Source organism: Humulus lupulus, chromosome 1, assembly GCF_963169125.1.
Source record: "Humulus lupulus chromosome 1, drHumLupu1.1, whole genome shotgun sequence".
In the NCBI taxonomy this organism is placed as follows: domain Eukaryota; kingdom Viridiplantae; phylum Streptophyta; class Magnoliopsida; order Rosales; family Cannabaceae; genus Humulus; species Humulus lupulus.
In genome coordinates, this window is record NC_084793.1 from 251,723,749 (window position 1) to 251,795,837 (window position 72,089).

At 40.1% G+C, this 72,089-nt stretch overlaps 2 protein-coding genes and 2 non-coding genes across 10 annotated transcripts; 2 read left to right on the top strand and 2 right to left on the bottom strand.

Moving 5' to 3' along the window:
* Window positions 1–758: 758 nt before the first annotated feature.
* Window positions 759–865, bottom strand: LOC133813104 (small nucleolar RNA R71). The gene has a single exon (XR_009884148.1). It is a non-coding gene; the product is annotated as a small nucleolar RNA R71 (small nucleolar RNA).
* Window positions 866–23,433: 22,568 nt separating this feature from the next.
* LOC133805510 (protein SENSITIVE TO PROTON RHIZOTOXICITY 1-like) lies at window positions 23,434–39,960 on the top strand. Of its 7 annotated transcripts, none has more exons than XR_009878984.1 (3): window positions 23,435–24,753; window positions 25,511–25,591; window positions 25,671–25,955. XR_009878984.1 is itself a non-coding variant. In XM_062243705.1 (2 exons), exon 1 carries the CDS (start codon window positions 23,687–23,689, stop codon window positions 24,743–24,745), a length of 1,059 nt encoding a protein of 352 aa, XP_062099689.1. In that variant the 5' UTR covers window positions 23,434–23,686; the 3' UTR covers window positions 24,746–24,753; window positions 25,671–25,955. The 7 variants fall into 7 exon arrangements, 5 of the variants coding, with proteins under 5 accessions (XP_062099689.1, XP_062099696.1, XP_062099691.1 ...); XR_009878983.1 differs by having other exon boundaries at window positions 25,519–25,591; XM_062243705.1 differs by lacking the exon at window positions 25,511–25,591 and having other exon boundaries at window positions 23,434–24,753.
* Window positions 39,961–59,041: 19,081 nt separating this feature from the next.
* On the bottom strand, window positions 59,042–59,148 carry LOC133813157 (small nucleolar RNA R71). The gene has a single exon (XR_009884196.1). It is a non-coding gene; the product is annotated as a small nucleolar RNA R71 (small nucleolar RNA).
* Window positions 59,149–67,536: 8,388 nt separating this feature from the next.
* Window positions 67,537–68,550, top strand: LOC133832343 (uncharacterized). Its single transcript, XM_062262703.1, has one exon. The coding sequence runs from the start codon at window positions 67,537–67,539 to the stop codon at window positions 68,548–68,550; it is 1,014 nt and encodes a 337-aa protein (XP_062118687.1).
* Window positions 68,551–72,089: the final 3,539 nt, after the last annotated feature.

Here is a 72,089-nt window from a genome sequence, read left to right on the forward strand (position 1 = left end):
TCATAGTCACCTATGCAGGGTGTGACTCATTAGTCACCCACTCCGAGATTGACTTACTAGTCATCTATTCAAGAAGCAGGTCCCTAGAGATTGACTCATTAGTAATCTATTCAGATGCAAGACTCCATAATCATTTTTTTGCACCTGCTTGCATGCATGAGGAAGGCTATTATTGCTAGGCATGCACATTATGATTTGATGACATGTTATTACTGTTCATGAGCATATTGAGTTTTCTTGCTGGGCTTCGACTCACGGGTGCTATGTGGTGCAGGTAAAGGAAAAAGAAAGGTGGACCATTCTTGAATTGGAGAGCTTAGGTGGCGATGTGTACATATGCGGCTGCTCGACCGCCATGGCCACGGGTTGAAAGAGGAACTAGGGTTAAACCCTGTTTTGCCGCTTAGATCGGCTGGTTGTAAATATTTTCTTGTAATAGACCTTTAAATTATTTTTTTTGGGATCCCAATGTATACAGTAGACGTTCTAGTGAGACGTTATATCTTAACCAAAATTTTTAATCCCTGAACTGCTAATCATACTTAGTTACACGATTATGGCCAAATGACTCGATTAGCGAGTTTAACACTGTTTATAATGCGCACCGTAACGGTTCCTGGAGTTTAGAGCATTACACTTTCTCTTTGAAGGTCAAAGCCAAAAGTTGGTTATACTCTTTAAGACGTAGGTCTATTGGAACATGGGAGGAAATGAAAAAATCCTTCTTTCTGAAACACTTTCCGAGCCATAAGATCAACAATCTAAAATGACAAATTTCCATATTTTCCGAAAAGGACAATGAAACGTTCTATCAAGTATGGGAAAGATTCAAGGAATTGTTGAATCAATGCCTGCACAATAGCTATGAGAACTGGTGTTTGGTCAGTTACTTCTATGAAGGCCTCACAAGTCATGAGCGCCAGTTCGTATAATTGCTATGCAATGCTGAATTCCTCGAAAAAAGCCAGACGATGCTCTTGAATATCTCGAAGAAACTGCAAAAAAATCTCACACATGGACTGGTCCAAGTGCTATTGATAGCACCAACCGACATAAACCATCTGGGATCTATCAACTTTGAGAAGAACATAGTGTTAAGGCCCAAATCGAAGCTTTAAAAAAGTAGTTTGTCGTCTTAATGGCGAAAAATGGTCAAAAATCGCACATGATTGCTCAAGCGGAACCATAAGAACCTTGCTTTGTTTGTGGAAGGACGAAGCATTTAGCTAAGGACTGCTTAGATTTTAATGAAATGAGGGGAGTTTATGAGGAGCAATGCAATGCCTTAGGGGCATCTAACAAGCTATTCTCCCATACGTACAACCCTGGTTGGAGAAACCACCCAAATTTCAGTTGGATAGACTCCAACCAAGCTCAATCGTCTGGAAACCAATGGAGAAATGAGCAACAAGTTCAACCATCAAAGACGTATTCTGTACATCAAAACAATGCTCGTCCACAATGAAATTCTCTTCAGAATACCCTTCATGCATTCATAGAGGAACAATCCAAACTAAATCGCCAAATGATAGAAGAAATCAAGGAAATGAAATGTCAATTCTCAAAATTGACTGAATCCTTGGCCATTCCAGGAAAAGGCAAACTTCGTTCCCAACCTGAACTCAATGTGCAAGGCCAACACATGGCCCAATCCTCAAATTCCAATGATCCAAATGTTAACGAAGTAAATGCCATCACAACTCGAAGTGGTAAAAATTTGCAAGACCCATCCATAAAAACCACCTCCCCCAGTACTCCAAAAGTTAATCCTGAGAATGCCCCACTCAATGCTTCTCCAAAAGTACCATTTCCCCAGGCTTTGAATCCTATTGGGAAACTTCTTGATAACCGAGTTGAAATCCTTGAGCACTTGATACAAGTGAAGATTAATCTTCCTTCGCTTCACATCATAAAACAAGTGTTAGTTTATGCCAAAATCATCAAGGATCTATGCACTGCAAAAAGGAAGCACCATGTCAAGAAGAAGCTTTCTTGACTTAGCAAGTGAGTGCGGTGATTGAACAAAAGACACAGTTAAAATACAAAGATCCTGGTTGTCCCATCATTTCTTGCCAAATTGGGACTCATGAAATCAGCCAAGACCTACTTGATCTTTGTGCGAGTATAAATCTCATGCCTTACTCTGTGTACTCGCAACTCGGTCTTAGAGAAATGAAGCTAACATCTGTTGTGCTGCAGCTTGCTGACCGCTCCACTAAAAAGCCTAGGGGAATTGTTGATGATGTTTTAGTTCAAATTGAAAAATTCTATTACCCCATGTACTTTCTTATTCTTGATACCCAATCTGTGGTAAACATGGAGTCAAAAATTCCTATTATCCTCGGAAGACCATTCCTTGCTACTGCAAATGCTTTAATCAATTTTCAGAATGGCCTAATGATGATATCGTTTGGAAATATGACTCTTGAAGTCAATATCTTCCACATCGAGAAACAACCCCGAGAAGATGATGAATGTTATCAAACATTCATGATTGACACTTTAATTCCCGAGGAGGTTCAATTGCAAAGCAACTTCGATAATCTTGATGGACTCCTCCTTCTGCTTGACAATGAAAGTCTCGGTTCTATTGAGTCTACTCTTGATCACATAGACTCCAGCAATAGAGGGACTAAGTTTTGGCAACCTCACTTTGAAGAGCTACCTCGTGAGAGGGCACAACCAAAAACTTTAGCTAAAGAGTTTCCAATTGTTCAATTAACCCAACTACTCGAGGGTCTGAAACATGTCTTCTTGGGAGATGGTTAAACCTTTACAATTATCATCTCATCCAACCTTCAAAATTCTCAAGAATTGCAGCTACTCGAGCTACTGTGAACACATAAATATGTGATAGGTTGGACACTTGCTAATATCAAAGGTATTATCCCTTTAATTTTCTCCCATCGAATCAATCTGGAGGACGAGGTTATCCCTCGAAGAGATCCTCAAAGGAGATTGAACCCCACAATGAAAGAAGTTGTAAAAAATGAAGTTTTGAAATTGCTAGACGTTGGTATTATTTACCCAGTAGCTAATAGCAAATGGGTCAGTCCAACTCAAGTCGTGCCGAAGAAATCTGGGGTCATTGTGGTCCAAAATGAAAAAGGGGTCCTTGTCCCCACAAAAGTTGTGACAGGGTGGCGCATGTGCATTGATTATCAAAAATTAAATACCGCCTCCCACAAAGATCATTTTCCACTCCCATTCATAGATCAAATCCTTGAACGTGTAGCTGGTCATCCATTCTATTGCTTTCTTGATGGCTATTCTGGCTATTATCAAATTGAGATTGCACTTGAGGATCAAGATAAGACCACTTTCACTTGTCCCTTTGGCACCTATGCTTTCTGACATATTCCATTTGGCTTTGTGTAGCGCACCAGCTACATTCCAGAGATGCATGATGAGCATTTTTAGTGACATGAATGAAAAATCAATGGAAGTATTCATGGATGACCCAATCGTTTTTAGAAATTCCTTTGACACATGTCTTCTTCATCTTGAAGTTGTTTTAAAACGGTGTATTGAGAAAGGAATTATGCTCAACTAGGAGAAATTTCATTTCATGGTATCTTCTGGCATAGTCTTAGGCAACATTGGTTCTAAAAGAGGAATTGAGGTTGATCAGTCAAAAATCGACCTTATCTCCAACCTGCCCACTCCTAAGACTGTCAAATATATTAGGTCATTCCTTGGTTATGTTGGTTTTTATAGGAGGTTCATACAAAGGTTTTCAATGATTGCTCGTCCTCTAAGCAACCTCCTAGCCAAAGATGTTACTTTTGAGTGGACACCTAAGTATGAGGATTCTTTTTGAACACTTGTAAATTCACTCACTTCTGCTTCCATCATTCAGTCACCCGATTATAGTCTTCCTTTCAAGATCATGTGTGATTCTAGTAACTTTGTTGTGGGAGTTGTGCTAGGACAACGAAGGGAGGGGAAACCATTTGTTGTATATTATGCAAGCCGAATTCTTAATAGTGCTCAAATGAACTATTCCACTATTGAAAAAGAGTTACTTGTTGTCATCTTTGCCCTTGACAAATTCTGATCTTATTTGATTGGATCACCTATTACGATCTTCACGGATCACTTCACCTTGAAATATCTCCTTTCCAAAAAGGATGCTAAGGCACGACTAATACGGTGGATCCTTCTTTTGCAAAAATTTTATATAACGATCAAAGACAAGAAAGGTGTTGAAAATGCCATCGCGAACCACTTATCCTGACTCAAATTCAGCAATCTTGTTGATGGTCCACCTATTCATGATGATTTCCTTGATGAACAATTGTTTTTTGTTACTAAGTTACCGTGGTATGCTCACATTGTGAACTACTTAGTAACAAGTGAACTTCCTTCTGAGTGGAGTTCACAAGATAAACACAAATTTCTGGTTGAGGAGCGCAATTTCTTTTGGGATGACCAATAATTATTCAAGTATTGCCCCTACCAAATCATGCGAAGATGCATCCACGACAATGAGGTTTCTAGTGTGCTGAATTTTTGCCACAATGATGCTTGTGGTGGTCACTTTTCTGTGAAGGAAACTGCTGCAAAAATCTTACAATGCAGTCTTTACTGGCCCACTCTGTTCAAAGACACCAATGATTTCTATCGTTCTTGTATAAGGTGCCAAAAGTTAGGTTCCTTGTCTCGTCGACACATGGTGCTCTTGAACCCAATTCTTGTTATCGAAATATTTGATTGTTGGAGGATAGACTTTATGAGACCATTTCCACCATCTTTTGGCTACCTTTACATTCTTCTCGCTGTGGATTATGTTTCAAAATGGGTCGAGGCCGTACCCTGTCGAACCAATGATAATGCTACAGTTGTCAAATTCTTGAAAGAAAATGTGTTATCAAGGTTTGTACTTCTCGCACTATCATCAGTGATCAAAGCACTCAGTTTTGCAACAAATCTTTTATAACTCTTATGTGTAAGTATGATGTACTTCATAAAGTTGCAAATGTCTATCATCCACAGACTAATGGCCAAGTTGAGTTAGCCAATAGGGAGATAAAACACATTATGGAAAAGATGGTAAATCCCGACTACAAAGATTGGTCTACACGTCTTTTAGACGCTCTTTGGGCATACTGCACTCCTTTCAAATCCCCTCTTGGGATGTCTCCCTATAAGCTTGTCTTTAGAAAAGCCCGTCCTTTACCTGTCGAGCTCGAGCATAAAGCTTAGTTTGCTATCAAAGCTCTCAACTTTGATCTGAATGCCACAAGTATCAATCGCAAACTCCAATTGTCCGAAAATTTAAGAGTTGAGAAACGATGCATATGACAATTCCAGGATTTATAAAGCGAAATTGAAAATCGCTCATGATAAACAGATTTTGTGAAAACACTTTGAGCCAAATCAAAAAGTCCACATGTATGATTCTCGTTTGCACTTGCACCCCAGTAAATTGAGATCGCGATGGACTGGTCCATTTGTAGTGAAGCAAGTATTTCCCAACGGTTCTATTGAGGTTGAGGACCCAACCGATGGGAGAATTTTTTGAGTCAATGGCCAAAGACTGAAGCATTACATTGAGAGTGGGAGTCATGTTGAGGAGGTCCTTCTTGAGGACCCAGTTTATACACTCTGAAATTCTGAATGGTTTGTTTGTTTTTTATTTTTCTGTCTTTTATTTATTTTTGTATGTTTTTCGTTCTTGTATTTTGTTTGTTTTGGGGTATTGTAACCAAGCTATTTCAGCTCTCTCCTCATGGACATGATCATCATCCAGGTGTTCTCTTTCTCTATCTTTATCATTGAGTATTCATTTTGACATTGAGGATGTTGACCCTTGATTTGACCAACGACACGGAGTCAAAAATATGACAAGAAATGAGATGATAATTAAGAATGGAGTCTAATGGTAACAAATAGACACAAACGATTTATAGTGGTTCAGCCCCAATGATTGGTAATGACCTACGTCCACTTAATGCTATTATTAATATTGAATCCCAATGTCGTGATCAAAGAACTAGGGTTCTTGAGTTTCACAAGCCTTAGGGGAAATACAACTGTTTAGAGGATAATCCCACTGTATGCTGTTTCTCTCAGTATTTAGAAAAAAGATTCAAAAGTCAAAAGGTCCTTTCCTTGAGCTCTCTCATGCATATTTATAAGCTCAAGGGGGGTTACATAGGCCGATGGGCCTTAACTATCCTTAATATCCGTGTATCAAGGAAATAAAAAGGAAATAATCAACATAGTTATTATAAGATTACAATCTTTTAAGGAAATAAACCGAAGCATACGACCAGCCTGGTCGCATCTAATCGTGAGGTTTGACGAAGCAACATGTACCTGGTTGATAATCGAACAGCACCTCTTTATTTCGACTCTGCCACGTGTCAACCACGTGTGAGAAATCATTGCCACGTCATCAACAACCGTTTTTGGGTAAACATTTGCCCCCAAGTTTATTTTACTGCGACCAGCATAAAGTAAACTTAGGAAACCGACTCTTCGCGTACCCCACCAAATCTGTCAGAGCCGCCCATGCCTTCTCGAAAAAGGTAACTAATCATGTCCAATCAAGTCTTTTCGGTTTCCTAAAAAATTATCTGACGGCTATTGCACTTCCCCATACTTTGAAAAAAGTAATTCCATGATTACCTCATTTACGGTGCCACGATCACTATAAATAATACCCCAAGTTCACATTTTTACTTTTTTCTTTTCATTTATCTTCTCTTCTTCAAGAACTCTGAAGAACTTCGACCATCAGAGCCCAGAAAACCCAGAAGCTTTCATCGCTGATCTAAGGAACTTTTGCTCAGACGTTCAAAACGTTCGTGTTTGTACTCTAACTTTCATCCAAGTAAGTTTCTCGAATCTTTCAGTCGTTTGAGATGCCATGCAAAACCATTTTATATCTGTTTCGTATCTGGGCTCTTGAATGTTCTTGGGTGATACTGTTTTGGGGTAAATGGCATATTGATCGACGTTTGATACGGTAGTGAAATAATGTTTTATAGGAGTTAGGAGTCAAGTTTGGTAGTCGAGATTGTGGATTTAGGGCGTAAAATCGAATTAATTCGATTTTTAAGCTAGTTGAAAAACTGGGTTTTTCGCGCTCCTTCAGAGTTGAAAAAGTTTTCTCTGAAAATTTTTTTACTTCCGCTTTTTAATCCGTTTCTCAAAGTGCTCGTATGAAACTTAGTGTTTTTGCTAGAATGTTGTTGGTCGTATAAAAGCTTAACTTTTATACACGAGCAATGTATCCATGGGGAGGTGAGAGACCAACTGATGACGACCTGCTCGCTCAACTGCTCGTGGATGAAGAACAGCCGTCATTACTTATTCCAGACATCCCTTTTTCTTGAATTCCACCTAAGAGACCTCACTCAAACTCTCCAGACATGGGTAGAGTAAAATCCACTGCCCAGAAAAAGAAACCATCAAAACCTTTTGAAAACCAGCCTGCTCCTCATGAAAAAATTCCCTCGACCAACGGTAGAGCTGAGAGTACTCCCGACCCAGGAATCCAAACTCAAGCCCAACTCCGAAACATCGTTCGACCAGATGTCGAATGGTACGTTGCCCTTCCTAGTCGAGTAACGATTAGGATGATTGCCAATTACATCAAGAAATCTGGGCTTCCTGGGGTGACCCTAGTCCAACCCACCAGAGACAAACAGGCGAATCTGCCTGGAGGCGCCTTCAGTGCCTGGTCGAGGTATCACATCGAGGCGGGAGCGATCCTGCTTCTCCATCCTTTCTTTCAAGGAGTGGCCAATTATTTTGGGGTCGCTCCTTTCCAAACAACCCCAAATGGGTATAGTATGATTTCTGCACTCTATATCCTTTATAGTCATACGAAATGGCCGGTCCCCATGCCACACGAGGTCAAATACCTGTTCGACCTATAATCCAACCCCAACCAAGAAAATACGAGGTTCTTCCATTTTTGCCACCAGGAAACGACCCACACTTTCCTGAGTGATACTACTTTTATATATAACGTGGGGAAGTACCATCTAGAGTACTTTCTGACAACCTGGCCTTCACCCAAGGAGGTAATATCTTTGCACCCATGGTCGTTTATTTTCCTTTGATTCTTCCTGCATTCCCCTTAGAAATTTAGTGCATTCCAGGTCCATGGCTGCGACCGGCTCCCACTCCAGACATGGAAGTCCGATCGGCCCTCTTGGCCAGCTTGATGTAGAGAAAAGCGTCAAACAGCTGGTCATAGAGGCCAATCTAAGACTGGTCGGCCTTCTAGCACCTCATCAGGATGTGAGGGAATCTACCGTGGGGAGTGCCACCGGCACTGAAATCCCCGAACAACAACAAGAGGTGTCACAACCTCCAACGAGGAGGGCAACAGGGGTGAATATCAATGAACCAACTGGCGCCACGCGACCTGCTGCTGCATCGGCCCCTCCAGGAAACGGAAAGAAGAAGGCCTTCGAGCCTATTCTTGAGTCATCGAACGAGAACGGTACTGATTTTTTGCTTTTAGATAGTCTGCCTATTCCCTGTCACCTTTTTGATAGGGATGGTAACTTTAAATACACACCTGCTTTAAATTCAGACTTCTTCAGGCCAAAGAGTGAGTGTAGCACTAGTAAAGTAAATAGTGTAGCGACCAGTAATTATAGCTCAGGTATTATACTTTTAATTTCTTTGCCCTTGTTTCCTAAACTTAGCAAGCTCCTTTTATTATATTTCCTTATTGTTCGCTTGTTTCTTCCTTGCAGACATGCCTACCGAACGAGCTTTTGACTTGTACACCAAATCGACGAACAAGAAAAAATCCCACAAGCCCCAGTCTGGGGAAGGCGGTAGCAATCCCTTCGAGAAGAGGTCTTGAACAGAAGACCCTCCTGCGCCTACTCCCACAAAAGAGATAACTCCTCCACTAGCTCCTGCCAGAGAGGCAACTCCGCCATTTCCAGTAAATCCAAATCCCCCATCTTCGGTTGGACAGACTCCTCCACCAGCTCTAGCCGACCTTACGCCTCCAACTTCCACCGTCCAGCAGCCAGCTGGTCCCCGAGAAGAAGCCTCGGGAGATGACCTCATGGGCATGGTTCTCAATTTAGTCAAAGATAGGTTGTCAAGAATAACAAAGCACCATCCCAGCCGGGAGGCGATTCAGGAGACTGGCTCAATGGCGGTTGATCAAGTCTTCAACCGTGCACTAAACGAAGTGCTTGCTGTAAGTTGCTCTTTTTATTGTACTTTATGAATTTCCTCGCCAATTCGTCCCTACTAACAGCTTTATATCTTTCTGATTGCAGGGAGTTCTTACCATGACTTCTGGCTGGCGATGCTCGAGGACGCTGATCGCTCAGTTCGAGAAGAAACTCAGCGATCAGCTTAGTGCTGCTGAGGCTCAATACGCTGAGCAACTCAAGGCAACTGAAGCTACTCATGCCGAGCAGCTGAAGGAAGTTGAGGTGAAGCATACTAAGGCTCTTAAGGAAGCCGAGGCGAAGCATACTGAGGCTCTTAAGGAAGCCAAGGCGAAGCACATCGAGGTGCTGCAAGTGACCGAGGCCAAACTCGCTTCTGTTGAAGAGGAGTTGAAGAAGAAGGAGGCGAGCATTGCCAAGATCACTGCTTCTAAGGATCAGTTGAAGGAGACTTCGCTCATAAATTACTGAGAAGCCCACAAGCTTCAAGCTGAGCTGGAGATAAGCCGTAAAGAAGTTCTACACTGGAGGAACAAAATGCCCGCAACCTTGAAGAGTACGAAGGGGCGGCGTTCGTATGCTTTTACCTATTCTGGAAAAGCAACCCCAGTACTAATTTCTTCTATCTTCCAGACCATATCAAGGAGGCGGAGCTAGCTAGGTGTGTTGCCCGCCTGGAAGAAGAAACAACTCCAAGGTCTCCAGAGATCTCTTTAGCAACTGGCTTTGAGGGTGCCTGAGAAGAGGCTGGAGTTACTGTTGACCAGCAGCAGCAAAAATCACCACAGGACCCCCCGACTACTTCATAATCTATTTTATTTTTTAATTATATGACCTATGGGTCATGATGTAAAAATAATTTATGTTTTAACTTTTATTGCTGCATGGGCAGCTTTTCCCTTTTTATTAAACAATTACATCCGAGCAGTCACTTCTCGTGGTGTAAAAGGATTTATTTTGATATTATAATATTTTTATGTTATTATAATATCTGTTCGCTTGACCAAACTTAGCATAGTACTTTGGATTGATTTAACAAAATAACAATATTTTGAAAAATACTCTAAGTACCTTAGCATGCTTTCACTTATTTTGCTCATGTGTTTACATACCTTTCGATATGCTTTGCTTACTAGATGCCTTATATGCCCCCAAGTGATTGAGGAGCTTTAGGTCCTTGGTCACTTGCCTTGACCAAAACCTGTTCGAACATTACTGCTCGGAGCAAAGAATTTAAAACGATAATACAGCAAAACAACACACGTAATGAGCAAATACTTGTAATAAATACAATAATTGGCAAGAATGACTGGCTGTGCACAATCTTTTATATTTCTCGTAATAAATGGAAAAAACATGTCTGTATGAGTGATCAACAAGTTCTTACACTTATAAGCGATCAGTCACGTAAAATGGCCAACCCTTTTTCATAACTTGTAAAAAGTAAAATTAATACAAGCCAATTCTTTAAGAAGAACTGTTTATTGATAGTACTTGCGCAAGTGTTCTCCATTCCAATAGCGAGGAATGATATCTCTATTTAAGTGAGCAAGTTTATAGGTGCCTGAATGGAGGACTTCTTCAATATGGTATGGTCCTTCCCAATTAGGTCCGAGTACTCTAGCAGCCTAGTCGCGGGTGTTCAGGAAAACCCTTCGAAGTACTAGATCTCCAACATTGAATTTCCTTTCGAGTACTTTAGAATTGTAATATCGGGCGACCTTTTGCTGGTAAGCAGCTACTCGGAGTTGGGCTTGCTCATACTTTTCATCGATCAAATCTAGGGATTCCATCAATAGTTGGCTATTAGAGCCTTGATCGTACGTTATTCTTCGATGTGACGACGGATCTAACTCAATAGGAAACATAGCCTTATATCCATAAGCCAAGGAAAATGGAGTATGGCCTGTTGCTATTCGATGGGAAATTCTGTACAACCAAAGTACCTCAGGCAATTGCTCCGGCCATGCCCCCTTAGCTTCTTCAAGTATTTTCTTTAGAGTATCCTTTAGCGTTTTATTGACTGCTTCGACTTGTCCATTTTCTTGAGGATGAGCGACTGAAGAAAAGCTCTTGATAAATCCATGTCGTTCGCAAAAATCCGTGAACAGATCACTATCAAATTGCGTGCCATTGTCTGAGACAATCTTCCTTGGCAATCCATAGCGACATACGATGTTTTTGACCACAAAATCCAGCACTTTCTTGGTCTTTATGGTTGCAAGTGGCTCAACTTCAGCCCATTTAGTAAAGTAATAAACAGTAACCACCGCATACTTGACGCCGCCCTTGCCTGTGGGCAGAGATCCAATTAAATCTATACCCCAGACTGCAAACAACCATGGACTTTGCATTTGTTTTAGCTCATTAGGGGCTGCTCGTGGAATTTTGGAGAACCTCTGACACTTGTCGCACCTCCGCACAAATTCCATCAAGTCTTCATTCATTGTTGGCTAGAAGTATCCTTGCCTTAGGATCTTCTTCGATAAGCTCTGCCCCCCAGCATGGTCTCCACAAAAGCCTTCATGGACCTCTTTCATCAATTCTTTGGCCTTCTCCTTTGAAATACATCTGAGGAGTGGCATTGAGTATCCTCTTTGGTACATGATTCCATCGACCAAGATATACCTAGCAACTTGCCGCTGAAGGGTTCTTGCTTTGTTTTTGTCCGTTGGTAAGACGCCATGCGTAAGGTACTCTATGTATGGTGCCATCCATGTATCGGCCGCCTGGATCACCAAAGAGGTGTCCTCTGCTTGGATGCTTGGCATAGATAGTCGCTCAACTGACACTATGTTTAGAGTATCAGCGTCCTTCGCACTTGCTAATTTGGCCAAAGTATCAGCATTTGAATTCTGGTCACGAGGTACTTGCTGAAGGGTGTACCTGTCAAACTGCGCTAATAGATCCTTCATTTTGTTTAAGTAAGAAACCATTTTTAAACCTCGAGCCTGGTACTCTCCCATGATTTGATTTACCACCAGCTGAGAGTCGATGTAGATGTCGAGTGCCTTTATGTTCATGTCCCTGACCAATCGTAACCCAGCGAGCAATGCTTCATACTCGGCCTCGTTGTTAGAAGCAGTGAAGTCAAACCTGATTGCGCAGTGAAATCGATGCCCTTCAGGCGTCATCAAAATCACACCTGCTCCTGTGTGATGTTCATTAGAGGAGCCATCTGTGAACAATTTCCATGAAGGAGTTTGGTTTTGAAGCTCACGCTCTTCAGGTGCTTCTGGCTGCTTGCCATCTAGAAGCCCGATGAACTCTGAAATGAAGTCAGCTAGGGCTTGCCCTTTTATTGCTGCTCGTGGCAAGTAAGAGATATCGAATTGCCCAAGTTCGACCGCCCATTTCAATAATTTGCCTGCGGCTTCTGGCTTTTGCAGAACTTGTCGTAGAGGCTGGTCGGTCAAAACTTTGATTGGGTGAGCTTGAAAGTTGGCCTGCAGCTTCCTGGAGGCTAAAATTAAGCAATAGGCTAACTTTTCAATAGGAGGATACCGCAGCTCTGCCCCAATTAGCCTCTTGCTTACATAATAAACAGCCTTCTGTACACCTTCTTCTTCTCTTACTAAGACAACACTAACAGCGTATTCTGTGATCGCCAGATAGATGAACAAAGTTTCTTTATCAACCGGCTTTGATAGGATCGGTGGTTGCGACATGTGAGTCTTCAATGCTTGAAAGGCTTGCTCACACTCCTCCGTCCATTCGAATTTCTTGTTGCCTCTGAGAAGATTAAAAAATGGGACGCATTTGTCCGTCGATTTGGAAATAAATCTACTCAGGGCAGCAATTCTTCCAGTCAAGCTTTGAACATCCTTGATCTTTGCTAGAGATTTCATATCGACCAGGGCTTTGATCTTCTCGGGATTGGCCTCAATTCCTCTCGAGTTTACTATAAATCCCAAGAACTTCCCTGATCCTACTCTGAAGGAGCACTTGAGGGGATTCAACTTCATCTGATACTTGTTCAAGATGTTGAAACATTCTTGCAAATCCCCGATATGCCATCCTGCCTTCTTTGACTTAACCAACATGTCATCAACATATACCTCCATGTTTGTGCCGATCAGCTCCTTAAACATGTGGTTAACCAGTCGCTGGTAAGTCACACTAGCGTTTTTCAAACCAAAGGGCATTACTTTGTAACAATAAAGCCCTGTGTCAGTCTGAAAGCTAGTGTGATCCTCATCAGGAGGATGCTTACTAATCTTATTATACCCGGAGTGTGCATCCATGAATGAGAGAATCTCATGCCCTGCAGTGGCATCGACCAGTTGGTCTATCCTAGGGAGTGGGAAACAATCTTTAGGGCAGGCTTTATTAAGGTCTATGAAATCCACGCATGTTCGCCATTTTCCATTCGGCTTGGGAACTAGCACGGGATTAGAGACCCATGATGGATAAAATGCTACCCTGATGAATCCATTCTCATTCAGCTTCTCGACTTCTTCTTTTAGGGCCTTTGATCTACCTTTGTCGAGCAGCCTCCTTTTTTGTTGTACCGGTGGCAAACTTTTTTCTATGTTCAGGACATGGCTAATTACTGCAGGGTCTATTCCAACCATGTATTTGTGTGACCAGGCAAAGACTTCCTGGTTTTCCTTAAAAAATTCCACCAGTGCTTGTTTTGTTGTTGTCTCTAAGTTTTTACCACTTTCACAACCCTGGTTGGATTTTCTTCATCGAGTTGGCCCCTTCAAGGTCCTCGATGGGTCCTATCTCTTCATCAAAATCCCCAAAGCAAGGATATAAATCTCTGTCCTCACTTTGGGCAACGCCCTATTTGGTGACATCATCACCTGATTGGGCTTGTACATCAGACGCCATTTGCAACTCTTTTCCGGCAACTTCCCTTGATATACCTTTCTTTGCCTTAGTTATCGAGGCATTGTAGCATTCCCTCGCTTCCCGCTGATTTCCCAACACGCATCCTATCCCTGCGTCGGCTGGGAATTTCATGGACAGGTGCCATATTGAGGTAACGACTCGTAGGTCGACAAAAATTGGCCTCCCAATTACAGCATTATATGCCGAAGGAAAATCAACTACTATGAAAGTAGTGAGTAATGTCCTGTTAGCAGGTGCAGTACCTGCTATAACTGGAAGCCTGATCGACCTAGTTGGGGCGAGCTCTTCGCCAGAAAATACATAGATGGTTTGGTTGCATGGCTCCAAGTCTTTGACTGACAACTTCATTCTTTCCAATGAGGACTTATATAGGATGTTGACTGAGCTTCCTATGTCAACCAACACCCTCTTCACCATCATGTTGGCAATTTTCACGTCCACGACCAGCGGATCGGAGTGTGGGAATCGTACGTCCTGTGCATCGTCTTCAGAGAAGGTTATCAATTCCTCCTCTATTTGAGCCTTCTTTGGTGCTCGATCCTACACACTCATCATCTTGGTGTCCTAGTCGTGACGTAGGGTTCGAGCGTAACGTTCCCTTGCCTTCCCATTGTCCCCCACAAGGTGTGGGCCACCACAGATGGTGAGTAACGTGCCTGCCACAGGAGCTGGCTGTAAAGGCGGCGAGCGTTGGCGTGCAGGCGCCTTCTCGTTGCCACCTTGAGCCTCTCGCTGAGACCCTCCTGCGGCTCGCACATATTACCTTAGATGTCCCTACCTGATCAGGAACTCAATTTCTTCCTTCAACTGGTTGCATTCATTAGTGTCGTGCCCGTAGTCATTGTGAAAACGACAGAATTTTGTTGCATCTCTCTTGGAGATATCCTTCCTTATAGGCGCGGGTTGCTTATAAGGCACGCTAGAGCTAGTCGCCTGGTAGACTTCCGCTCGACTTTCGACAATGGCCGTATAGTTGGTGAATCTCGGCTCATATCGATTGCCTTTGGGGCGTTTATTGTCAGATGCCGACGGCTCATTGCTCGCCCGTTTTCCACCATTTCTACCATTTCCGTTCTCGTTGCCCTTGCCGTTGCCATTAGGTTTTTCTGACTCGTTGGCGGCCTTGGCGAGCTCTTCCTTTGGCCCCTTGTCCTTCATGGGAGATTTCCCTCATTGGCTCTTTGTCCCTTGGGCATCTACGACTGCGGGGCGGCTGCCTGGGCCTATTCTACCTCTAGCGCTGGGGATTGCCTCGACCAGCTTGAGATGGAGGCTGCTGCTTAGGATCTCGAACTGGGACATCATCCTGAGCCACAGGTGGCTGCTTCGGCCTTTGGGGGCTTGCCAGATGGAGTGGAGGACTTGGATTGGGAGCCCGTTGTGAGGGCGCGCTCGGTGGCTGATCCGGTTGAGAGGCCGGCATAGCCTGTCCTCGAGCCAGTTGAATGGCTGCTTCGAGAGTGGCCATGGCATCCTTCTTCCGACGGTCCATGTCCGCCAGCCGCTCACTCAGCTCCTAGCCCTGACGTTCAATTTCTCTCTGCTGCAGCGCCATTGTTTCCGCTGCATTCTTTTGATTGGCCCTCAGATTGGCCAACTCATTCTGCAACACCCCCAGTGTTGCCCTCAGTGTTTTTGTATCCAACTCCTCCTCTTCAAACTCTAAATGCGGTTCATTCTCCGCCACGTTTTGAGGAGGAGGTTAAGATGATGCAGCGCCAGCGGCCGGTCCAGCTTTCTTAGATGTCTTTGCCATTTTATTTTCTTACAGCTTCTTGATCAAAACTCTCAATGAAAGCACCCGAATGTTGACACTTGATTTGGCCAACGACACGGAGTCAAAAATACGACAAGAAATGAGATGATAATTAAGAATGGATTCTAATGGTAACAAATAGACACAAACGATTTATAGTGGTTCGACCCCAATGGATGTTAATGACCTACGTCCACTTAATGCTATTATTAATATTGAATCCCAATGCTGTGATCAAAGAACTAGGGTTCTTGAGTTTCACAAGCCTTAGGGTAAATAAAATTGTTTAGAGGATAATCCCACTATATGCTCTTTCTCTCAATATTTAGAAAAAAGATTCAAAAGTCAAAAGGTCCTTTCCTTGAGCTCTCTCATGCATATTTATAGGCTCAAGGGGGGTTACATGGGTCGATGGGCCTTAACTATCCTTAATATCCGTGTATCAAGACAATAAAAAGGAAATAATCAATGTAGTTATTATAAGATTACAATCTTTTAAGAAAATAAACCGAAGCATACGACCAGCCTGGTCGCATCTAATTGTGAGGTTTGACGAAGCAATGGGTAGCTGGTTGATAATCGAACATCACTTCTTTATTTTGACTCTGCCACGTGTCAACCACGTGTGAGAAATCATTGCCACGTCATCAACAACCGTTTTTGGGTAAACAAAGGACACTGTCTGATTTTTGGTTGGGGTGGCAAGAATTCATTAGCATTCATTTGGAAAATCTTGTTGTCTTGTTGAATTTTTTAAGTCAATTTTTTCTCAAAATTATCCAAGCATGAGTACAACTTGTTGGTTTGAGTCAGTTTTTATTATCTTTAGCTATTAAGAAGTAATCTCTAGAGTTCTTTTGTGCACTTTCCAAACATGTGGTAAATTGGTTGTTAACACAAATAGTTGAGAAAATTTTCAAGTTTAAAGTTTTTCATTTCTTGGTGAGTTGTGAGAGTTGAGAAAATAACTGTTTGAACTTTTATTGATCATTTGAGTTGGTAAAGTCACATCTTTGGATTTTAAACCATGATATTTATTAGAGGGGTGTTTTTCATATAAGAATGAGTCTTTGTAATAAAGTTTAAAGTTGTGATCTATTTATTTTATTTTATTTGTAATTTCCTTTTATTTTTGTATTGCCTCTTGTCAAGAAAAAAAAAAGAAGAAAAAGAAAAAAAAAAGGAAAAAAAATAGTACAAAAAAATGATGAAAAAAGAGAACAAGAACAACACTTTCCTTTATTATTTTGTAGTTGTTGAAAACAAAAAAAAAATCTTTCTATTATTATTTTCTATTTTGTAAAATTATATTAAAAAAATTAACTAAAAAAAATAAAATTATTTTTAATAGTTTCATTTTCTTATTTATCATTTCTAGTTAGTTATCATTTTACTCTTTGAGTTTTCTTATATAAATCCCAAAGGTTGTTTGTTATTTGAATTCCAATAAGTTGATATGTCTATCTTGTGATCAATACTTGTTCAAATTGCTTGTCCTAAAAGGCTTATCATTTCTTATTTGAGCGTAAACTGTTATATTTCCAACTCCAAGGGTGTTATCATTCCCATTAAAATACTTTCAATGCCCGTGAGGAATTTGGAGTTGAGACCTTTATACTTTTGAGATTTTTCGATACTATTTGTATTATGACTTGCGATAAAAATGAATGTGGTTTGGTGCACACACACACAACTCTAAAATTGTAACTAAAGTAGCTTCGATAGTAATCTCTGACTTCTTGCTGATACTTTGAAAATGTTTAGATAATTTTGCTTGATTTGACTTGATTATTCAACTGGATAATTTTTTCCCTTGAATTGCTAGGGACTAGCAATAAGCTGGTTGGGGGTTGTGATCAGTGCTCAAAAATGAAAATTTATTAGTTTTAAAGTGCAAAATAAATTAAGTTTTAATTAATATTTTCATGAATTTATTGTAATATATTTTATAATTGAAAATATTATTTTCAATTAAATTTGTGTTTAATTTTTAGGAAATAAATTGCATTTGGACACTGGCAAAAAGAAAGAGAAAGAAATAAGCAAAACTGAAAAGAAGAATTGAAATTGCGGCATTTTTTAAGAGAATTGGCCCAGAATTTAGCCCAAAGATCCCAGGCCTGCTAGCTTCTCATCTTTCCCCAACGCCAAGTGGTGGGAATTTAGAGATTAAAACCTTAAGAAAAAGAAAAAGAAAAATAAGAGTTTATTTTCTTTAAAAATAATTAAGGAATTAATTAGTACTTTCTAGATATAATACCGGCTAAAATCTTCTATATATTTTAACCGACTTGTTGAAAGTACGGAACAATAGCGATGCATTTAAAGAATAAGATTTTTAGTGGATTGTGGGAAAATACTATTGTGATACCCGAGCCTAGGTATCAAGACCATAGGATAGGTCTCCCCGAGACTTAGGGTTTAGTCTCAAATATTTTTTGTATGAATTTCCTTAATGGGTTTAAAACCAAATAAGGATCATTAATCCTTACAAATTGATTTTATTAAAATGACCAAACTGCCCAAAATAATAATAATAATAATGAATTATGAGTGTCATAATTAATCCGAGTATTGGCTATAGTATGGATAACTATAGTATTGGCTAGCGTAACTGGACTGAACGTTGGAGGGTGAAATCCTGCTGAGTGCTAAGGACTCCAAGTAAGTCAACTTATATTGTATGACTGCAACATGAAGCAATTATTGTATTGTATGTTAGTATAGGGACACATGCATATATATATATATACACTATTGTAGAGAGTTGCTTAGAGACGTTAGTCTAGTGAGTGCTGATTTTAGAAAATATGAACGATAGATATCCGTCATATTCTAGATGGCTGATCCCTATCACACTGCTTGATTTTATTATGTCCGGTTCATTTTCATGACGAGTGGCCAAGAGGTGAGGATTGCTAGTTAAACCTAGGGGCGCCAAAATGAATGGGACCTAGGGGCCCTCATGCTTACTTAATCAGTGAATGGTTAGAACTCGAGCAAGTGCTCTGATAAGTTATTCCCAAATAGCAGCCGTGAATATTGGTCATTCAGTGAGAGTGCCTAGAGATACTAGGGGTTGCCAAGTTTGAGTGAGGCTGAACACCCTAGGGGCAACTGCTCACCAGCACCACTGATTAACATAGAAGTCTCTGTAAAACCGTGTAAATTCGATTACACTCTTGGATATGTAGTGATGCCCCAGGTAACTTGATGGTTACCCTTGTGAGGGATTTACTCTTAGATAAGTAGCGATGCCCTAGGTAAAACGATGGTTACCCTTGATGGGGATATTTATTGGCTAGATCTTAGTGTTGAGACTAAGTTCTCCCTTACAGATTAGCATTTATGTTGGGGGGCGTGTTACGCCTGAATTATTGGAAATTGTCGAGCGTTGGTCTCGAATTATATTGTGATATGATATATCTGCTTGCTCTGGGATTTTCTAAGTGCATGGATACATTTTTTGATAAGATATAGTTGTGATATTAAATAATTGCTTGTTCTGGGATTTTCTGCGTCCAGGGTTTTATCTGTTTATAGGAAATAATTTATCATTGGTTATCAGGTATGACTATAAGTTTGCTATGACGCTTTTGCATTCTTGAAGTTGATTGCGTAGGGTCTGGATGGTTCCAGAACTCTAATTCTCTGCATGCTTTCTTTTAAGGTTGAACTTACTAAACGTTTTCGCTTACCTAGTTGTTTCATGTTGTAGGTAAGGGCAAGGGCAAGGCAGAGCAGTGAGTGCTGGAGTCTACCTTGCAAATGTACATGTGGACCGACCTTTTGGGAAGCCGTTTTATTTTTGAAAATGTTGTGTAATTTTCCTAAACTAGGTTCACTCTACTCGTTATAAAATATGTTCGTAAATAAATGTTAAGTATGACCATATGACTTTTTAAAAAGTTTTTTTTATACGGGTTTTTGAGACATTTTGTTAAATGAAAATATTTATATTTTCGCATTATCGAGTCTTGAAAATCAGGGTCGTTACACAGCTGCTGCCTCTCTTTCTCTTGCCCAGCTGCACCATGTGGCTCTCTCCCACTGATTGCGGCTGGGTCAAAGTTTCAGCCTGCCACCAGCCCATTCTCTTATGCATTTTGGGCTTTGAACCTTCCATTTTGAGCTTTAAAGCTCTCATTTAGTGTTATTTTAGAAAAAATGGGTAAAATGACCATTCACTAAAATAGCTAGGTTAATTTTAATAATAAGATTTGATATTTCAAAATAATATTTTATTATTAATGTTTCAGATTTATTTTGTAAACCACATTTGTAGTTTAATTTCTTTTTAGTCATTTTCTTCTTCTATAAATGATGACTATTCTTTCACATTTGGTATGTAATTTTTAGAAAAAAGAAACTATAGCAAAATTTCTACTCACTTTATTCTCATACTTTCTTCTCACAATTTTGTGAGAATCATGATCATAATGACCTAATCTTCCTAGGAAGGTTAGGGATGATTCCATATGCTAGTGATATTATTTTGCTACTTTGATTTACTATGTTCTTAATATAATGCATTTGAGTTGTTTATGTTCTTTCATCCTCATCTTTATTTTGTTATCTTTATTTACTTGTGCTAATAGTATATAGGATTAATCACGCTCTTTCTATGTGCTTCTAATTAGTAAAATTAATATTGATACATAATTTTATGTCTAATCTTCTATTGCATTATTGCCCTTGAGTATTTTGTCATTTTTAGAATTTTCATAAGATTAATATTGTGCTCCTAAAGTAAAGAATTTTATAACTCAAATGGAATTTTGTTGAAAAAGAAGATGGACTTTAATGTTAGATTTTCCAAGTAAATGTTGGGATGTGAACTATTTACTTGTGTATTTTTGTAAATCAAGTAACTAAGTAACCAAACAAACATATCGATGATTATTGAAACATTTATACTTCTCAACTCTTGATTACACCTTATTTTTAGTTCACTTGTCTCAATTTATCATTTCATATAAAAAAGACAACTTCAAAATCTCAAATATATTTTCATTTTCATTTTTATTTATTTCATGTTACTAACTTGTTGTGTTACTTTTCTACTAATTTTTTGGTTTTAGGTTAACTCCTTGTGGATCGACCGCCAGATTTTACTACAATTACCGCTTAGTAGTTGTCACATTTTGGACGTTAAACATGGAGCCTTCTCCATTAAGCCGGCTTATCGATTCATCTATGAAGACCAATCCACACTAGCGTATTTGTTACTATGGAAATGGGTCTGGGGAGCCAAAAATCACGCTCGACTAAAGCTCTTGTGGTGGCAGGTTCTTTTCGATACTTTACTCACTAAATAGAAACCGAGTTACTTAGGACAATTGGATTCCCTCCATTGCCCCCTCTGTGGAGAAGGAATAGAGAAGACAATGCATATTTTCTGCGAATGTAACTAAACCAATGCTATTTGGTTTGCTACCCAATGGGGGATCAAGACTGAAGGGTATAATATGCTCACTTGGTAGGATTGGCTACAATGGTTTAAGGAAGACAATCATAGGTCTTCATTGCTTAGTTTTAGCAATTTTTTAGAAGGCAGGGCAATCATAATGGAAAACCTTTGGCGCCAAATGAATGAGGTTACTTATGGAGGCCACAAGTCTAGTGTCATGAGTCTGGCTCAGAAAATTACCTTTAGACTTAATGAAATACATGATGCTAATGTCCATAGGGATCACTGCATAACTGATTGGCTTCCTCCTACGCTTGGATGGATCTCGTGCAACACAGATGTCTCAGTTGGATTAGAACAATCTTTGGTTGCAGCGCTCTTTAGGAATGACAAGGGGGAGGTAAGAAAAGCTTACACTGAATTGATGTCTATAACAGATCCCCTCATTGGAGAGATGCTAGCTTTAGTAAAAGCAACTGAGTGCAGTGAGGTGGAAGCGCCCATAGGTATTGTATTCCAAACGGACTGTCTTGGGGCTGTCCAAATGCTAAACGAAAAAGATCTCAGCAGGGTGGATTGTAAGGTCAGAGATTTAATCCCTCAATTCAGAGATGCAATAGATAAGTGGCAATTGTGGGAACTACACCATATTCCAAGAACAATCAACTATGTTGCTCACAACTTAGCCAGATGGGCAAGGATCAACAAGCTGGAGGAGCAGATTGAACCAGATAAGATTGGTTTGGGTCTATTAACAAATTTTGCAGGGAGGTCCAAATTTGGGATTTAAGTCTACTTTGTTTAGTAGACAACTTTGTTATTTACCGTAATTGTTTTGCTATGTTCCTTTCTGTTGTGAACCTGTTTTTTTTTTTTCTGCTTATTTTGTTGGTATCTTTGGCGGCTCTCGCTGTTCTTGTTGTTCGGACTTATGGTGTTTTGCATTTTTCTAATATATTCTCGTGTCCTCTTCTGAGGCTCTTGCTATAAAAAAAAATGAAAAAAAACAAAAATATCATTTTGAATAATCTGAATGGAAAACTTAGATAAGGGAGTTACGAAGTGATGTCAAAATAAGATAAGGCGTGTATTAAGATAGTCTACTTTTGTGATCTGATGGCATTGCAACACATAATAATTTTTAACCCAAAAATAGGTGAGTTATTTGACTCAATAACTAACAATAAGAATAATGAGTACATCCATACACTAAAGAAGTGTAAAAGACTAGTCTTCGTGGGGAAAAAGACATATTTAACATTTCGTATTTTTAGATAAAAAAAATTAAGTTGATATTTTGCAAAAATAAATCAACTGAAATTAAAATTAAAATGGCGTAGAACCTATAAAAATCTATACAATAACAGAGTCACTTACTATCCATATTTTGTACAACTCCTTCAATTTTGTGAAAAGTTCCCAAAGACGAGCTTAAAAAAATGACAAAACAAATATAATGTGATAAAATGCAATGTAAAAAAATAATAAATAAATAAACAGAGGGGCAAAGTTCTTTGTGATGTCAAAATATGAAAAAAATTGTAAGATGAAATATTTTAATTTCATTTTAGTTGGGAGAATGAAAATTGAGGAATAAAAATGAGAATGAAAAAATAAATAGGAATGAAATAAATTAAAAATTAATATGAATAACAAAAATTGATAAAAAAAATTATTAAATTTTTTTTAATTTTGTATTGAAATAGTATTTTTTTCATATTTTTAAAAAGAATAGTGATTCTGTCAAAATTGTAGAAAAATTATTCTATTAAAATGACATTTTAATAATCTAAAGTGTAACAAAATAAAATAAAATAAAATAAAAATTGATCAATTTCCATTTCATTCCATTCTGTCTCAAATATTTATCCATAAAAAGAAAAGTTTTATCTATTGTTGTGTTTTGCTTCTTCAATCAATCTTGGTCGTCATTTTTTCATTTCTTTTTCAACGCGCTCAATTTAAGCTGTGTGCGCGCGCAGCCCTACAACAATACACGAATGTGAGTTTTTTGGTACTCCTAAATACATGAATCTTGGTTCATCACTCGTTAGTGTAATAACTAACAACCACAATGGTCATCTTTGAACAATTATCATGCAGTAATAATAATGCAAATTAAAGAACTAATCAAAATTGGCTACTCTAAACTCTAAAGTTGTTGAATTTGATATGCATGGAAGGTACTTCTTCCCTGCTCTCTGCCAGATAAAAATAATAACAATTACAGACTTGTCTTTGTTGGACACCACATTTTATAATAAAATATTTGTAAAGTAAAGACAAAGACCTCGTCTCCTGAACACCATGGGAGGCTTCAACTAGTGTTACTCTCTCTCTCACCCAGTATAAATATAAAAAGGTAACTGATCTCTCTCCTCTTCTATATCCATACACGTGCCAGTACGTGACGCAATTCGCAGTCGTTTTAACGGTTCTTTCCAAGTCTCCACCACAGTACTCTCTTATCAGCTTCACTAATCACCGCTTCGGAGAATCATCATCATGTCATTTCCAGGCGATTCCATTCATATTTCGGCGGAATGTTCCGACGAATTTACTCAGCAGGATCCGTTAACGAATTCGAATCCTCAAGTCCATCTCGCCAGCCTTTTCTCTGTCCAAGAGAGGATGGAATCTGTACATCGATTCTTATCGGAATCGGTCAACGTCAACGCTTCTCTCAGCTTTGACCAGATGACTATGGTGTCCTCTGAGATCTTCTCCGCCATTCAACGGGTAATCGACGATGGTTCGGCGCTTATTGCTCTCTCTCAGACCCCAATCGCCGCTGCTGCTTCGGATTTTTCCAAGCCAGTCATAGATGTGAAAACCGAGTCGTTTGAGGAGGAAACGAGGAAGGAAGAAGAAGACGACGGTGGTGACGGGGACTTCGAGATCGTTGAGCTCGATTCCGTCGAATTGCTTGCCGAACATATTCATTTGTGTGAGATCTGTGGGAAAGGGTTCAAGCGAGATGCGAATCTGAGGATGCACATGAGGGCGCACGGTAACCAATACAAGACTCCAGAGGCCTTGAGCAAACCGGTAGAGAGAATCCTCGAGCCGAATAGAAAATACCCGGTTCGGTTCTCGTGCCCTCACGTGGGCTGCAACCGGAACAAGGCGCACAAGAAGTTCCGGCCTCTGAAATCATCTATCTGTGCCAAGAATCACTTCCGGCGGAGCCATTGTCCGAAGATGTACTCCTGTAATCGCTGCAACAAGAAGAAATTCTCTGTTCTGTCGGACTTGAAAAACCATATGAAGAACTGCGGCGAGGTACGGTGGCGGTGCACGTGCGGGACCACTTTCTCGCGGAAGGACAAGCTCTTCGGTCACATGGCGCTCTTCGAGGGGCACATGCCGGCGGTCTTGGACGATGGTGATCCAGTCGAGAAGGGGAAGAAGCCATTGAATGGTAGGGAAGAGGACGAGAGTATGGATGATGGGATGAGTTTCAGAGATGACGATGAGCTTTTCGAGGGCTTGCTTGATGGGTTCGGATTCCCAATTGAGGGTTTCTCTCTACAAGATGTTTTGGGGTCTCCGTCTGAGTTTTGATAAATCAGGTTCAAATTATTTTTCTTTTGAATTAGTTAAAATTGTATATAATCCCAATTTTTTTCCCTAAATTATATTATACATTTTCATTTTCCATTGAATGCTTACTTTTTATTATTCATCATTCATTCCTTTACTCAATAATATTTCTCAATATTCACGTTTAGTAACTGTGGTTGATATGTATGCAGGCTTCTAAATTTGTAATATGTGTTGTATATATATATGGAATAAATTTTGGAACTATTATTGATATTTTTGTGTTGTGTCGCATTCAAATGGTATATATAGTAAGAGCATTCAAGAAATTTGTTTTCCATTTTTATCTTTTCAATATAACTATGTTTTTTTTTTTCTAAGAAACAAAGAAATTTCTATATTGACAAGGCATAATAAGTTTGTTGATCACATGAGGATCAACATCCCATAAAGATAGAAAGCCATTTTAATTAGAACGAAGTCCCCTTATAGCCGGAACATCAGCAGACCTGTTATAGTTTTCAATATAACTATGTTACGAAGTTTTTTGTTCCCTTAGTGGAATAGATGGAAACCGAAGTTTTAAATTTTCCTTGTTATCTCATTTTATTCATTATTTAATATTTACTTGACATAATCAAGATTATACCATATAATACAGTCTATTATGCAAAGTAAGTACTTCGAACTATGCAAGATCTGAGAGGGGTTGATTTTGTTTATTTAGGATTACGATTAAAGAAATGTGCACTAAGCTCTGTTATTAAGATTTAAGCTTTTGGCTAGCCTTGCAGATGCAGTTGCAGTCAAGAAGCCTGTTCAGCTCAACAGTACACATTCGTTTTTTCTTTCTGTTTTTTGAAAAGGGTATTTTAACATAGCACTGTTATTCTACATTATGATAATATTACTTTTTATAGCAAAATAACATGGAGTTTGTGAAAAGGTGGAGTGGAGCACAAAGGGGAAGGATGTGATAATATAAAATGACATTTTGCCTTTTGTCAATGCCCCGTATTTAAAAGAAAACGGTGTGTGATTTATGTCGAATGGATTAAGTGCCTGATGGAAAGATATAAGGTCACAGCCAAGTCAGTACACACATCAGCTCATCATTGCAATATCATTGACTCTGTGTACTCAGAATTTGTTGTAAATGGCTCATCAATTCTTGTAATGATTCTAGTATATTATTCTTGTCAATATATATGCTAACAGAGGCCTCAGCTAATTCTTGAGTTAAGTTTATACAATTTCTTCTCTCAATACCATATACTTTATCTTGGTATCAAAGTTCTCTTCCTGCCAACGCCACTATGTTTATTGGGCAGGATGATTCCGCTTCCGCTGCTGCCCCCACTGTTGGTTCGACTGGATCTGCTCCTGTGACCCCTGTACCCTCTGTCACCTGTGCTCTGATGGTTCTGATTGCTGCTACTTCGTCTTCCTCAGCTCCACTTTCTTCCTTTGGTGGTACTCTCAGCCAACCTTTTGTGATGAAGCTCGATCAGACCAATTTTACTCTATGGAAGACCATGGTGTCCACTATCATTCGGGGTCACCGTCTATTTGGCTTCCTGGATGGCATGAAGGTATGCCCTCCTGAATTTCTTCCTCCTTGTGTCGACAAGGGCACTGGTACTCCCAATCCTACTTGCGAGATTTGGATTGTCAATGACCAACTTCTCATGGGTAGGCTCTATGGTTCCATGACTAAGTCTATTGCTTCTGAGGTCATGGGTTGTTCGCCTACTGCTGGTTTGTGGCATGCTTTGGACACTCTTTATGGTGCTTACTCCAAAGCCAAGATGGATGAGACTCGGACCAAGCTCCAAACCACGTGCAAGGGTAACATGACTATGACCGACTATCTCCGCCAAATGCAAACTTGGGCTGACATCTTGGCTCTTGTAGGTAATCCCTACCCTGATTCTCATTTAGCTACTAACGTGTTGAATGGCTTGGATTCTGAATATCTGTCCATCGTTGTTCAATTGGAAGCTCGTCAGTCCATTTGTAATGCCCTAGGTAACCAAGACCGTTACACTGTGTATTTAATATAGTGCAAGACTTGCTAATCAATTCATTTGAACATAAATGTGTTTCTAAAGTCAACTGACAAGTTAGGGTTAAGGGATTTTGATCATAAAATGGTTGACTTTCATTAAAATAAGAGTTTGATAACAACAGAATGTGCATGGTAAATTTTGATCAACCAGTTCAATCAACAATAGAATACAAGCGATAAGCTTTGGAACAGTAAACAGGTTAATCCAAACATATAATTCAATCTTAATACAATTAGTTAGGTGTCGGCGCCCTTAGGTCGAGCCCTTTAGTTATTCAGTTGATCCCGGCTCGCTTATGCCGAGCTGCGTTTAGTACGTTTAACATCAGCCCTAACTCCCTTAGGTCGGACTTTCACATCAAACATAACAGATATACAGGTTGTGAAACACGCAATCGAAAGCAGCATAAGCTAACTTGCCTATCCAGATATTTCTAATCACAAATACGTTTATATTCTCACATATGTTCATTTACAGGGGATCTCAGCCCCATTCACAACTCAGGTGCAGTTTTCTTACCTCGAGTCCTGAGCAGAGGATGTGGAGCGGTCCCAAGCACGATCCTCAATCCCGAACCTTAACAGTAACCCTAGTCACAAGTGACAATAAATTACTATTAAAATCTAATCCAATTAAGTGCTTTACAAATAACATACCAACCTTCGGGACCTAAAATTCTACCAAACTGGGTAGTAGAACCCTTCCCCTACTTCGGTTTAGGTTCTCGAGCCCAAAAACCCAATTTGGTTAAGGCTGCCTAGGCGGGCCGCGACCTGGCCTTAAGGGTTGTGGCGCGCCCCCAAGTCAGAGGCACCAACACTAAATCCCAGGGGTCACGCGGGCCGCGGTGCCCAAGAACGTGATCGCGATGCGCCCCCGTGAACCCAGAAATCCTGAGGCTTTTCCTGCATTTTCTCCCAACCTAATTCATCGAAAGTTCCTTGTAACCCTGAACTAAACCCAGAATTGAGTCTAAGACTCTTAACCACACAACCTAGGCATTATAATCACCCAAAAGCGAACCATAATTACCACCCCAATTCAGCAATCATTTAACATCCAAAAACCCAGCCAAAACCTATCTTAACAGCCAGAATTTCCAGAAGAATCAAGACCCAAATCTTACCTTAGTTAATGACTTTGATCCTTTGCTATTCCTTTGCTTGCTCCTAGCTTAATTCCCCAAATTCCCAACTCAATTACTAAGCTTTTCCCTGAAGAATTTCCCTAAGCATCCAAGCACACCAAAGGAAGTGAGAGAACGTGAGAGAGAGAGTGTGTGAGAGAGATATTCTAATGTATTCTGGTTATTTCCTGAAACTTGTTCTACTATATCCTTAATCGTAAAGACCAAAATGCCCCTAATAATAACTCAACCCTTTATTGCCCATAAGGGAAAAACGGTCATTTGCCCCGTTTCCCACTAATTCCTCGAGTCGTCCTACAAATTCCCAATTAATCATGACATGCCCAACTAATTACCAAATACTTCCCAGTTACTCGATAAATCCCAAATTTACGTTAAATTTACCAAATACGCCTAGGCTCACCTCGAGCCGGGTATTAAACCCTGCTGTGATTATTCCGCTAATCCACTCACTAGGATCGCCTCGAGCCGAACATTACAAATATGTACCCATAATGATGTGGTCTCAATCTTTTAACACATATAATCACATTTATGCCCGCAACGGGCCAATATTACAAATATGCCCTTATAAACAAGAATGAGCCTACATGCATGTTTAGTACACATAAACATGCATATAAATATATTCATATTATCATATAAATCATGCATGCCACGTAGTCACATTTAATCAATTAATCACACATATATTCAATTATGCCCTACCGACACGCTAATCAAGACACTAAACCTTATTAGCATTTTTGGGACGTTACAACTATCATTTCCTACTGAAAATTTCATCCTCGTAATTTACCTGAATAACTCGGGATATTGATCCCGTATAGCCGACTCTAGCTCCCAAGTCGCTTCCTCGACCCTGCTATTCCTCCATAAGACTTTGACTAGAGGAATCGTCTTGTTCCTCAGAACCTTATCCTTTCTGTCTAGGATCTGAACTGGTCGCTCCTCATACGACAAATCTGTCTGTAGCTCTAGATCCTCATATCCCAATACATGGGTTGTATTTAAGACGTATTTTCGAAGCATTGAGATGTGGAACACATCATGAACTTCTGATAATGACGGTGGCAGAGCCAATCTGTAGGCTACCTGCCCGATCCTCTCCAGGATCTCAAAAGGTCCTATGAATCTAGGGCTTAGCTTGCCCTTTTTCCCAAATCTCCTTACCCCTCGCAATGACGAAACTTGCAGAAATACGTGGTCCCCTACTTGGAACTCCACGTCCCTACGCTTAGGATCAGCGCAGCTTTTCTGTCTACTTTGCGAAGTGAGTACTCGAGCTCAGATCTTCTCAATAGCTTCATTAGTCTTCTAAACCATCTCCAGTCCCAAATACTTCCTCTCCCCCATCTCATCCCATTGAATGAGCGATCTACACTTCTTTCCATACAACATCTCAAATGGAGCTACTCCAATCGTTGACTGATAACTATTGTTGTACGAGAACTCAATCAACGGGAGGTACTTACTCCAAGACCCCTCGAAATCTAGCACACATGCTCTAAGCATGTCCTTCAATATCTGAATTGTTCTCTCAGACTGCCCATCTGTCTGAGGATGAAAGGTTGTACTGAACTTCAACCGAGTTCCCATAGCCTTTTGCAAACCACCCCAAAACTTGGAGGTGAATATGAGATCATGGTCTGATACTATAGACTTAGGAACCCCATGAAGTCGTACAATCTCCCTCACGTACAGCTCTGCATACTGATCCATAATATAGGTTTTCCTCACTGGCAGAAAGTGAGCTGACTTGGTGTACATGTCTACTATCACCCATACCGAGTCATGTTGCCCCACCGTCCTGGGCAAACCTCCTACAAAATCCATGGTAATATCTTTCCACTTCCACTCGGGAATACCCAAAGGCTGTAACAACCTCGCTGGTCGTTAGTGTTCAGCCTTTATCTGCTGACATGTTAAACACTTTGCTACTTACTCAACCACGTCCTTCTTCATGCCAGGCCACCAATACAAAATTTGTAGATCCTGATACATCTTCGTGGTGCCTGTATGGAGTGAGTATGGTGTAGTATGCGATTCATTAAGAATCTCTCGTCTAATACCCAAATCCATCGGGATACAGATTCGATCATTATACCTCAGCAAACCCGTCTATGAAATGGAATAATCCTTAGCCACTCCAGCTAAGATATCCCTCCTAACCTCCTGCAACTGTGTATCACCCATCTGGCCCTCTTTTATCCTCTCCAAGAGGGTAGATTGTAAAGTAATATTGGCCAACTGACCCACTACCAATTCTATCCTCGCTTTAGTCATTTTCTCTGCCAATGAGTTCGATATTTGCTTCGAGCTAAACAACTGTCCCGGGCCCCTTCAGCTCAAAGCCTTTGCCACTACATTGGCTTTTTCTGGGTGGTAAAGGATGTCACAGTCATAATCCTTCACCAATTCTAGCCAACGTCTCTGTCTCATATTTAGGTCCCTTTGGGTGAATAAATACTTCAAACTCTTATGATCGGTGTATATCTCGCACTTCTCTCCATACAAATAATGTCGCCATACTTTCAGTGCAAATACCACCGCTGCTAGTTCCAAATCATGGGTAGGGTATCGCTGCTCATATTCCTTCAGCTGCCGCGATGCATAAGCAATAGCCTTCCCACTCTGCATCAACACACATCCTAATCCCAGTCTCGATGCATCACATTACACTACAAACTTATCACCATCCGAAGGAAGACTCAGCATTGGAGCAGTAATCAATCGTCGTTTCAATTCTTGGAAACTACCCTCACATTTGTCTGACCATGTGAACTTCATATTCTTCTGTGTCAACTCAGTCAATGGTGTGGCAATCTTCGAAAACTCTTCCACGAACCGTCTGTAATATCTAGCTAACCCAAAGAAACTCCTAACCTTCAAGGCTTTCCTTGGCCTCGGCCAATCCCTAACTACTTCTACCTTGGCTGAATCCACCTTAATCCCATCTCCACTAACAATATGTCCAAGGAATGTTACCTCCGGTAGTCAAAACTCATACTTCTTAAATTTAGCATACAACTGATGCTCCCTCAATCTCTACAATACCAGTCAAAGATGCTGCTCATGCTACACCTCTGAATAAGAGTAAACCAGGATGTCGTCGATGAAGACAATCACAAACTGATCCAAGAAATCCTTGAACACCTTGTTCATCAGATCCATAAATGCTACTAGGGCATTGGTCAATCCAAAAGTCATGACCAAGAACTCATAATGCACATACCTTGTACAAAAGGCTGTCTTCAGAATATCCTCGTCCTTGATCCTTAGCTGGTGATAACAAGATCGAAGATCAATATTTGAGAATACAGTCTTACCCTGCAACTGATCGAACCGGTCGTCTATCCTCGGTAGTGGGTACTTGTTCTTGATAGTTAACTTGTTCAACTCCCTGTAGTCTACACACATCCTAAGGGTCCCATCCTTCTTCTTCTCAAACAAAACTGGAGCACCCCATGACGAAAAGCTAGGTCTGATAAATCCCAAATCTAGTAGCTCCTGCAACTGTATCTTCAACTCCTTTAGCTCTGTTGGAGCCATTCTGTATGGTGCTCTCGACACTGGTTCGGTACCTGGTGCTAACTCGATGACGAACTGAATCTCCCTGTGCGGCTGTAGTCTCAGTAAGTCCTCAGGAAACACATCCAAGAACTCACACATTAGTCTAGTCTCTCCTGGCCCCACCAGCATGAATCTAGTGGTATCCACCACACTGGCTAGAAAACCTACACAACCTTCTTGTAATAGGTCTCTAGCCCTCAACGCTGATATCAAAGGAATACGGGGTCCGTGCACAGTACCCACAAACACGAAGGGGTCCTCACCATTAGGCTCAAAAGTCACCATTTTTTCCCTAAAGTCTATAGTTGCCCCATATCTGACTAACCAATCAATCCCTAAAATCATGTCGAAATCATCCATACTCAACTCAATCAAGTCTACTGATAGTTCCGTACAGTCAACCATCACTGGGAGTGCTCTAATCCATCTCCTAGAAACTACCAGCTCCTCTATAGGCAGTATAGTCCCAAACTCCGCTGTATAATACTCACTAGGCCTACACAATCTATCAATCACTTTACTAGAAACACATGAATGTGTAGCACCAGAGTCAATCAATACAGTATATGAAGAGCCAATGCTCGAAAGCTGATCTGTCACTACAGAGGGACTAGCCTCAACCTCTGCCTATGTCAAGGCGAACACTCGAGTTGGAGTCAAGCTGTCCGCCTTCCCTGGTACCTCTTTCTTCAAAGTTGGGAAATCTTTCTTGAGGTGTCCAACCACCCCGCACAAGTAACAAGCCTTTGCTCAGCATTCGCCAAGATGGCGCTTCCTACATCTAGCACACTCTGGGTAGCTCCTCTATGTCTCACCACCTCCCTGGCGATCGCCCTGGACACCCCGATCCCTCCTATCAGGACCAACAGTGGTCGAGGTATCAGAGGTCTTCCTTGTCTGACCACCGGGGTCTCCGCCCCTACCAGACCCTGTAAGTGGAAGCTGCCCTGCGAACATCCTTTCTCGCAACGTTCTCCCTCCATATCTTGTTCTTTGCCTCCTCAGCAGTGAGGGCCTTCTCAACTGCCTAGGCATAAGTTGTCTCCCCAAGTACTGATGTGATCCTCACATCTCGGGTTATCATAGCATTAAGCCCTCTAACAAACTTGTCCTGCCTGGCTGCATCTGTAGGCACTATATCATGTGCAAATCTTGCTAGTCTGTCAAACTTCAGGGTATACTCAGTAACTGTCATGTTGCCCTGCACTAACCCAATGAACTCATTCACCGTTGTCGCCCTGACGACAATGCTGTAATATTCCTGGTTGAGCAACTCTCTAAACCCATCCCAACCCATAGTAGAAATATCACGAGTCTGTGATGCTACCTCCCACCAGATGCGGGCATCATCTCGAAGCATATAGGTGGCTTAGGCCACCCTGTCTTTACCTTCCACCCTCATGAAGTCCAGGATGGAGGTGATCAAACTCATCCACTGTTCAGTCTTAAGTGGATCTAGTCCTCCCTCAGAAGTTGGAGGGTGTTGCTTCCTATATCTTTTATAAAGCAGCTCCCACCTGTTCCTAATCTTAGGCGAATGTACAACTGGTTCCACAACAGGTGGCAAGTTAGATGCAGCACTCCCTGGCGGAGCCTGCTGCCACAGAAGGCGAATCTCTTCCTCTTGACTCTGAAGTCTAGCTTGCATGTCAACAAGCAATTGCTACAAGTTCTCAAGGACTGGCAGAGGGTTTTAGCCCTGCTCATCATCTCTAGCCTCAACCCCGATGCCGGCTAGTCGAATTGATCACCTTGGAGGCATAACTCTCCAAGTTTATCTGCAATGAATGACTCAGCTGGTCAGGAAATGATAACATGTTTATAATCATCCCACGGTATAACATTGAAATTCAACCAGCAGCATACAGTTATAATGCAAGCAGACATTTAAACAATCATTCACATACAGTAGCAATGCTAATAAGCATGCCTTATCATATTCTCATAGCATTAAAGGGCTAGGCCCTATCAGTATATCCCTTGCTCCCTACTAAACATGCAGATAAAGCATTTATATTTCATTTAAACACTCAAACATGTAATCACATATATGGTTACCGAATCCTGAGTTGAGCTTGTCTTTAGCGGCGAGTGTACTTGCCCAGCCAGTCTTCAGGAACTCTTAAACCTAAACCGCTTTGATACTGTTTACCGAGTTTTTCGGAAACGAATACAAACAGAGTAATAAAAAGATAAGAACTGTAGAAGTGCAGGAATATAATTAGACAAACAGGTTTTTACGTGGTTCAGGCGTTAACGAGCCCTAGTCCACGAGTCGATGTTATTATACTTGTAGGGAATTACAGTAAGATGGCTGGTGTACAAGAACTTCACACACTCACAGTGTTTCTCTCGGGTTCTCTTGAAGAAGATGAAGCTAGAGAGATTTTAGCAGAGTTCTTGCTATGTAATTTTTTGGCCGTCCCCTCTATCGTAAAATGAGGGGGTATTTATAGCTAGGGTTTTGGATTAGGGTTTTTCTCTACTCACATGAGTCTTAATTACACCAGTCATAAATAGGGGATACAATTACCGTAGTCGCCTGGCTACCAGGCTCTATGTGGGTATATTTACGTGAAAGTATGGGGAATGCGCAAAGGCAGCCGTCTTTTCCAAGTTGTCAGCGGAACAGTAGGCGAAATGGTACTTTTAGGCGTGCTGGGATGTGTGCGCCCTTGACCTGTCGGGCGTGTCAGGCGGGATCCTGTGTCAGGCGGATATCGTTCCAACTATGCCTCCTCCATGACTCGACCGCTTGGTCTTTTTCCGTGCGAGGCACAGAACTATTTCCGCGAAGGCAACCTGAAGAGCTTCTCCTGGAAGGAGCTTCCTCGAAGGATATCCCTTCGGGGTTCCGGGAGAGTTGACGAGCTTCCGTGTCACGTTTGCTTGAAAGAGTAAGCCGGACACTAAACGGGAGAGGCGAAGCCTTTCTGTCCATCCGCGAGCTCTGGTCACCTTCCGTGAAAGACTTTGATAATTCTGCTTCCCCGAGGATATCCATCTAAACGCTATCCAGAAATCTGGATAACAGATACTAAGTTGTAACACCCTGGGTAACCAAGATTGTTACATTGTGTATTTAAAATAGTGCAAGACTTGCTAAACAAGTCGTTTGAACATCACGTGTTTCTAAAGTCAACTGTCAAGTTAGGGTTAAAAGATTTTGATCATAAAATGGTTAACTTTCATTAAAATAAGATTTTGATACACGAGATCCCAAAAATAATGTTTTCAAGGCGGTTACAACCCTAAAAAGTAAATGCAAATGCAGCCAGCCTAATTGGAAAAATACAATTTTGGCTCTAGTCCTTGTGAATCCCTCGACCGTGGCGATTGAGTAGCTGTTGATGTACACACTGCCCCAAAAGCTCTCCAACTCATGGCTGGTCCATTTTTCCCTTGCCTTTACCCACACCACATAACACCTGTGAGCCAAGGCTCAGCAAAAAAATAAATTCAACAAGCGTAGATAACAACAAAATGTGCATGGTAAACTTAGATCAACCAGTTTAATCAACAGCAGAATATAAGCAATAATCTAGGCAACAGTAAATAGGTTAATCTAAAAATATAATTCAATCTTAATACAATTAGTTAGGTGTCGGCGCCCTTAGGCCGAGCCCTTTAGTTATTTAGCTGATCCCGACTCACTTAGGCTGAGCTACGTTCAGTACGCTTAACATCAACCCCGACTCCCTTAGGCTGGACTTTCACATTAAACATAACAAATATACAGGTTGTGAAACACGTAATCGAAAGCAGCACAAGCTAACCTACCTATCCAGATATTTCCAATAAAAAATACATTTATAATCTCACATATGTTCATTTACAGGGGATCATAGCCCCATTCACAACTCGGGTGTAATTATCTTACCTCGATTCCTATGCGGAGGATGTGGAGCGGTCTCGAGCACGATCCTCAATCTCGAGCCTTAACGGTAACCCTAGTCACAAGAATGGATAACTATTAAAATCTAATCCAATTAAGTTCTTTGCAAATAACGTGCCAACCTTCGGGACCTCGAATTCTACCAAATTGGGTAGTAGAACCCTTCCCAAATACTTAGGTTTAGGTTCTCGAGCCCAAAAACCAAATTTTGTTAAGGCTGCCTAGGCGGGCCGTGACCTGGCCCTAAGGGTCGCGACGCACCCCCAAGTCAAAGGCACCAGCCCCAAATCCCAAGGGTAGGCGGACCGAGATGCGCCTGACGAAACAGCAAGCCCCCAGGGCTTCTGGGGTCACGAGGGTCGCAAAGCACAAGAACGGGGACGCGGCGCGCCCTTGTGAACCCAGAAATCCTGGGGCTTTTCCTGCGTTTTCTCCTAACCTAATTCATCAAAAGTTCCTTGTAACCTAGGCATTATAATCATCCAAAAACCAACCACAATTACCACCCCAATTGAGCAATCAAACAACATCCAAGAACCCAACCAAAACCTATCTTAACAGTCAAAATTTCCAAAAGAATCATGACCTAAATCTTACCTCAGTTAATGGCTTTGATCCTCAGCTATTCATTTGCATGGTCTTAGCTTAATTCCCCAAATTCCCTGCTCAATTCCTAAGCTTTTCCCTCAAGAATTTCCCTAAGCATCCAAGCACACCAAAGGGAGAGAGAGACCGTGAGAGATATTCTAATGTACTCTGGTTATTTCCTTAAGCTTGTTCACTTATATGCTTAATCATAAAGACCAAAATGCCCCTAATAATAACTCAGCCCTTTATTTCCCATAAGGGCAAAACAGTCATTTGCCCCGTTTCCCGCTAATTCCACGAGTTGTCCTACAAATTTCCAATTAATTACCAATTACCAAATACCGAACTAATTACCAAATACTTACCCATTACTCGATAAATCCCAAATATACGGTAAATTTCCCAAAATACCCCTAGGCTCACCTCGAGCTAGGTATTTAACCCTGTTGTGACTATTCCGTTAATCTGCTCACTAGGATCGCCTCGAGTTGAACACTGCAAATATATCCACATAATGATGTGCTCTCAATCATTTAACACATATAATCACATTTATGCACGCAACATCCCAAACATACAAATATTCCCTTATAAACAAGAACGGGCCCACATGCATATTTAGTACACATAAACATGCATATAAATATATTCATATTATCATATAAATCATGCATGCCATGTATTCACTCATTTAATCAATTAATTACACAACTATTCAATTATGCCCTCCCGACACGCTAATCAAGACACTAAGCTTTATTAGTATTTTTGAGACGTTACACCATTACTTGCCCTGAACTTCAAGATGTCTTGTTGAGTTTTGACAATCGCCTAGAACGACTGAACTCTCTCTCTCTCCCACCTTTAAGCTCTTGAAGTATTCACCCACTGCTAATCTTGCTCGTCTCTTGCTAAGCGTTCCTCCTCTCATTCTTCTCCTAGTCGCAATCAGGTCTTGGGTCGTGCTGATCGTGGTGGAAATAACCGCTCTCGTGGCAGGGGTGGACATAACTCAGGCTCTCGCCCTACTTTCCAAGTCTGTGGCAAGTATGGCCACTCGTCGGCTGTTTCTTATAATAGATTTGATGAAACCTTCATGGGGTTTGACCCTCATGTTGCACAAGCTACACAGAACTCCTCACCCTCGGCATTTATGGCCTCTCCAAATTCTATTAACCATGAAGCTTGGTTTGCTGACAGTGGTGAAATCAATCACCTCACTGCTGAAATTAGCAAATTGAACCAACACACTCCTTATGGTGGTAAGGATAGATTGATTGTTGGAGATGGTAACGTAGTTTTAATTTCAAATATTGGGTCTGGTTGTTTGGCTACAAATTCAAATAGCCCACTGATGCTTAAGAATCTATTACATGTCCCTAAGATAACCAAAAATCTCATTAGTGTTTCTAGATTTGTCCTTTGAGGAGCAGCTAATCCAAATATTAGACAAGAAGGGCAGGGTCCTGAGGAATAAAGTTATACCTTAGTGAAGGTATTATGGAGGAACAACAAGGTCGAGGAGGTAACCTAGGAGTTGGAATCAACCATGCGGGATCAGTATCCCGAGCTGTTCAGGTAAAATTTCGAGGACGAAATTCCTATAAGGAGGGGATAGTTGTAACATTCCAAATTTCCTAATGTGGCTTAGTGCCTGGATTAGGGGGCCGAGAGGCTATAACTGTGTTATTATGTGAATTATATTATAATATAACTATGCTTGCATGTTAGAAATATTAAATATGTGTATGTGGGCCCATTTCTTATAAGAATGGTATTTTAGTAATTTGACCCGTTCAGGGTATAAATACAAATATGTGTTTGTGTGATTGAGACCACATTATTATGTGGATATATTTGGGTTACTCGACGCGAGGTGATCCTGATGTGCAAGTTGGCGGAAAAGTCACAGCGGGGTTTTATACCCGGCTCGGGGTGAACTTATGGGTATTTTGGTAATTTAGTACATTACTGGGAATTAGTGGGTAATGGAAAATTATTGGTAATCATGTGAGAATATTGGAAGTAACAGGAATTATAGGATATAAGTTGTGAATATCAGGGTATGAGGCAAAGGACAAAATTGCCTTTGTGAACACTTGATGAATAGGCTAAGGGCAAGGGGGCAATTTGTTCATTTCCATTCAATTTAGGATTTGGTTGGCTGAGAACCCCTTAGATGACTTAGGAAACTTAAGGAAAAAAAAATAAAGAGTCTCAGCAGCTCTCATTCTCTCTCACATTCTATATTTCTTCTCTTGGAGCTTTAGGTGGTATGGGTCAACTTGAAGGAATTCGCTTGGAAGGAAGGCTTGAAACCAGGGAATTGATGGGAGAAATTAACACTTGAGTCATACAGCTGAGGTAAGGGTTCTGAATTGAAGTTCTTAAGTTAGTTTTGTTGATCTATTGAGAGTTATGGTGTGTTGCATGTTTGATAGTTGTGAGATGAGCTTTGAGATTATTGATGAGTTTTAATATGGTAATTAGTTATGCTTTGCTGCTGGAAAGGGTTGTGTTAATTGTGGGAATTGAGTTGGAAGGTTGGGATAGAATTGGGTGGTTTTTGGTTGGGTTCGGCTAAGGGAAAAACCCAGAAATTTTGGGTTCGAAGGGCTAGGCCGCGGCCTTGTTCTTGGTATGCTGCAACCCTATGGAGCAAGAAGGAGCCAAGAGGGCTTGGAGGCAGAGGCGGGCCGCGGCGCCTCAGGGGAGTGCCACGGTGTGTGTTGGTTTTCCAGGGGGGGCAGAGCCTTTGACTTAGAGGCGGGCCGCGGCCCTTAAGGGGATTTTTGGCCCTAATGGGGTATTTAGGTCGGAAACTTAACCATTTGGGCTCGGGGTCGATTCTACTTCCTTGTTGAGTGGAATTCAACGTACCGGAGGCTAGGATTTGGTCTAGAAGCTTTTATTCTCCCGTTGTTGATGGAAGTCCTTATTATGGCTGTGACTAGGTCTATGCTAAGGGCTCGAATCAGGGATCGTACTCAAAGGGCGTCGCTAATAACTTGCATTCGGATCGAAGGTAAGAAAACTCCACCCATTATGTGAATGTGTGATTAGAGCTTAGCCAATGATGAATATAGATATGATTAAGGCTTTGGTTCTGTTAATGAACATGATTATAATTATGTTTGTGGATATCTGATTAGGTACACTGGAATGCGCATAATTATGATTATGCCTATGATTGTTGTTTGAGTGTATTATAATGCATAGTAGTTATTGATATGTATGCTATATGAGATATGTGGTTGTTTGTTGTGACTGAGAAGCTCGGTTTATAAACCAGAGGGTTATTAAGATGTAAAATGGGGATCGACTTATTAGTCGATGACAATATTGGACTCGAAAGACTCGTCTTATGAGTCAAGGCTCCTAAAGCTTCGATTTAAAAGTTGGAGGCATGTGAGGCTTGACTTATATGTCAAGGACTTAAAGGACTCAGTTTATAAGCTGAGATTGGCATTGTGCACGTGGAGTGCAGGCCACCATGGGTGGGCCACACTAGGAGTGCAACATGCACTTGACTGGCTCAGATGCCAACAAATTGAAAGGAAGTGCGACACGCGCTTGCGTGACCCTATGGTTGCCAATTTGTATAATGAATACGACAGTTTCAGTTATTACTGTTTGATAGATATATCACTCTGTGAACTGTTTAATATGTTTTCTTGCTGAGTCTTTTGGCTCACAGGTGCTTTGTGGTGCAGGTAAAGGTAAAGTGAAGCTCAACCAGCCATGAGTCGAAGGGCGATAGTAGTGACATGTACATATGCAGTCCGCTCGACCATCACGACCGAGATGCTCAAGGAAACTAGGGTTAAACCCAACTTTTGCTGCCTAGGTCGGCTTATTATGTAACTTGAGTGTTGTAACCAGCTTTTAAACTGATGTTTTTTTTGGGATCCCGTGCAAGGAACATGCTTTTAATTTAATGAAAATGCTTCTGAGTTGACCAAAAGTTTTAATACCTAAACCGTCAGTGGCTTAATCACACGTTTAGTCCAAATGACTTGTTTAGCAAGTCCAGCACTGGTTTTAAACACACTTGGTGACGGTCCCTAATTAGCAGGGTGTTACAGATGTGGTTGATCATTTAACTATTTTTGGTGGTTCTAGTGAATCTCATGATAGCAATGCCTCATCCTCGGCCTGTCCAACCCCAACATCGACTCCACCTCCACAGTCACCTCCTCGGTCCACTAATCCAATGATTACTCGAAGCAATGATGGTATCTACAAGCCCAAAGTTTATCTTGGCCAATCGCAGTGGCATCTTCACTCTGCCGAGCCCACTTCTGTATCCGATGCCCTTGCCATTGAGGGGTAGAAAAATTCCATGCATGATGAAATACAAGCTCTCCAGGCCAATCACACTTGGTATCTTGTCCCTGCAGCTAGTCATTATAATCTGGTGGGAAACAAATGGGTGTTTAAAGTCAATACAAACTCCGATGGCTTATTTCAATGGTTCAAGGCTCGCTTAGTTTCAAAAGGATTTCATCAGCGACCAGGAATAAATTATGGTGAGACTTTCAACCCTGTTGTCAAGGCCTCTACCGTTTGTATTATTCTCACTATAGATGTGTTAAAAAATTGGCCTATTAGGTAACTCGACGTCAACAATGCTTTCTTAAATGGCTATCTTGAAGAGGATGTTTATATGGCATGACCTGAGGGATTCATATACAAAGAAAAGTCAAACTATGTGTGAAAATTGCACAAGTCTCTTTATGAGCTAAAACAAGCTCCGAGAGCTGGGTTTGAGAGACTTCGACAGACTTTACTGCAGTGGAGTTTTCAAAACTCAAAGGTGGATAAATCACTATTTTTCTTCAACAAAGACAAGGTGGTACTATTAGTACACATCTATGTAGATGATATAATTGTTACAGGAAACAATGTAGCTAAGCTTACTAAATTTATTCAAGCCTTAAACAAGAATTTCACGCAGAAAGATCTAGGTCTACTTCACTTCTTCCTTGGTATTGAAGTGCACTGAGACGAGTCTGGAATTTATATGTCACAATCTAAATATATTGAATAGTTGTTGCAGAGATACAAAATGGTTAATATGAAACCGTGTCCTACTCCAATGGTGGCTGGAAGACCTATGTCCTTAACTGATGGAAACAAACTTAACAATCCCACGACATACAGAAGTCTACTTGGAGCTCTTCAGTATTTATGCCACACTAGACCCAATATCGCCTATGCCGTTAACAAGCTAAGCCAGATTATTCAAGAACCAACAACAACTCATAGGAGTGGAGCTAAGAGAATACTGCGATATCTAAAAGGGACTATCGGACATGGTCTCCATATTGGTCTAAGTAACAGATTGAGTTTAGTGGGATACTCTAATGCAGATTGGGCTTGTTTTTCAGACGACACAAAGTCTGTAGGAGGCTATTGTGTTTACTTTGAAGATTCTCTTGTATCTTGGTCATCAAAGAAGCAGGCTGTGGTGTCAAGATCGAGCACCGAATCTGAATACAGAGTTCTTGCTCATTTTGCAACAAAAATTGCTTTGATATAATCACTGCTGAAAGAGTTTAAGTTCCCACTACTGTCTAAACCTATAAGATGGTGTGACAATGTTAGTGAAACTGCTCTTTCCTCAAATCCAGTTTATCGTGCACGGACCAAACACATTGAACTTGATGTGCACATTGAAAGAGACAAGGTATTAAAGAAGGAGATTGAAGTTAGATACATACCTTCAGCAGACCAGATAGAAGATTGCCTCACCAAGGGGTTGCCTTATGACCGATTTCAAGTGTTAGTATCCAAACTCAATGTGAGATCATCACCCTTTCGTTTGAGGGGTGGTGTAAAGATATAAGGTCACAACCAAGTCAACACACATAAGCTCATCATTGCAATATCATTGCCTCTATAGTCAGAATTTGTTATCAGAATTAGTTGTAAATTGTTAGAATTTTCTTTCCTTTCTGTTAGGAATTATAACAACGTGTCAGGAGCCAAATGACTCATCAATTCTTGTAATGATTCTAGTATATTCTTCTTGTCAATATATATACTAACAGATGCCTCAACTAATTCTTGAGGTGAGTTTAGACAATTTTTGCTCTCAATACCATATAACAGATGCCTCAACTGTTGTTATTTAAACAGAAACCATATCCATATGTTGCTTCAATAATTAGATATAAAATAGAATATTGTGGCCACTGGCCACCACAGAAAGAGGAGGTGCCTCCAAAATCCCCTGAAGGCTTACTCAAATGTGCCTAGTTCCAGGGGTAAAGCAAATAACAAAGTTCTGATATTTACAAACAAAATTAGGAATGAATCAAGAGAGATAAGAAGCCAACCATACTGGTGAAATAAAACATATAATTAAAAAGGTAGCAAAGGAGACTTGAGCTCCTCGTCAAATGAAGACATTACAGGACTAATGACTAATCCAAAACCAGAAGACCAAACTCAGCCCTCTTTTTGGAGTAGAGAGCTGCCAAACTCAAGAGTATATTTTTGGTGGATAAACTGTTTATCGTGTAAGTAATGATGTGTCACACAAAATAAAAACCAATACATTATACACTCTGATGTGATAATATTTTAAAAAATAGTAGGTTTTATCTAAAATAAATATAATTAATTGAAAAAAAAACTTTTACATCATTAGGTGTAATCTTGTATTGACTCTTGTATTCATGCCATATCAATGATATAAACTTTTACATCATTAGGTGTAATATTGTATTGACTCTGGTATTCAGGCCATATCAATGATATCCCATTTGTATTCTTCTTTTCTCTTGAGCTTTTTCCCAAAGAGTTTTGCTCTTGAGGGTTTTAATGAGGCCATGTAATTCTCAAAAAAAAAAAAATTAGATGCACATATCATTATTCTTGTCATATATGTAATAATATGTGCACACAAAATAAGCACCAACACATTGCACACTGTGACATGGTAATGTAAAATACAAACATTACACAGAAAACATCACTCTTTTTTTTAACCATCTTTTTTTACAACATTATATACAATAATAAGTTTGATTGTGGTTGCATGTTTCATAAAATGTCAACTATCACAACCCAATTACTCGGCATAATTAACAACTTGAATACTTTGGAAAAAAAAGTCGTGTTACTCGAATTTTATCTTTGGCTGATTATATTTGTTATATTATTCTTAAATAATATAATGTTAGAATAAATAATGTGACAAAATGTGATTTGTCACACCATGTGACATATTATTGAGAGTTACGAAATTGGACACATGTGTGTTCTCAAATGTAACATATTTTGGAGTTACAAATTTGTAACTGTCAAATATTACCCATTAATGCGTAGATTGAGACTTACACATTTGTGTTTGAATGTCATAGAGACATTATGCAATATGGTTGTTGGAGACATGTTTTTAACTCTCATTAGGTGTATGGAGGTTACAAAATCATGTGGGAAATGGTTTGGGACATTTTGGAAAAATAGAATTTTGGAGGCTGAAATTGCTTGTGGCCGCGACCACTAATTATCCCTAGTCGTGGCCAGGGATGCTGAAAACCAACTCCAACTTATTTTTTCCATCTTGAACGGTTCTAACACCTCATGTAACTCCCAAAACTCCTTATTAAATTCCATAAACATTCAATTAAAACATTGGTAACTGCCATGGGGGTTGATGGAGTTTGAAATTTAAAGAGTGTCTCCAAACTCTATAAATAGGAGCCTATTGCTCACTTGTAAGACACACAATTTTCTATCCACAAAAGCACTTGACTAAAAAATACACCATAGAGGCTTAATAATTCTAAAGAGATATTTCCTTGTGAGATCTCTTAGTGCTTAGAGAATAGGGGAAATAAGCTTTTGGACAAAGGTTTTGAACCTCGTTCAAGTTGGTGATCCCCACTACTTTACACTTTGGTTGTGTGAGAGTTTGTGTCCAATCTTTTGCTATATTGTTCTTATTTACTTGTATTATTATTGTTTTGAGTTTGTAATTTTCTTCTTTTATATCATCTTTCATCTATTTACTTGTATTTTGTGCAATTGAGTTGTAACATTATTTTTATCAAACACCTTGTCTATTGTATCTTTGCATAGAGTTGTATTTGATTTTATCCGTATTTCCATTGAATATAATATATTCTCTAACAATATTTACACCCTAAAATTTGATTAAGACAACACATTTTTATTAATAATTTATATATAATATATATTTTTATCAACTTATGCTCACATTTTTTTTTTCTTTTCCATATTCTAGAAAATAAATATAAATAATATATATTTTTAAATATTTAAATAAAATAAAATTTTAAACAAAAAAATATAAAAACTTGTCGAAATAAGAGTTTTTTCTAAAAAAATATGAAACAGGATAAAATAAAATTATTAAAATTTACAAAAAAAGATAATTTAAAGAATGTCAAAAAACAATATTGAGAAAAAGTCTTAAATTTTTTTTTTAATTAATGGGGTGCCTATATAATGCCCTTATTTTATTCATTTTTTTTTAAAGAACTCCAATTTTATTTGGAGATTTGTTTTTTCATTATTTTCAAATTATATGTGGAAATTGATTACTAATTTTTTTATATAATAAAAAGTTTTTTTTTTTCTATTTTTAATAAAATTATGCGATTTTAAAAATCACATTAAAGATTAGGATTTCGTAAATCTTCTATGCATTTTAAAATTTAAGTTTGATTACTTTTATTTATTTTAAGGGTATTTTCTTAGTTGGACAAATTATTTTTTATTTATATTTTCAGTTATAACTCTATTTTTTTTCAATTATTATTTTCTATGAGTATTTTCAACTTTTTGTATTGTCGGCCATTATTGCTCTTCATAATGTTTTCTTCTATTTTTTTTTTGGTTCACTCTCCCACATTTTTGGAACTATAGCTAATAGCCTTTTTGATGTATTTTTCTGTTTCCAATTATTTTTTTTGTGAATATTCCAATGATTTACGTTTTTGGCTAGTTATTATCTGTTATACCCCAAATTTCAAGATATAAAAAGTAGCCTAAAAATGTAGGCTCACAGGTGTGGAAATTAAATATGTAAAAAGGTATTTAGCGTATTTACTTGCAGGGGCATTTAATTACTTTAAGATGCCACGTCATTACTCTCGAGCATGCAGTGTGAGCTCAAAGGTAAAGACTCCATAACTTTGAAAGTCTGATAGGTGAGGAGGCGATGTCATTGTTAAGCTGAGCTCGAAACATCCTGTAGGCTCAAAGACACTTGTAGCAACATCATGTTCACGGTTATAAATCCCTATAGTTGTGTGCTTAGTTTAAACCGTGTGTAAACAACCCTATTTTTAAGGGAGTTTAGTCTAATTAGTATATTTGAAATATTTTTAATATTTATTTGTATTTCAGATTCAAATGAGAAATCTTGTAACTTCCCTAAAATTAAGGGAAGAATATTCTGTAAATCGGGTCTATAAATAGCCTCGACATAGTCATTTATTTGGAACGCACAATTTTGTACTGAAAGCTCTATGAAATTGCTTTCAAAGCTTTAAACACAGAGGATTTATTCAATATAAGTGACTTGTGGATGTAGGTAGATTTAAATATTGAACCATGTAAAAATATTTGTTATTTATTTTCTTCCTTTATTATAAGTGCTTAATTTCTCTTATTCTTAGTCGACGAAAAACGTCGTCAACAATTTGGTGTTTTCATTGAGAGCATTAAGCATTCTTTCAAACGTCTTGTTTTATAAAAATGGCTGCTGTAAACATCCCCGGATTTGGAAGTGTACGACCACTCCCAAGAAATCCCAAACAAAACACTCCTCTAACTGAAGAGCATCCTCGAAGGCCTGGCAAGCAGCTGGTCAATGATCAAACTCTTGATGAAGGGAGCACATCAATCATATCGCAGGATCAAGGTCAACTGCGAGACCCTGGTCAAAATTCCAAGCTACAAAATCATGATTATTACTATTATGATAGATATGTTCCAATGATGGAATTGGAAAACCAAAGGCTGTGGGAGAGATTAGCCAAGACTACTCGGTTAAATGAGGAGATGGCAAGACGGGCGGCTGAAGCCCAGCCACCCCCATGAAGGACTTAGGGGCACCTTGAGGAAATATGGCGACTAGAATGGCTGAAAAGAAAGCTCGATAGGATCAAGCAAGGGCTAGGGCAAGTGCTGGAGTTGACCAGTCAAGGGTTTCATCTCGAAACCCGACACATACCAACCAAACCAGAGAGATTCCTGTTGACACTGGGAATAGCTGAGCTCCCCCACAAGCAGTCCAGAATAATAACCTAGAGCTGGCATGGAAAACTTTGAACAATGAAAAGCCACCACCATTTGCAATAAGGCATCAACCCTCTGCAATAAGGTATCCATCACCAGCGCGAGATGTGCCACAGGCTCCAAGTGGACCTCGACCTACAGAAGGGGTACCTCATAGGCTTGCCCAAAGTTCATGGAGTGCAAGTTGAGACAGGAACCCTCAAGCTGGGCCCAAGCAAAGGAGTAATCATGAGGCCCCAATGGGGGAAAACCAAGGGCATAGATGGACGAGACAACCCCTACCGCTTGGGAGTTACATGTCAAGGTCACGAGCAACTGGGATTAGAGTACGCGTGGATAATCCACCTCGAAACTATCCACAACAACAACAACAAAGGATGTCAGTTTTCTCGTCGGTAGTCAAGACTATAGTAGGTCTGTGAATGTCTATAACACCGAACCAAGATACTATGAGAATTATCCTAACAATGGTCCCGATCTTCGAGACCACCTGAACCAGAGCCGAGGACAGTACAACCAACAAAATCCAGACTTAAGGGCACATATAAATGCCCAAAGAGAGCCCTTACAGCATGTGTATGGGAATAATTATAATGCAATACTACAAGGGTCTAGAGTTTCTTGGAACAATAACCAGCCCACAATAGTGCAGGCTCCGCCCTTGGTAGATCTGGTCCAGGAAAGGATAAATCAGCTCGAGGATTAGTTCAGGCTCCTTCGAGAAGGAAATGATAAAGAAAAGGCCAACGATTTAGATGAGGAGCTGGAGCCCTTTGCTCCTCATATCTCGAGCATACCTTTCCCATACAGGTTTAAGATACCCCATGTGGCACTATATGATGGGTGCATCGATCCTGGTAGGCACTTGAGCACATTCAACACTATGATGAGAGCAAGTAATGTTGGCCTCGAGTTTTGATGCATGCTCTTCCCAATGACACTGGCGAGAGCTGCAAAAAGTTGGTTTGACAAGTTCTAAAGACATTCAATCTCATCATGGGAACAATAGTAAAAGGAGTTCAAAAATCAGTTTTCGGGTGCAAAAAGCACCAAGCCCGAAGCTTCGTCTTTGGAAAATATCTGGCATCAGCCAGGAGAGGCACTCAAGAAGTATCTGGCCATATTCAACATCGAGGCGGCCTAGCAATGTTGATGATAGTAGCCAGCTAATGGCGGTTCGAGCTGGGATCTTGCCAGGAAACACCCTCTGGGATGACATACAATGAAAGCCAGTGCGAACAATCATAGAGTTCACCCTTCAGGCCTAGAGGTTTATCAATGTAGAAGAGGCTAGGTTGACGCTACATTTAGCACCCCCGACCCCAATAACTACAACGACGAACATTAACTTAGCCCCGAGCTCGGCAGCACCATCCATGACCCAACCTTCTGGTGACAATTCTTCCAAGCGGAAGAAAAATGAAGGAAATAGCCTTGAGGCAGACGAGAATAAATGGAAAAACAGAGATAAATATATCTCCATTTACACAGTCTATACCGAGCTCATAGAAACTTGGGAAAATATATACGTGGCGAGTGAGAATCAAGTTCCATTCAGGCAACCTGAGACAATGCGCAACCAACGCGCCAAACGGGATCAAAATAAATATTGTTGGTTCCACAGGGACATCAATCACATGACTGAGGAATGCAGACAATTAAAAGACGAAATTGAGGAATTGAACTCGAGAGGCTACCTCCGAAAATATGTCTGAAACAGAAACAACAACCAGGTGCAAACTCTGCCTAACCAGAGGGCATCATCATCTCAGCCTGCGCAACAACCTCAAGTTTCCGTACCTTCTGCGAGGGAGAATAATAGACCTTTCTCAATCGATGGAGAAGATGTGATAACCATTGTTGGGGGACCCTATATAGCTGGAGCGAGCAAAAATACTTAGAAAAGATATGTTCGAGAGTTGAAAATAGGAGACGAATCTCCTTATGTCCCAGAACCTCGAGCTCCCAAACAACAAAGGGTCAAAAACCAACCTACTTTCACAGAAGAGGACGCCTTTCATGTCCAATTTCCCCACAATGACCCACTGGTCATTAAGATCCAACTCGCTAACAAGAGAGCTCACCGAGTCCTGATTGATAATTGGAGCTCGGGGAACAACCTTTATAAGGCGACTTTAGAGAAAATGGGCATGTCTATTTGAGACTTAAAAGCATGTGCAAAAACCTTTTATGGGTTCTCTGGAGAAGGAATTGCTAGCACGATGGCAATTAAACTCCCAATAACGTTATGGGAGTATCCAGTCTCGATCACTAAAATGTTCGAGTTCATAGCAGTGGGCACCCCATTGACCTTTAATGTCTTGCTCGGGAGACCAGCCTTGATTGAGCTGGGGAAGCGACGTTAGTAAGGCACTAGGCACTAAAATTCCCGACACCAAGTGGAATCGGGATGTTGAAGGGAGATCTATTGGGTTTTATGCCCTTATAAAACCATGTCGGCCATGTAGCTCGATTTCATATTATCAATAAAAGTAGTAGAAATCATTTAGTTTGACAACTGTGTTGCTTGCTTGTTTTATTACATGATTATTGAACTAATACAAACATTTATAAAATCCCGAACATATGGATAGTTACAATTATAGTGACTAGGTCACAGTGGATTATAGTTGTAATTATATGTTCAAAAGAACGAGTCCTAAGATTAGATCAATGCATTGGATTTTCACTGATTAGGCAATCTACGATATGATCTACTTACACATTCAGGGTGCGATGTCTTGTCCAAGGTTTCGACCAAGTAGATAAGATCGGATGTATTTAGTTACATCGGACTAGGACCGATATTGATTATTGATTGATAAATAAGTATCGTTGTTATAAAATCTAATCAATGTCACAATGTTGACCATATATTAAGTCGATCTTAATTCTGAGTGATAATATTCTGCTAATTATATTATTTAAATCTTTTGACTTGTTCGTTACCAGCTTACCCTACGGTCTAGCACACACTTACATCTTGGAGATTTATTAGTGTAATTGAATGGGAGTATTATTCATAGATACAAAATCTATAACTTCTGTATGAGAAGTGAAAAGATGATTTCCTTAATTGCTTTGTTCAAAAGGTTAAATGATTGAGATCTCATTTCTGTGATTAAGTTCACGGAAATATCATTTATAAGGAACTTAGTGGGAGTTAAGGATAAAATACTGATGAGGGGTAAAACGGTAATTTTCATCCAGCTCGTTAGTAAGTCATCGATAGAGGATTGACTGATTGTAATGGTTCTAACAATGGATAACTTATTTATGGTTTTGAAAATACGTTCTATGAATTCAAGAGTTCAATTCCGAGTCTATAGTGGAGTCACGAGGAATTAATAAGGTAGTGAAATTATTCGTAAATAAATTCACGGTAACTTGTTGGAGCTTGATTTCATGGATCCATGGTCCCCGCATCACCTTTGAGTAAATCATCTAGAATGTCTCAATTAATTGATTTAATTATCAATTGAGATTTTTAAAGTTGACTAGGTCAATTTTGGAAAATTTACAGAGATATGAGATTTAGAGAATAAAAGAGAATCTTTGGGTAAATTTATTAATATTGATAAATTAGTATCAATATAAATAAATAATATTAAATCAAGTTTCAAATTATAATTAGTTAATTTGAATAGGGATTTAATTAATTAATTAATTAAAAATAAATAAATAAATAAAAGGTTTTGAATTTAGGCCCAGTTGGGATTTAAATTCAAAACAAAGAGATTGGGCCCAAGTTCATTTATGGCAGCCCAAGGCTTTTATTTTTGTTTATTATTTTTAATTAATTTAAATTTAAATAAATCCCATTAAGTTGCCTATATAAAAAATATGATATCTAGGGTTTTCATAAGCAAGTCAGTCTCAGTTGATTTGGGTAAGTGAAAACCTAGACACTCTAAACCTTTCTTGGCCACTCTCTTTTCTTCTTCTCTTCAAGATCTCTATCTCATGTGTTGAGAATCAGCCCACACTAGTTCTAGGTTGATCAAAGGCTTGGTGAGGAAGACTGTGTTGCTGATCTTGTTCAATCTCTTGATAATACTCTACTTCAGAAAGGAATCAAGGGTTAGAGAGATTGAAGGATGGAGTTGTCCCAGTTCCGCTGCGTAATGTAAGTTTTTACTTTACTCTGTATTTGTATCAATTTCATAGGAGCATGTTCTAGGAATTTGCATGTTTGTTTGATAATATGTAAATTGCATGAAAATAAATAAAGATCCTGCAATGAGTTTTTCCAACAAGATCAATTAGCAGCCCAAGAGTGCTATAACATCTCCATGAGGGGAAAAGGACAGTCTAGTTCTTACTAGTTGTGAACGAAGAAATAAGGGAGAGAATTTTCAAGGTCAAAGATGAGATCGACCTAAGAATGGAAGAAGATAGGGCTGATCTTGGCCCAATAGAGGAGCTTGAAGACATTCAGCTTTGTGACAAAGACAACACTAAGGTGGTGAAAATAGGGAAGAACCTCACCAAGGAAGCGAGAAAGCAGTTAATCTGCTTCTTGAGGGGGAATTAAGATGTTTTTGCATAGTATCATTCATATATGATTGAAATTAATCCCAATATAATAAGCCATGCACTAAACATAGACAAAATATTCCCCCCTACGTAACAAAAACAAGGCTCCTTGATGACAAAATGAAGCAAGCCCTAAAAGAAGAGGTTGAAAGATTAAAGACAATTCAGTTCATAAGAGATGCCTTTTACCCATATTGGATTGCCATTCTAGTTTTAGTCCTGAAATCGAACAGTAAGTGGCGAACCTACATTGATTACTCCAACCTAAATAAGGTGTGCCCGAAGGATTTCTTTCCGCTGCCTCAAATTGATTAGGTCATACAAGAAATGTTAGGTCACGACATCATGTCATTCATGGATGCTTACTCTGGATATAACCAGTTAGCAATGCATGCCCTTGACCAAGAGCACACAAGCTTTATGACAGATAGTGGGCTATATTGTTACAATGTGATGCCATTTGAGCTAAAAACTGCAGGAGCAATGTATCAGAGGTTGGTGAATTATATGTTTACTGAACTGATTGGAAATAACATGGAAGTGTATGTGGATGATATGCTCATAAAATTCAAACACAATAATAACCATGTAGACGACCTCGTGGAGTGTTTCACTATACTTTGAATATTTAACATGAGACTTAACCCATAAAAATGCTCATTTGGGGTATCGTCGAGAAAGTTTCAAAGATTCATAGTGAACACTCGAGGCATCAAAACAAACGCAGATAAGATCAAGGCCTTAATAGATATGCCTTTAACTCGATAGCATAAAGATGTCCAGAGTTTAACTGGACGAATGGTGACCTTAAATAGGTTCATCTCGAAATCCACCGATAAATGCCTACCCTTCTTTAATCTTTTGAGAGGGGGCAAGAAGTTCGAATGGACCAAGGAGTGCGAGCTGGCCTTTCAAGCCCTTAAGAAGCACCTTTATGAGCCTCCAATCTTATCAAAACAAGTGTTGGAAGAAGTATTGTTCTTATACCTCGCCACAACCGAGCATGCAAATAGTGCCACATTAGTTCAAGAGGACAAAAAAGTGTAAAGACTGGTCTACTATATCAGCAAACAACTTTTAGGGGCTGAGTCACAATACCCTTTAATGGAAAAGCTCAAATTATGCCTAGTGCATGTGTCTAAAATGCTGCGACCTTATTTCCAGGCACACCCAATACATGTGCTAACGGATTAGCCATTGAGACAAATATTGTCTAAACCTAAGTCATCCGGTCGACTATTGAAATGGGCAGATTAACTCGGGCAATTCGAGATCACTTATCACTTGAGAATGATGATAAAGGGCTAGGCCCTGACTGATTTCATAATAGAATGCACGGTGATATCCAATGAAAAAGTCACAACCCCAGCACGAGAGTTGTGGAGAATTTATGTTGATGGGTCCTCCAATGAGAACGGATCGGGGGCAGGTATTATACTAATTGCCTCGTTGGGACATAGGTTTCATTTAGCGTTGAGATTTGGATTTGAGACATCCAACAAGGAGGTTGGATATGAAGCCCTACTAGTAGGAATACGAGTAACCTCCAACCTAAAAGCCAAAGCCATACACTGCTACATTGATTTGCAACTTGTGGTCAACCAAGTACTAGGAGAGTATCAGTCTCGGGGAACCAAAATGGCGACATACTTGGAAAAATTTAAGTAGACATTCGTACAGTTTGAATTCCACACAATCGAATAAGTGTCAAGAGAACAAAATTTGAATCCAGATGCCTTGGCTCAACTTGCAACAACCAAGGAAGCCGACACACTCAATGTGTTCCTAGTAGAGTTTTTACCATAACCTAGTATAATAGAGCTTGACATGACTGAACTTGATATGATTGATTCGCAACCTACATGGATGACTCCTATAATTGACTACCTCGAAACCAGAATCCTTCTTAAAGATTGGAACGAGGCTCGAAAGTTGATTTACAAAATTCCAAGACATACTATTCTGGAAGGGAAACTGTATCGAAGAGGGTATTCTATGCCTCTGTTGCGATGTGTAACTCCGCCTAAGGCTAAAAGAATCCTTGAAGAAATTCATGAAGGGTTTTGGGGAGATCACGTTGGGGGCATATCCCTTTCAAGAAGGTCATTGGGATAGGATATTTGTGGCCTACACTAAAAGCAGAAGCATTCGAATAAGTAAAACATTGCGACAAATGTCAACAGTTCATGTCGGTATGTTAAGCTCCACCAACCGAGCTCAGCATGATGAGCTCTCCATGGCCATTCGCAATATGAGGCATAGACCTCATAGGATCATTAGCCATAGGAAAAGGAGGAGTTACGTACGCATTAGTGGCAGTGGATTATTTCACTAAATGGATCGAGGCTGAACCTCTAGCCACTATTACTTCAAAAAAAGTCCTTGAATTCATTGATAAAAATATAATATGCCAATATGAGATACCAAGGAAGATAGTTTTGGATAATGGAACCCAATTTGATAGTGATTTGTTCACTCAGTTTTGTGATAGGAACGGGATAATAAAAGCTTCTCCTCAGTATCCCATCTGCAAGAAAATGGCTAGGTCGAAGTCGTAAACAAGACCCTAAGGAGTTCGATAAAGAAACGGCTCGAACAGGCCAAAGGAAAATGGTCTGAAGAATTACCGCAAGTGTTATGAGCTTATCGAATGATAGCTCGAACCTCAACTGGAAACACACCATTATTGTTATCCTATGGCTGGGAGTCCATGTTTCCAATCGAGGTCGAGGTTCCCGTTGGGGTTTTTATGCCCTAATTAAAACTCAAATTTTTTGTAATCTCAATTTATTATCAATAAAAGAATAGAAATTATTTTTTGACTTGGTTAATCACTTTGCTCACATGTTTTATTTTCATGATTATTTGTTTAATATAAACTTCTATTAAATCCCGAGCATATAGCTAATTGTATTTATAGTGACGTAATCACAGTGGAATATAAATATGATTATATGTTCAAAATAAGTTAGTCCTAAGATTAGTTAGTGCACAGGATTTACACTGACTTGCCAATCTACGATATGATCTACTTACACATTGTAGTGTTATGTTTTTTCCAGAACATTAGCAAAGTAGATAAGATCAGATGTATTTGTTACATCGGACTGGATCGATATTGACAATTGATAAGATAAGTAAACATACCGTTGTTATCTATTCTAGTCATATCATATAGTTGACCATAGGTAAATTCAATCTCAATTTTGAGTGGTTAGTATTATAAATAATTGTATTATTTGAGTTCTTTGAATTGCTCGTTACCAACTTACCCTACGGACTAGCCTATACTTACATCTTGGGAGCTTGGTAGTATAATTGAGTGGGAGTGTTAATCATAGATATGAACATCTATAGCTTCTGATGAAGAAGTGAAACGATGGTTTCCTTTTAGTTTGGTTCAAGATGTTAAATGATAGAGATCTAATTTCAGTAATTAGTTTACTGAAATATCATTTACAAGGAACTAAGTGTTTTAAGGATAAAATACAATGAGGGGTAAAACGGTATTTTAGTCCAATCTCATTGTAGACCGTCTATAGAGGATTGAGTGAAAATTATGGTTGTAACAATGGATAATTAATAGTGTATCTATATTTGTTATAGAGCGTTCTATGAATTCAAGAGTGCAATTCCGAGTCTATAGTGGAGTCACGAGGAATTGATAAGTTAGTAAATTTATTTGTTAGATTTATGATAACTTATTGGAGCTTGATTTCATAGGCCCATGGTCCCCATTGTACCATGGATAAAATCATCTAGATAGTCTCAATTGATTGATTTAATTATCAATTAGAATTATCAAAGTTGACCAGATCAATTTTGGATAGTTTCACAGAGTTATGTATTTTTTAGAAGAAAAGATAAATTAGGGCAGATTTATTAATTAAGATAAATTGGTATCTAAATTAATAAATAAGTTTAAATCAAGGTTCAAATTATAAATAATAATTTGATAAAGTATTTAATTAATTAAATCAATCATAAAATAATACAGGCCTTGATTTTAAGTCAAATGGGCTTATAATCAAATGGGAAATTTCACGGGCCTAAAGCCCATGATAATTTCGACCTAGGGCTTCAAATTGGCTATTATTTTATTTATTTTTTAATTAAATTAAATGGCCTAATTGAGTCTATAAAAGGAGTGCTTAGAGAGAAGTCAGGACATACGATAGATAAGTTTAATCACTGGTTTTTTGATAGTTTTAGATTCTCTCTAAACACAAGTCCTTTTCTAAGCCTCTTTGTTATTTTCTCTTCTTCTCTATGTATCTATCTCATGTGTTGAGAATTGCCACTCTAGCCTAGGTGATTCTAAGGATACATTGGAAGACTGTGAAGAAATTAGAAGAATAGTTCAGTTTCTTGATAATACTCTGCGACAGAAAGGATACAAGAGTTAGAGAAACTGATGGAATGACTCTTTCATTCCTTTGCATATATTGTAAGTATTCTTATCTTTGCTTCTCTTTGAGTTCAATTTTAGAAACATGTTCTAGGTTATCTTATATTAATTTGTTTAATATTAGATCTACATGAAAATAAATAAAGAACCTGTATAAGTTTTTTCCCAATAGTTCCGACACTAAGACGCGAGGCATATACACAAGACTCGAACCAATCACAGCTCGAAGAATCCCTAGACCTAATAGAAGAAAAATAAGATGAGGTTCAACTTAAGAATGTCGCGTATCAAAAACTCGCCACAAGGTATTTTAACAAGAAGGTTTGAGACATACACTTTGGATTGGGAGACTTGGTACTCAAAATAGTATTTTTGGCCACATTCTACTTGGAGTCTACAAACTAGCTCGACTAATTGGAGAATTGATTCTATGATCTTGGAATAGTGAACATCTACGACCATATTATTAATAAATTTTGGATGGATGTTTATTTATTTGTAACCAAGCTTGTATTATTTTCAGTATTATCAATAAAATACTCTTTATTTAATTTTTTTTTTTATAATTTTTTTCTTGCTCTCAATACTCAATAACCTAAGATTTCACAATCATAGGATTTTAATGGGGGCATAAGTGGTATAAAATGATACCATAAGCTCGAAAAAATACAGCAAAAATAAAAACAATGATCAAGTTCGTGGATTATAAACCAAACATGAGACTGATTATATACGAGCCTAGAATAACCAACATTCATTTCAAAATCTTTAAGTTGGGAAATTTTACACACATACAATTTTAACCTTTAAACTATCCTCATGTATGAGGACGAGAAATGTTTACCAAGTAAGAAATAACTATATAAATAACATTACACACCATTAAGATTTTGTCAAAGAGAAGATACATGGTGTAAGTAGAATTCGACCTTGACTAAAAACGAGATCAAACCAAGAGCAAACGAATAAACCATGTATGATTATATGGAAATTTGAGATAAACTTGAAATGTACTTGTGTGAATAAAAAAATATAAAGCATAAATGCAAAAATTATAAGTTGACAATGTGCATAAAGTATTCAAGACATAATGTTAAAAGGATAAACCTACTGTTAGAATAATAATTACATAATCGAAAGAAAATAAAATGGCTCAACCATGCGAGCTATAAATTGTCTTGGCCACAAGGACCTTAAATATTTGCAAAGAAAAACTATACGGGTCACAGTCCAAGAAAAATACTTCATGGCTTGGCGGCTCTGGTGTCCACCTCGCCTATCTCTTCTGTGGCCTTGGCAGCCTCCTTGGCTACAATAGCAACCACTTCTTCCTCCAATTGAGCCTGCCATTTCTCTAAATATTCTACCTCATTGTTGGCGAGAAAGCTGGTATCAAGGTCAGGGTTCATAGACCAAATTTGGTACATGGCCAGGTCAATGGCACTATCTTTTTTGGCCTTAAACTCCAAAAGACGAGCCTTCTCACCCTCCATGACCTTGAAGGTGGTCGTCTTTTCCTCCTTGAGCTTTTCATTAAGCTTCTAAACCCTTTCGATCTTACCTGTTTTGGAGGATAGCTCCAGTGTTTTTGTTTCGAGCTCCGACGTTCTTGTTTCCAGCTCCGTGATAACTCTATGGTATAGAGTTAATTTTATGATCTTTAAACTTGATTTTTCATGAAAAGAGTAATGATTGTGATGTTGTTTGTTAATTTTGTTAGTTTTTATCTTTCTTTTCTAGTTCGTGTGCTAAATTTGGAGTCTTTTAAGTTGTTAGTTTTAAATGTAATTATGTAATTAATTCTGTCTGTTTTGTTGTTTAGAAAAGGAATTTTGAATTGCCAAGAGAAAGAAAGGAGTTCGAGGCCAAAGTGAGCACAAAAGCTGGAATTGCCTCTGGTTTGCTGAATAAAAAAGAATGCTGTAGCATTCCTGGGAACTGATCGATGACGTGGACAAGATGCCAGCACAATTTATTTTATCCAATTCAGCGCCCATGTGGCAGGCACTTAAAATTATGTCAGCTGGCTGATGTGGAGTGAAGAGACTGTGACTAGTCGGCCAAAAGAAAAAAAGAAGTTGGGTTTTCTAATTGAGGGTAATGAAAATTGTACCCTAGAGAGGGGAAGCAACCAAGTACAGCCGCATAGAGTAAGAAAGAAGGACATTAACTCAGCTGGAAAAAAAAAGGAGAGAAGGAATATTGCAGAGGGATATACACAGAAAACCAAGTATCCATAAGAGGATATCCACGAGAAAAGAAGGAGGAGGACGAAAGCATACTTTGATTCTACTTCTTCTTTTTCTTCTATCTTTTCCTTTTCTGTAATATATACTCTTAATTCTATATTTTGTGAAACTGAAGTATTAGTCATGGATGAACAAACTCTGTTTTGGATTGTAATTACTGGTTTGAACATGAGCTAAACCTTTTGAGATTTGAATAGCTATGAACCCCTATGCTTTGAATTAATTAATCTTGATGCATGACTTTATTAAATTTGCCTTTGTTCATTCAAGTGAGCTTACTGTTTTTTTTTATTGTTATTAATTGGCCGTGAGTAACAACTTGCTAAGCTAGATCTGGTTCTGGAAAGGCTAGTTCTAGTAGATACAACTTGGATGATGCAAGAGAATTTCCATGTTTGGGTTATTCTTAGTAAGTAAGATAGGAATATTTTACTACCTTGCATAACTTGAGAATTGATGTTTAATTGTTTTTCTGCAACCTGATTAAATATAGGAATATATTCAATTAAGTAGTAGAACTTAATCAGTGAGTTTTGGAAAAACCTCACGAGCATATCTAGAATTCTGTTAACTCTGTGCAACTTTGCTGAACGAATGCTGTAACAACTGGGCAGATAAAACATAGGGGGGATTTAGCTATTCAAGTCTATCATTCCATAAACACTTTTTCTTGCAATTAATTTTCCAGTAATTGTAGTCACATTTTAAGCATGTTTTATTTACAGTTATTTAATTTTAGATTCACTACTCAATCATTCCCATATTTTTCTTTATTTCAAGTTGTTAATTAGTTGGTTTTACATTTACTTTAATTTGCAATCCCTATGGAGACGATACTCGATTTATCATTATATTACTTGTTGACGATTGCGTGCACTTGCGTAGACTAATTTTCACAACAAGATTTTGGCGCCGTTGCCGGGGATTGAAATTAAAATTGTGTATTATCAACTATTTTGCAATTTATTTATGTTTGTTTGGTTCTAATTCTGCTTGTTTGGGCTGTGTGTTTTTCAGGATTAATCTAGTGCATGAACGAACAAGAAGAATTTGAACTTGCTCCTATTCACCCAGAAATTGAACGCACTTTTAGACAAAGGAGAAAGGTACAAAAGGCTAAAAGCCGCTGCAACATGGCTAAAAATGTTGGAGAAGCAGGGGGTGCACATAACATGGCTAATCCTATTGCCTTGGAGGATGATAGAGCCAAAGCAATAAGGGAATATGATGCCCCTATGTTCAACGAGCTAAATCCGGGCATTGTGAGGCCCGAAATTCAAGCACCTCAGTTTGAGCTCAAACCTGTCATGTTCCAAATGCTCCAAACAGTTGGTCAATTTAGTGGGTTGCCAATGGAAGATCCTCATCTCCATCTTCGCTCATTTTTGGAGGTGAGTGATTCTTTCAAGCTACAAGGAGTAAGTGAAGAGGCGCTAAGATTGAAGTTGTTCCCGTTCTCTTTAAGGGATCGAGCTAGATCATGGCTCAACACCCTTCCTCCCGATTCGGTGACAAATTGGAACGACTTGGCTGAAAAATTCTTAAGGAAGTACTTCCCTCCCACTAGAAATGCAAAGTTTCGAAGTGAGATTATGTCTTTTCAGCAATTGGAAGATGAGTCCACTAGTGAAGCTTGGGAAAGATTCAAGGAGTTGTTGAGAAAGTGTCTGCACCATGGTATCCCTCATTGCATACAAATAGAGACATTTTACAATGGTCTCAATGCAGCCTCTCGGATGGTATTGGATGCTTCAGCCAATGGAGCCATTCTTTCCAAGTCTTACAATGAAGCATTCGAGATTTTGGAAAGGATTGCAAGAAATAACTATCAATGGTCAACCACTAGAGCCCCTACAAGTCGAAAGGTGGCGGGAGTTCTTGAAGTTGATGCGTTAACCGCTCTAACCGCTCAAATGGCCTCAATGACCAGCATTCTAAAGAAGATGAGTTTGGGAGGGAACATACAGCCAGCCGCTGCCATTCGAAGTGCAGAAATCTCATGTGTTTATTATGGAGACGGACATTGTAACGCCCTACTACCTTAGAGCCGTTACTAAGTGAGTTTGAAAATGGAAATTGTGCAACTAACAGACTCTACGAGGTTTCTAAAACCAAAAGCGTGACTAAACCAGAGTTTAAGGCTGTACTCTTTGAAAATGTTTAGTTTCATTGAAAACATTAAGTATCAAACATCTGGGATCCCAAAAATAAGGTTTACAAAATATTTACAACTCAAAAATAGATTTACACCAGGTTAACTATCAAAAGAATAAGTTAATACAACCATATGCAAAATGCCCCCAACCAAAGCAGTCGGGCAGGCCGAACATGTACGCGTCGCCCCCACGCTCTCCATACTCATGGCCGGTTGACTGACTCCTTGCTTTTACCTGCCACACAGAGCACCCGTGAGCCGAAGCCCAGCAAGAAAACTCATACAGTATGTAACATATCCATAGAATATAGCTGACATATAATCCACTGATAAATAGGAAAACCATCAGACTGAACAAGCACGACCATGCCACCCCAGAGGCCTTACCTAAGCCTGGGGTCTCGGTCCTTACCATAAGGATAACTCATGTATCCATTGGGTTCCACCCTGGCTATAAACACTCCATGTGCTAAGTGTTACTTCTGGCCCCAAGGCCGTTCTCGGCCTCCGCCGCTCTCGGCCTTAGCCGTTCATTTCATTATATTCATACATATAGTACATTTCGATATAATCATTCCAACATATAATAATTTATTTAAGGTTATACATTCGCACATAATACAATTTAGGGCCATGCCCTGTCCTCGGGTGTTACGGTTTTCTTACCTTTCAATTCGATAGCCTTGATCACCTGACTCCTCGAGCACGATCCTACTCGAGCCCTAGCGGTCACCTAAACAAAATCCATAAGTCAAAGTCATCACCAAACCTCAAGTCCAAAACCTAGCCTCGGGACAAATCCCGAGCCCCCGGGAAGTCCTAGATCCCTAAAACAAAGTGGTGGAATCGAGCCCCGAACCCTAGGTCAAAATCCCTCAACAAAAGCCCAAAAATCCCTTTCTGTGAACAGTGCAGCGCTACAGCGCACTAAAGAGGGCGCTGTAGCGCTACAAGCAGAACCACACCCCCCAGAAACAGGGCCTAGCGCTACAGCGCCCACTAACTAGCGCTGTAGCGCTAGTTGCAGCCAGACCACACCCAAAAATCGTTTCTGCGATTTTCATTCAACCATTTCAACCCCAAACTTGTCCAAACCTTTTCCAAACCCAAAAACAAACTTATCAACACCTCACACTCTTCCCAAGCATCCCAAGAACTCATACCCAAAGCTCAAGCAACCCAAAACTCAAGATCTACCATAATGAACCCTAAAACCAGAAATTCATTCAAACATCAAAGATAAGGTCTTAGAAATCATACCGCGGATGGAATTTCGACCTTGAGTTGAACCCTAGACCTCCTTAGCTTGCTCCTTCTCAATCTTGGCCTGATTTCCCAAAAATCCCCATCTATTTAGCTCAAATACACTGCTCTAACCAGTCAAACCCTAAAACTGAAATCTCCAAGAACTTACCTCAAATTTCTGATGTGATCTTGCTAATCCCTTGCCAATCCTCAAGTCTAGCTTAGGATCCTTGATGCTCAGCCTACCCTAGCTCTCCATTGAGCTTAACTCCAAGAAAAATGAAGGGAAATGGTGGGAGAGCCACAAACCGATTCTTTTGGAACAAAACCCTTCTGTTTTCTCTCTTTTCCTTTTTCTTCCTTCTTTCTTTCTTTTTCAGCCTTAACTCTTTTTCTACTAATTCCACTAAGTATAAAGCCCCCTTTAACTTATCTCTAACAAGCCTAAAGACCAAAATGCCCTCCCTAATAATTCTAAACCTTTTGCCCATGTAGGGACATTTTAGTCCTATTACCCAAATTCCCACTAATTCCTCAAGTGTTCCTAATAATTCCCGCTCGCTACCCAATACCTGATTAATCACCAATTATACATTCCTCATCATCAAGATTAACCTCAATATATTTTCCAAATTCTCATTTAACTCCCCAGGCTTAAGCCAAGCCGGGTATAGCTTCCCGCTTTGACTTTTCCGCTAACCCGCTCATTCTAGGATCGTCTCGAGTCACAGATCACAGATATCAACACAGTCATGCCCAAAAATGGCCAAATTACAAATATGCTCTTTCTAAGATAATCAGGTCTACATGCATACTAATTCACATAGTCATGCGTCTCAAATAATCAAATAGTCATATAACGTGCATTAAATCATAATCATGCATTAAACTCATTAAAGTCACACACAAAATCCCATTATGTCCTCCAGGCACACTAATCAAGGCCCTTAAGCCTTATTAGCGATTTTGGGTCATTACAACTATCCCCTCCTCATGAAAATTTTGTCCTCGAAATTTACCTGAACAACTTGGGATACCGCTCCCGCATATCCGACTCCAGTTCCCACGTCGCCTCTTCCACCTTGCTATTCCTCCACAAAATTTTAACCAAGGCGATGGTCTTGCTCCTCAAGACTTTGTCCTTTCTATCAAGGATCTGAACAGGCTTTTCTTCGTAGGATAAATCCCGATCCAACTCCAAGTTCTCAAAGCTCAACACATGAGTAGTATCCGATACATACTTCCGAAGCATGGATACATGAAACACGTCATGAACCCCTGATAGAGCTGGAGGCATTGCTAACCTGTAAGCCACCTCCCCAACTCGTTCTAGAATCTCAAAGGGGCAAACAAACCTGGGACCCAGCTTGCCCCGAGCGCCGAATCGTTTTACCCCTCTCAGGGGTGAAACCCTGAGGAATGCATGATCACCGACCTGAAATTCCACGCTTCTGCGTCTCTGATCGGAATAACTCTTCTGGCGACTCTGGGAGGCGAGCATGCGAGCTCTAATTTTCTCAAGTGCCTCATTGGTCCTCTGAACCATCTCAGGACCTAAATACCTCCTCTCACCCGCCTCATCCCAGTGAATCGGTGATCTGCACTCTCTCCCATACAGCATCTCATACGGAGCCACTCTGATAGTCGCCTGATAACTATTATTGTACGAGAACTCAATCAGAGGGAGATACCTACTCCAAGATCCCCCAAAATCCAACACACAAGCTCGTAACATGTCCTCCAGTATCTGGATTGTCCTCTCAGACTGTCCATCCATCTGAGGATGATAAGCAGTACTAAACCGAAGCTGTGTGCCCATTGCCTTCTGCAGGCTCTTCCAAATCTTGGAAGTGAAAGTGGGGTCTCTGTCGGATACTATCGACCTCGGAGCCCCATGTAGTCGAACAATCTCCTTCACATAAAGCTCTGCATACTGCTCCACAGTATAAGTTGTCTTCACAGGTAAGAAGTGGGCAGACTTAGTATACCTGTCCACAATCACCCACACCGAGTCATGCTGACCCACGGTCTTTGGCAACCCAACCACAAAGTCCATGGCAATATCTTCCCATTTCCACTCGGGAATCCCTAGAGGCTGTAATAATCCTGCTGGCCTCTGATGTTCAGCCTTAATCTGTTGATAGGTTAAGCATCTAGCCACATAGTCCACCACATCCCTCTTCATGCCTGACCACCAATACAAAACTTTCAAGTCATGGTACATCTTCGTCGAACCTGGGTGCAAAGAGTAGGGAGTGGTATGAGACTCATCTAGAATCTCCCGCCGAATATCTGGATCAATCGGAACACAAATCTGTCCTTTGTACTTCAATAAACCCATCTCAGAAATAGAGAAGTCCTTAGTTGCTCCAGTTAGGACATTCTCTCTACGTTAAACTAACTGGGGATCCACTCCTTGCGCTTCCTTAATCCTCTCGAGGAGAGTTGACTGAAGAGTAATGCTGGCTAACCTACCAACCACTAACTCTATACCTGCCCTGGTCATCTCTCCAGCTAGTCTGTCAGATATCTGCCTCGAACTATACAGCTGTCCTGGGCCCCTCCGGCTCAATGCATCAGCCACCACATTAGCCTTCCCAGGATGGTACAGGATATCACAATCGTAATCCTTTACTAGCTCTAGTCACCGTCTCTGGTGCATATTCAAGTCCTTCTGGGTAAAGAAATACTTTAAACTTTTGTGATCAGTGTATATCTCGCATCTCTCACCATACAGATAGTGTCTCCAAACCTTAAGTGCGAATACCACTGCAGCTAACTCCAGGTCATGCGTGGGATATCTCTGCTCATACTCCTTTAATTGCCTCGATGCATACGCTATCACTTTCCCAGCCTGCATCAACACGCATCCCAGGCCCTGTCTAGAAGCGTCACAGTAGACCACAAACTTCTCATCATCTGTTGGCAGGCTCAGCACTGGTGCAGTAATCAACCGCCGCTTCAACTCTTTAAAGCTATTCTCACATCGATCTGTCCACACATACTTGGTCTTCTTCCTTGTCAATTCTGTCAATGGAGTAGCAATTCTGAAGAACCCCTCTACAAACCGCCGGTAGTAACCTGCTAGTCCAAGGAAACTTCTAACTTCAGGAACACTGCTGGGTCTAGGCCAATCTCTTACTGCTTCCGTCTTGCTTGGGTCGACTAGTAACCCATCCTTACTGATAATATGGCCTAGAAATGAAACTTGCGAGAACCAGAACTCGCATTTGCTAAACTTAGCATATAGCTTATGCTCTCTCAGCCGCTGCAACACCAGGCACAGATGATGCTCATGCTCTGTCTCTGACTGGGAGTACACTAGGATATCATCAATAAATACAATCACAAACTTATCCAGATAATCTTTGAAAATTCTGTTCATCAAATCCATAAATGCTGCTGGGGCATTGGTTAATCCAAAGGACATAACCAGAAATTCATAATGCCCATACCGTGTCCGAAAAGCAGTCTTTGGTACGTCCTCTTCTTTGATCCTCAACTGATAGTAGCCTGATCGGAGATCAATCTTTGAAAACACTGTACTCCCTTGAAGCTGATCAAATAAATCGTCGATCCTAGGCAACGGATACTTGTTCTTGATGGTCAACTTATTCAACTCCCTGTAGTCAATGCACATCCTGAGCGATCCATCCTTTTTCTTAACAAATAATACTGGAGCACCCCATGGCGAGAAACTCGGTCTGACAAACCCCAAATCCAGTAGTTCCTACAACTGAATCTTCAATTCCTTTAATTCCGCCGGAGCCATTCTGTAGGGTGCCTTGGACACTGGCTCAGCTCCCGGAACAAACTCTAAGACGAACTCAATCTCCCGTTGTGGCGGCAATCCTGGCAGATCTACTGGAAACAAGTCTGGAAACTCACAGACCACTCTGGTTTCATTCGGTCCCTCTGTCGCCAACTTGGAGGAATCTACAATACTCACTAGGAATCCTATGCAACCCTCCTGCATCAGGTCTCTAGCCTTAAGTGCTGAGATCATAGGCACCCGAGGTCCATTCACCGCTCCCACAAACACAAAGGGTGCCTCACCTTCTGGTTCAAAGGTCACCATTCGTCGCTTACAGTCAATTGCTGCTCCATACCGTGTTAACCAATCCATTCCTAGTATTATATCAAAATCGTCCATATCTAGTTCAACCAGGTCAACAAACAATTCTCTTACCATCTATAACTACTGGTAATGCTCTAACCCACCTCCTAGAGACTACCAGTTCTCCTGTTGGCAATAAAGTTTGAAAACCCCTAGCATACAAAATACTAGGTCTACAAAGCTGATCAATCACCCTAGCAGATACAAATGAGTGAGTAGCACCCGAATCAATCAATGCAGTATACAAAGAACCGGCGCTAAAAATCTGACCTGTCACAACTGAGGGACTGGCCTCCGCCTCAGTCTGAGTCAAAGTGAAAACCCTAGTAGGAGCGAGGCTGTCTCCTTGCTTTGGCTCCTCTTTCCTGGCTTGTGTGCAGTCTTTCTTCAAGTGATTGGTGCTCCCACAAGTAAAACATGCCTTGGTCCGGCACTTTCCCTGATGCCGTCGCCTACATCGAGGACGCATCGGAAAGTTCCTCTAGCTGTCATTTCCGCCCTGACGGCCACCAACAGAACCGCGAACCCTCCTATCAGAACCATAAGGAACAAATGAGTCTGGTGCTCTTCTTTTCTGCTCACTGGGGCCACTGCCCCGACTAGGCCCAGAAGAAGAAGGCACTGCCCTCCTGGTATCGCGCCTAGCAGTGCTATCCTTCCAGATCTGATCCTCAGCCCTCTCAGCAGTAAGAGCCTTATCCACCACTTGTGCATAAGTAGTCTCTGGAGCCAATGTAATACTCACATCATGGAAAATCATCACATTCAATCCCCGTATTAACCTATCTCTCCTGGCCGCATCAGTCGGCACTAGCTCTGGCGCAAACTTCACCAATCTATCAAATATCAAGGCGTACTCGGTGACTGATAACCTGCTCTGGGTCAGGTTGATAAACTCATCAGCCTTTGCAGCTCGAAATGCTACACTGTAGTACTTCTCATTAAAAATGCTCTTGAATTCTTCCCAAGTCATAGTTGCAGTATCCCTTCGCTGCCTTACTACATCCCACCATATTCGTGCATCATTTCTAAGCATATAGCTGGCACAATCAACCCTTTCCTTTCCTTCAACACTCATGAAATCCAAGATTACAGACATCATATTCATCCACTGCTCAGCCTGCAGTGGGTCTGTTCCGCCCTCAAAGGTAGGAGGTTGCTGTTTTCTGAATCTTTCATACAGAGGTTCCAACCTGTTCTCAACCACAGGCTGAACCGGAGCTGGTGCTACACTCGGCTGTAGTGGTAGCCCGGTGACTGGTGGAGGAGCTGGTTGCCTCAACTGACTAAGCTCTTCCTCAGTTTTCTTCAATCTAGCCTCCATTTCGGCTAAAATCTGCTGCCAGTTCTGAGGAGCAGGTGGAGGGTCCTGACCCTGGTTGTCATCCTCGGCCCGAATGCCACGGAGTCTCGATGATTGGCGAGGCATTACAACTAAATGCCTGCAATCAGTGACACCGCTCATCAGGCATGATAACAAGGTCCAATTCCACCTCTCAAATTCAACAACGACCAAGATCAACAATCCAAATAACATACAGATATCATACAGCACACAATGGGCCTTGCCCTGGCATCATGCATATGTCATGTCATTCATCATGCTCATAATGACCTAAGCAGGCACACAAGGCATTCAAACACATATTCAGATATATATTATTCAACCATACCAATCAACCCTGAGTCGAGCTTTTCAATGGCAACGTCCGTACATGTTCGGTCAATCTCTAGAACCAATAAACCTTGGCTCGCTCTGATACCAAGTTGTAACGGCTCTAAGGTAGTAGGGCGTTACAGACATACTTTTGAGAATTGCCCTTCAAATCCAGCCTCGGTTTGCTATGTGGGTAATCAAAATTTCAACCGCAACAACAACCCATATTCAAACTCTTACAATCCAGCATGGAGACATCATCCAAACCTGTCATGGGGGGGGGGGGGGTCAAGGAGCAAGTTCAAGTGGAGCACTAGCACAAGGAAAACAGTCATTTCCATCGGGGTTTCCTCAACAACCAAGAGCTCAACAACCTCACCAACCTCAAGGCTCTCAATCAAGTTCTTTGGAGAGTTTAATGAGAGATTATATGGCTAAGAATGATGCTGTAATTCAGAGTCAAGCAGCCTCTCTCCGGAATCTTGAAATTCAATTGGGGCATTTGGCGAATGATTTGAAAAATAGGCCCCAAGGTTCCCTGCCTAGTGATACTGAGAATCCAAGGAGGGATGGCAAAGAACAATGCAAGGCAATCGCTCTACGCAGTGGGAAAAATCTGGAAGTGAATGAGGAGAAAACAAAGGGCAGCAAGGAGCCCACTTCAATCCAAACCAAGGGGGAAACGAGTAAAAATCCAGCAAGTGCAGCTGCTGAATTCTCCCCAGTTGATACAACATCAGATCAACATTATACTGCAGAAAAGACTTTACACAAGCCACCTCCGCCATTTCCTCAACGATTCAAAAAACAGCAGCAAGATGGCCAATTCAGGAAGTTTCTGGATGTTTTGAAGTAGCTCCATATCAACATTCCCTTGGTGGAGGCTTTGGAGAAAATGCCCAACTATGTGAAGTTTTTGAAAGAAATTTTGACAAAAAAGAGGAGGCTTGGTGAATTCGAAACAGTTGCTTTAACAGAGGGCTGTAGTGCTATGTTGAAAAGTAAAATTCCTCCTAAATTAAAAGATCCGGGCAGCTTTACAATTCCATGCTCCATTGGTGGGAGAGATGTGGAAAGAGCTTTATGTGATTTAGGTGCTAGTATTAATCTAATGCCCATGTCGATTTTCAAGAAATTGGGCATTGGAGAAGCTAGGCCAACCACAGTTACCTTGCAATTGGTGGACCGGTCGATGGCTCATCCGGAAGGAAAAATTGAAGATGTACTAGTGCAAGTTGACAAGTTCATATTTCCGGCTGATGATTATGAAGCGGATAGAGATGTACCAATCATATTGGGGAGGCCATTTCTTGCTACCGAGAGGACTTTGATTGATGTACAAAATGGAGAACTTACCATGAGGTTGAATGATCAACAAGTGACCTTTAGTGTTTTTAAAGCCATGAAGTTTCCGGATGACATCGAAGAATGCTCTAGATTGAGTGTAATTGAGTCACTTGTGGCTGAAACTTTTCATAAGGAAACCTGCAAGGCTGAATTGGGGGTGAATATCTTTGAAGATGATGAAGAATTTAGCAAAGAGGAGGAGTCCCAAGTCACATGGATAGAATCCAGCAAGCCAGCTATCAAATTCAGCAAGCCTTTTGAGTCTCTAAACCTGTCGGAAGGGAATCTTAAACCTCCAAAGCCTTCTATTCAAGAACCACCAAAGCTAGAGTTGAAACCTTTGCCAAGCCACTTAAAATATGCCTATTTGGGGGATAATGAAACGCTGCCTGTGATTATTTTAGCGTTGTTGGGAGCTGGAGCTGAAAGTTTATTGCTAGAGGTGTTGAAGAAGCATAAGAGGGCAATTGGCTGGACTATGGCCGACATAAAAGGCATTAGCCCGACATTTTGTATGCACAAAATACTGCTGGAAGCTGGCTGTAGTAACTCTATTGAGTAGCAGCGAAGGTTGAATCCCATCATGAAGGAAGTGGTTCGAAAAGAAGTGATCAAGTGGCTCGATTATGGCATTGTGTACCCGATTTCAGACAGCTCATGGGTCAGCCCGGTTCAATGTGTCCCTAAAAAGGGAGGAATTACAGTGGTGACTAATGACAACAATGAATTGATTCCCATAAGAACGGTGACTGGTTGGCGAGTTTGCATGGACTATAGGAAGCTGAATAATGCCACTCGGAAGGACCATTTTCCGCCGCCATTTATTGACCAAATGCTTGATCGGTTGGCGGGAAAAGAGTTTTATTGTTTTCTTGATGGATACTCAGGTTATAACCAAATCTCTATTGCTCCAGAAGACCAAGAAAAGACAACATTCACTTGTCCCTACGGCACCTTTGCCTTTAGAAGGATGCCGTTTGGATTATGGAATGCTCCCGCCACTTTCCAAAGGTGTATGATGGCGATTTTTTCAGATATGGCGAAAAACATTCTTGAAATCTTCATGGATGACTTCTTGGTATTTGGGGAGTCTTTTGACAATTGTTTGGCTAACTTGGAGCGAGTCTTAGCAAGATGTGAGGAAACAAACTTGGTTCTCAATTGGGAGAAATGTCACTTCATGGTTCAAGAAGGAATTGTCTTGGGTCATAAAGTCTCTCATAAGGGTATTGAAGTGGACAAGGCAAAGCTGGAAGTGATTGAGAAATTACTACCACCTACCACCGTCAAAGGCATTAGAAGTTTCTTGGGGCATGCGGGGTTCTATAGAAGGTTCATTAAGGACTTTTCGAAGATCTCAAAACCCCTTTGCTCATTGTTGGAGCAAAACCGACCTTTTGAGTTCACCAAGGAGTGTCATAATGCCTTTTTGACTTTGAAAAAAGCTCTAGTTACTGCACCAATCATTGTTGCTCTGGATTGGTCTTTTCCCTTTGAATTAATGTGTGATGCTAGTGATTTTTCTATTGGTGCAGTACTTGGGCAGCGAAGAGAGAAGATTTTTTACTCCATTTATTATGCAAGTAAGACACTCATTGATGCTCAAATCCATTACTCAACCATCAAGAAAGAGCTGCTGGCCGTGGTCTTTGCTTTTGATAAATTCAGGTCTTATCTTGTGGGAACAAAGGTGATAGTATACACTGATCATTTAGCCATCAAATATTTAATTTCCAAGAAGGATGCTAAACAGAGACTTATTCGTTGGGTTCTTCTTCTTCAAGAATTTGACTTAGAAATTCGAGATAGAAGAGGAACGGAGAACCAAGTGGCTGATCACTTATCTCGGCTTGAAGCAGGCTGTAACAAGCAAGATGAAGTGCAAATTCAAGAGAATTTTCCTGACGAACAGCTGCTGGTTGTAACCCAAGATACCACCCCTTGGTATGCTGATTTTGTAAACTACTTGATGAGTGGAATGCACCCTCCTGATTTGAATAGGCAGCAACTTAAAAAGTTCTTCCATGATGTGAGATTCTATTATTGGGATGAGCCTTACTTGTACAGGCAGTGTGCGGATCGAATCATGCGGCGTTGTGTGCCGGAAGAGGAAGTTTCAAGCATTCTAGAACACTGTCATTCAGCTCCCTATGGTGGACATTTCAGTGGACAAAGAGCAGCCGCTAAAGTTTTCCAATCAGGGTACTATTGGCCTACCATTTTCAAGGATGCTCATGACTTTGCAAAGAGATGTGATCGCTGCCAAAGAGTTGGCAATATTTCAGCAAGGAATGAGTTGCCTTTGAATTGCATTCTTGAGGTGGAACTCTTTGATGTTTGGGGAATCGACTTCATGGGACCATTCCCACCATCTTTTGGCAGTCTATACATTTTGCTAGCGGTGGATTATGTCTCGAAATGGGTCGAAGCAGTAGCAAGTCCCATAAATGACTCCAAGGTGGTTATGAAGTTCCTTCAGAAATAAGTGTTTACCCGTTTTGGAACCCCTCGAGCATTGATAAGTGACGAAGGCACCCATTTTGTGAATAAAATCGTAGCAGCCTTGTTGGCCAAATACAGTGTGAAAAACAAGATTGCTACTGCCTACCATCCTCAAAACAACAGTCAAGCCGAGCTCTCTAACCGAGAGATCAAAGGTGTTCTCGAAAAAGTTGTCAATCCTAGTCGCAAGGATTGGTCTCAAAGGTTAGACAACTCTCTTTGGGCTTACCATATAGCTTTTAAAACACCTCTAGGCATGTCCCCGTACTAGTTAGTCTATGGGAAAGCTTGTCACCTACCGGTAGAGCTGGAACATCGAGCATTTTGGGCCATCAAGAAGCTTAATTTTGATCTCCATGCTGTTGGAGAAGCTCGAATGTTGCAGCTGAATGAGCTTGAAGAAATGAGACTGTTTTCTTATGAAAATGCCAAGTTGTACAAGGAAAAGACTAAGAGATGGCATGACAAGCGAATTCAGCATCGGGTGTTTGAAGAAGGACAGCGAGTTTTACTTTTCAACTCGTGGCTGAAGCTGTTTCCAAGAAAACTAAAGTCTCGATGGTCAGGACCATTCACCATTGTTAAAGTATACCCTCACGGAGCTGTCGATGTAAAAGAAGATCAGTCTGGTAGGGTATTTAAGGTGAACGGGCAGCGACTGAAACACTATTTTGGAGGAGAGGTCGACAGAGCAAAGACCTCCGTTACTTTGAAAGAAGCTTAAGAAAGGAGTGTTATGGGTTGCCATGTATTCAATGTATCACACTTAGGTAACCCTTGAGTTGAAGAACTAGATTGTAACTATCTAAATATATTATATGTAATTAAGTTTGGGGTGTACCACCCCTTGAAAAACAAAATATATATATATACATATATAATTACATATATATAAACTTGTGTTTTCTTACTGTTACTAAGTGTGTTTGTTAGTGGTTGTGATGATTTTCTGCAGGTACAAGGCAGGAATTTGCAGTGTGGGGAACTGGTCAAGCTTGGTGAAAAGGCAGAAAATTTTCAAAAAGCTGGAAAGTCCCAGGTGTTATAGCATTGCCTTAGCATTTTGGAACAGGGACGCAGGAGGAAAAATGCTATGCTATAAGAATTGCTATATCACCTAAGAGCATTTTCATCTGAGAAATTTTGAGGCCTTTTATAAAGAAAAGGAAAAGAGCTGAAATAGATATATTTTACCTAATAAATTAAATAACCCCAAATTTATAACCCTAAGACCCTAAAACCTGATGCACATGACGCAAACACAAATTTGTGAGCGTCTCCACGCTCATTGGAGTTATGAGCAGTAGAGGGATGAAGTAATAAAGCGTGCTCTACACAAGAACTTGCCCAAATCTGGTCCGCAATTCCCAGCTTTCCCGGAGCACATTTTGGAGCCTTGGAATGGCACTGTTGAAGAAGAAGAGGACTCTCCTGGTGAAGAGTCTGAGTAAATTAAGGGGGTTTCTCTTTCCTTCAGCTTTTATGTTTTTTTTTTTGTATGTTATTTTAGTTTCTATTTTGTATTTGTGTTTCATGTACTATGTTCTGTGGTTAGTTGTTGGTTGATTTAAAGTGTCTTGCTGGTTTGTGTTATTGTTT

Coding starts and splice junctions, on each gene's coding strand:
- LOC133805510 (XM_062243705.1), top strand. CDS start 23,687: ATGTCATTTCCAGGCGATTCCATTCATATTTCGGCGGAATGTTCCGAC.
- LOC133832343 (XM_062262703.1), top strand. CDS start 67,537: ATGCCCAACTATGTGAAGTTTTTGAAAGAAATTTTGACAAAAAAGAGG.